Source organism: Aegilops tauschii, chromosome 1 (assembly GCF_002575655.3).
Source record: "Aegilops tauschii subsp. strangulata cultivar AL8/78 chromosome 1, Aet v6.0, whole genome shotgun sequence".
NCBI classification, from domain to species: Eukaryota; Viridiplantae; Streptophyta; class Magnoliopsida; order Poales; family Poaceae; genus Aegilops; species Aegilops tauschii.
The window spans coordinates 422,400,754-422,460,774 of record NC_053035.3 but is presented as its reverse complement, the minus strand read 5'-3'; the positions used below and the strand labels follow the sequence as shown (position 1 = coordinate 422,460,774).

The 60,021-nt window shown below is 48.7% G+C and overlaps 3 protein-coding genes and 1 long non-coding RNA gene across 11 annotated transcripts; 2 read left to right on the top strand and 2 right to left on the bottom strand.

Moving 5' to 3' along the window:
- Positions 1–25,039: 25,039 nt before the first annotated feature.
- LOC109787042 (serine/threonine-protein kinase Aurora-3) lies at positions 25,040–31,025 on the bottom strand. Of its 5 annotated transcripts, none has more exons than XM_020345601.4 (9): positions 30,717–31,025; positions 29,885–29,951; positions 29,624–29,744; positions 29,279–29,521; positions 28,407–28,502; positions 27,041–27,255; positions 26,877–26,949; positions 26,648–26,782; positions 25,040–25,356 (listed from the first exon to the last, which is right to left on the bottom strand). In XM_020345601.4, exons 3-8 carry the CDS (start codon positions 29,717–29,719, stop codon positions 26,666–26,668), a joined length of 840 nt encoding a protein of 279 aa, XP_020201190.1. In that variant the 5' UTR covers positions 29,720–29,744; positions 29,885–29,951; positions 30,717–31,025; the 3' UTR covers positions 25,040–25,356; positions 26,648–26,665. The 5 variants fall into 5 exon arrangements, with proteins under 5 accessions (XP_020201190.1, XP_020201191.1, XP_020201192.1 ...); XM_020345602.4 differs by lacking the exon at positions 25,040–25,356 and adding an exon at positions 25,914–26,279 and having other exon boundaries at positions 30,717–30,997; XM_020345603.3 differs by lacking the exon at positions 25,040–25,356 and adding an exon at positions 25,914–26,279 and having other exon boundaries at positions 29,624–29,747; positions 30,717–30,993.
- Positions 31,026–32,169: 1,144 nt separating this feature from the next.
- LOC109787044 (uncharacterized) lies at positions 32,170–35,051 on the bottom strand. Of its 4 annotated transcripts, XR_005756062.3 has the most exons (6): positions 34,803–35,006; positions 34,450–34,701; positions 33,875–34,144; positions 33,759–33,793; positions 33,346–33,410; positions 32,170–32,875 (listed from the first exon to the last, which is right to left on the bottom strand). It is a non-coding gene; the product is annotated as an uncharacterized lncRNA (long non-coding RNA). The 4 variants fall into 4 exon arrangements; XR_012184510.1 differs by having other exon boundaries at positions 33,346–33,793; positions 34,803–35,051; XR_012184513.1 differs by having other exon boundaries at positions 33,346–33,793; positions 34,450–34,688; positions 34,803–35,015.
- Positions 35,052–36,445: 1,394 nt separating this feature from the next.
- Positions 36,446–39,192, top strand: LOC109787043 (metacaspase-5-like). Its single transcript, XM_073500120.1, has 2 exons — positions 36,446–36,961; positions 38,086–39,192. The coding sequence occupies exons 1-2, from the start codon at positions 36,604–36,606 to the stop codon at positions 38,985–38,987; spliced, it is 1,260 nt and encodes a 419-aa protein (XP_073356221.1). The 5' UTR covers positions 36,446–36,603; the 3' UTR covers positions 38,988–39,192.
- Positions 39,193–39,318: 126 nt separating this feature from the next.
- Positions 39,319–41,113, top strand: LOC141020632 (metacaspase-6-like). The gene is made up of 2 exons (XM_073500118.1): positions 39,319–39,968; positions 40,053–41,113. The coding sequence occupies exons 1-2, from the start codon at positions 39,500–39,502 to the stop codon at positions 40,928–40,930; spliced, it is 1,347 nt and encodes a 448-aa protein (XP_073356219.1). The 5' UTR covers positions 39,319–39,499; the 3' UTR covers positions 40,931–41,113.
- Positions 41,114–60,021: the final 18,908 nt, after the last annotated feature.

Here is a 60,021-nt window from a genome sequence, read left to right as displayed (position 1 = left end):
GTTCAGCTCGATGACGTCCCTCGAACTCCAATCCAGCCGAGTGTTGAGGGAGAGTTTCGTCAGCACGATGGCGTGGTGATGATGATGATGTTCCACCGACGCAGGGCTTCGCCTAAGCTCCGCAACGGTATTATCGAGGTGTAATATGGTGAAGGGGGGCACCGCACACGGCTAAAATATCGTATATCAAGTTGTGTCTCTGGGGTGCCCCCCTGCCCCCGTATATAAAGGAGCAAGGGGAAGAGGGCCGGCCAAGGGGAGGTGGCGCTCCCAAGGGGGGAGTCCTACTCCCACCGGGAGTAGGACTCCTCCTTTCCTTGTGGGAGTAGGAGAAGGGAAGGGGGAAGGAGAAAGAAGGAAGGGGGCGCCCCCCCTCCCTAGTCCAATTCGGACTAGCCCATGGGGAGGGGTGCGGCCACCCTTTGAGGTCTTTCCCTCCTTTCCCGTATGGCCCATTAAGGCCCAATACGAATTCCCGTAACTCTCCGGTACTCCGAAAAATACCCGAATCATTCGGAACCTTTCCGAAGTCCGAATATAGTCGTCCAATATATCGATCTTTAGGTCTCGGCCATTTCGAGACTCCTCGTCATGTCTCCGATCTCATCCGGGACTCCGAACTCCTTCGGTACATCAAAACTCAATAAAACTGTCATCGTAACATTAAGCGTGCGGACCCTTCGGGTTCGAGAACTATGTAGACATGACCGAGACACCTCTCCGGTCAATAACCAATAGCGGGACCTGGATGCCCATATTGGCTCCCACATATTCTACGAAGATCTTTATCGGTCAGACCGCATAACAACATACGTTGTTCCCTTTGTCATCGGTATGTTACTTGCCCGAGATTCGATCGTCGGTATCTCGATACCTAGTTCAATCTCGTTACCGGCAAGTCTCTTTACTCGTTCCGTAATACATCATCCAGCAACTAACTCATTAGTCACAATGCTTGCAAGGCTTATAGTGATGTGCATTACCGAGTGGGCCCAGAGATACCTCTCCGACAATCAGAGTGACAAATCCTAATCTCGAAATACGCCAACCCAACAAGTACCTTTGGAGACACCTGTAGAGCACCTTTATAATCACCCATTTACGTTGTGACGTTTGGTAGCACACAAAGTGTTCCTCCGGTAAACGGGAGTTGCATAATCTCATAGTCATAGGAACATGTATAAGTCATGAAGAAAGCAATAGCAACATACTAAACGATCGAGTGCTAAGCTAACGGAATGGGTCAAGTCAATCACGTCATTCTCCTAATGAGGTGATCTCGTTTAATCAAATGACAACTCATGTCTATGGCTAGGAAACATAACCATCTTTGATTATCGAGCTAGTCGAGTAGAGGCATACTAGTGACACTCTTGTTTTTCTATGTATTCACACATGTATTATGTTTCCGGTTAATACAATTCTAGCATGAATAATAAACATTTATCATGATATAAGGAAATATATAATACTTTATTATTGCCTCTAGGGCATATTTCCTTCACTCGGGAGGAGGAAATGGCGAGCGGCGCCGCCCGCGCCGTGGCCATGGCCACTGCGCCGCGGTGACACGCGCCGCCGCCCCTGGAATCCATGCCACGGATTCCTCGCGCGAGCTCGTGCTGTGGGCGCCGATGCCTCCGCGCTCATGGATACGCTTCCCGCGGTTCTTCTCCGACGCAATGCCGCCGAGGGGGCCCCTTGAGCTCTGGTTGCAGCATGCTGACTGTGATGCTCCGGCTGCCGGAGCAGAGGTTGAGGCCGTCTCCTCGGGGAAGATCTTCATGACCCGAGGCTGGGTGAGGTCGCCCGGGTGTGCCGTGCAGAGGGCGCCCTCGCGATCCATTTCGCGTACGACGGCGCCTCCATGCTGTTCTTCAAGGTCTTCGATGCAGAAGGCCGCCGTCTCGAGTGCTGCCCCAGGTGGAGTCGCCAGGCTAGTGCTGCAGGTGGGGCAGGGCCCGCTGCCCGCGTCGCCAGCGGCTCCTCCGGAAGCCGCAGCGACACTTAGGAGTTCAGCGATTCTCACGAGCCTTACGAGACTCCGGAGACGAGCGACGACAGCTACATGCCCCCGAGCTCTCGCCGCGCCCGGAGCAGGGCTGCGGTGTCCAGCCGCCGTCGTCACTGATCTGGATGGGGTTGGCGCCGGCCTCCCGCGGCCCACTATTGATGATGGCGTCAGCCGCGGGAGGGTGTAGATAGGATTCTCCTAGGTTCTCGTCTTTTGTTCCCTGCAAGGAATCAAGAAGTACCCCGTGGGGGCGTGTAAAGGGTGTGTGATGTCCTTTGTGTATATCTCCCTTATTATGAAAATTTGCGAACGCATGTCCTGTTCAGGCTCGGTCTCCCCTTTCCCACCTCGCGACGCCTTGTTGCTCTACGCTGACAGGTCCCGGTCCCCGGCAGGCTACAGCCGTCGCTGGTATGCCAGGTCGTGTGCCATGGTCAAGGCCAGGAGGTGAGCAGCTCGAGGTCCAGTAAGATCCCCTGAGGCGCGATGCTCAGGAGGTCCCCTTTAGCGCTCAAGCAGCCATGGTAAGGCAAGAAAGGGAGGCAACGTGGCCGCATCAGGGCTGCGGCATGCGCGACCCTTAGGCTCCAAAGATTAGCCGATCCGAGCGCGAGACTTATCTTGGCGGTTTGGGGTCGATTCCTTGCGATGCGCCGCGTTCATGCGTAGCTAGGCCAGGCCCATACGAGCCTCCCCCTTTTCCATGCTCTCCTTTGTGCTTTACGTCCTCAGGTCCCGGCCCTTGAGCGAGCTCACCCGCCGCTGGTATGCCAGGTCGCGTGCCGTGGTCAAGGCCAGGGGGTGAGGGCTGGAGAGCCAGTAAGAGCTCCTGAGTCGCGATGCTTAGGAGCCCCCCTTTTAACGCGCAAGCAGATCGCATGGGAGAAAAGGGAGCTCGCGGTGCCGCCTGCTGCCACCTTCATGAGATTCCTGCAATCCAGCACAAAGAGAAATGCATCCCGCCGTCGCCGGTCTGCTACCGTTTGCTTCGTGAGGAAACGAAGGCACTGAGGGCCTGGTGAGGTGACGTACGCGGGGCGTGCCGCGAGCCAGAGCTCGACCGCTCAGGTTTGTCGACGTTGCAGGGACGGACCCATGCACAAGCGCCGTGCCAACGTGAGTAGCCTCCGTGGGAGGTGAGAATCAAGCAGGCGATAATCATATGTAGGTTAAGCATGGAAAGCATACTGGCCTAAGTAAATGCAGGAAGATACAGGCCACTGGGTCAGGCCCGAGCGGCTTGGGGATGATGCAGCCCGGGGGGCGCCCCCAGCAAGGTAAGCTAAAGACATAAGAAAAAGGATACATGCCACAGGGACGGACCCACGCGGCCTGGGAATGATGCAGCCCGAGGGGCGCTCCCAGCTAAATGAACTTGGAAAATGTCACCTGGCTCTGTTGATGAAGACATGCTGAGGCAGCTGAAGGTGTGCGGTGAAGGGGTCGCTCCTCATGAGTCACCGGGATCCTGAGCCTCGGGAGGCTCCGGGGGCCCAGGTGGTTCTTCGAGGACCGCATCCATCTCCGTCAGGACGGCGTGGTTCCTGGCCTCCTCAGCCGCCAGGGCGCGCCGCAAGTTGTGCTGATAGGCAGATGAGACGCTCGGCAGGCCAAAGGGCATGCGAACTTAGCTGTGAGGTGGGCCCTCGCAGCGGCCCACGCGCGAAGGCCAGAAACGCTCCTGAGATGCCGCCCTGTTGAGCCCTGGGACGTCGATGCAGACACGCAGCCCAGCATCCTCGCCTGGATGGGGAGCTGCGCTTCGCGAGCGGCGGTCGCCGCGCATGACCTTGCGTCTTGTAGTTCCTGAGTGGGCTTGGTGATGAATTCCTGAGCGGTGGGCGCTCCTCGCCCTGTGTCCTCCTGAGGAAAACGTGTCGCGAAGCACGCCTCCAGGTGGTGCCCGAGCGCCTCCCTCGTGATGTTGGCAAGGTCTGAGGCCCTCCAGAAGAGAGCCCCCGAGCTCTGCCCGAGAAGGGCGCCGGGCGCGCTTTCCTATGCGTTGGAGGGAGGCGCCCCACCTGAGGGCGCTGATCCTGACGAGGTACCACTTGCGACGCCACCCTCCTTAGGCCCTGCACGGAGTAGCAGCTTCTTCTTCTTGGGGATGGCCTCAGGAGGGTACAGGATTCCTTCATTGTCGGGGTCGTCGATTGCTGCAGCTTGGAAGGCACGCTCAAGGGAGCACACCGCGTCTCTTTCTTCGCAAGGGACTGTGATGATTCCGCCGCTTCCCGGCATCTTGAGGACATTGTAGCCGTGGTGCGTCACCGCCATGAACTTGGCCAGGGCTGGATACCCGAGGATGGCGTTGTACGGGAGACGGATGTGGGCGACGTCGAAGTCGATGAGTTCGGTGCGGTAGTTGCTGCGTTCTCTGAAGGTGACGGGGAGGCGGACCTGCCCTATCGGGGTAGTGGAGCCGTCGGTCACTCCTGAGAAAGGCTTGATGGGTTGAAGCTGGTCATATGGCACTTGGAGGTTGTCGAACGTGTCGACAGACAGGACGTTGAGCCCTGCTCCGCCATCGATGAGGGTCTTGGTAACTTGCACGTTGCTGATGACTGGTGAGCAAAGCATCGGGAGGACACCAGCGGTAGCCGCGCACTTGAGCTGATCTGTCGAGCTGAACGTGATGGCGCACTTGGACCACCTGAGCGGGCGCGTGGCCTCGAGCTTGGGGAGGAATGCATTCACTTCACGAGCAAACTGTTTGAAGATACGCTGCGAGGCTGGGGCTTGAGCTCCGCCCAAGATGCAAGCGACGGCACGCGGTTCTTGGAAGCCCCCAGCCCCCTTGTCCTGATGGTGGTCGTCATTCCTTCTTGGTGGTGGCGGCAGTGGAGGAAGACCGGTGTTGCCTTGAGGACGATCCTCACGAGGCTGGTCCTGCCAGCAGTCCTCACGAGGCCGGTCGCGCCACTCCTGACGAGGGCCACGGCCGTCCCAGTGTCCGCCACCGCGTTCTCCTCCTCGGCCGTAGCCCCGGTCACTGCGCTCGGGGCGTCGACCGAAGCGTCCTTCTTGAATGTCCCTGAGCTCTTGGCAATCGCTGGTGTTGTGGGTATGCAGGTTGTGGAAGGCGCAGAACGGTCGGCTACTCTTGGATGACTCGGGCTAGTCTCTGCCGCGCTTGGTGTCCGGCTCTGCCACGAGCACGGATGCTCCCTTACGCTTCACGTCCTTGGCCTTGGCCTTCTTCTCCTCCAGATCCGCAGCCGGGAGTTCGAGGAGGGAGAGGCGCCCCTCCTCAGCACTTGCGCACTTGGTCGCCAGGTTGAACAGCTCCAGGGATGTGCACATCTCCTCGTGGATAGCGAGCTCCTCCTTCATCTTGACGTCGCGGACGCCATCAGAGAACACAGAGATGATGGCCTCGTCCGTCACCTTGGGGATCTTGAGGCGGACGTTGTTGAAGCGCTGGATGTACTTCTGTAGGGTCTCTCCTGGTTGTTGCTTGACGCGGTGCAGGTCACCCGCGGCCGGGGGGCGGTCGCGAGTGCCCTGGAAGTTGGCGACGAAGCGGTCGCGCATCTCGTCCCAGGAGGAGATCGAGCCTGGAGGCAGATTCAGGAGCCACGACCGAGCGCCGTCTTTGACCACCATGGGGAACCAGTTCGCCATGACTTTCTCTTCGCCGTTGGCCGCCTCGATGCTCAGCTCGTAGAGCTGCAGGAACTCCACGGGGTCGGGGGTGCTGTCATAGCGATGAGGCAGATCTGGCTTGAACTTGCCTGGCCAGGCGACGCTACGCAGCTCAGGGGTGAAGGCGCGGCAACCGACCGTGGTCACCGGGGCCCGTCTTGGAGGTGGAGCTTGGTCCTGACGCCCGCGCCCCGCCACGGCGAGCGGCGCATGGCCCTGCCGTAGCAGGCGATCCTGACGTGGCAGTGCGGGGAGCGGTGGAGCGTTCTCTTGCGGGCGAGGAACTTCTTGGCAGCTTCTTTCCTCTTGCGCAGGCGCCGGACGCGGCAGATCACGCCGTGGGGGCGCGCGTCTTGGCGCCAAGGCTCCGTCTTGGGGCAGAGGTGGTGGAGGCGTTCCATGGGCCTCGCCGCCCGCGACTGGCGGTGGGTGAAGGAAATATGCCCTAGAGGCAATAATAAAGTTATTATTTATTTCCTTATATCATGATAAATGTTTATTATTCATGCTAGAATTGTATTAACCGGAAACTTGATACATGTGTGAATACATAGACAAACAGAGTGTCACTAGTATGCCTCTACTTGACTAGCTCGTTGATCAAAGATGGTTATGTTTCCTAGCCATTGACATGAGTTGTCATTTGATTAATGGGATCACATCATTAGGAGAATGATGTGATTGACTTGACCCATTCCGTTAGCTTAGCACTCGATCGTTTAGTATGTTGCTATTGCTTTCTTCATGACTTATACATGTTCCTATGACTATGAGATTATGCAACTCCCGTTTACCGGAGGAACACTTTGTGTGCTACCAAACGTCACAACGTAACTGGGTGATTATAAAGGTGCTCTACAGGTGTCTCCAAAGGTACTTGTTGGGTTGGCGTATTTCGAGATTAGGATTTGTCACTCCGATTGTCGGAGAGGTATCTCTGGGCCCACTCAGTAATACACATCACTATAAGCCTTGCAAGCATTGTAACTAATGAGTTAGTTGCGGGATGATGTATTACGGAACGAGTAAAGAGACTTGCCGGTAACGAGATTGAACTAGGTATTGAGATACCGACGATCGAATCTCGGGCAAGTAACATACCGATGACAAAGGGAACAACGTATGTTGTTATGCGGTTTGACCGATAAAGATCTTCGTAGAATATGTGGGAGCCAATATGAGCATCCAGGTTTCGCTATTGATTATTGACCGGAGACGTGTCTCGGTCATGTCTACATAGTTCTCGAACCCGTAGGGTCCGCACGCTTAAAGTTAGATGACGGTTATATTATGAGTTTATATATTTTTGATGTACCGAAGGAGTTCGGAGTCCCGGATTTGATCAGGGACTTGACGAGGAGTCTCGAAATGGTCAAGACGTAAAGATCGATATATTGGACGACTATATTCGGACATCGGAAAGGTTCCGAGTGATTCGGATATTTTTCGGAGTACCGGAGAGTTACGGGAATTCGTATTGGGCCTTAATGGGCCATACGGGAAAGGAGAGAAAGGCCCCAAAGGGTGGCCGCACCCCTCCCCATGGACTAGTCCGAATTGGACTAGGGAAGGGGGGCGCCCCCTTCCTTCTTTCTCCTTCTCCCTTCCCTTTTCCTACTCCAACAGGGAAAGGAGGAGTCCTACTCCCGGTGGGAGTAGGACTCCCCCCTGGCGCGCCCTCCTCCTTGGCCGGCCGCCTCCCCCTTGCTCCTTTATATACTGGGGCAGGGGGGCACCCCATAGACACAACAATTGATCAACGATCTCTTAGCCGTGTGCGGTGTTGGAAATATGCCCTAGAGGCAATAATAAATTGGTTATTATTATATTTCCTTGTTCATAATAATCGTTTATTATCCATGCTAGAATTGTATTGATAGGAAACTCAGATACATGTGTGGATACATAGACAACACCATGTCCCTAGTAAGCCTCTAGTTGACTAGCTCGTTGATCAATAGATGGTTACGGTGTCCTGACCATGGACATTGGATGTCGTTGATAACGGGATCACATCATTAGGAGAATGATGTGATGGACAAGACCCAATCCTAAGCCTAGCACAAGATCGTGTAGTTCGTTTGCTCAGAGCTTTTCTAATGTCAAGTATCATTTCCTTAGACCATGAGATTGTGCAACTCCCGGATACTGTAGGAATGCTTTGGGTGTACCAAACGTCACAACGTAATTGGGTGGCTATAAAGGTGCACTACAGGTATCTCCGAAAGTGTCTGTTGGGTTGGCACGAATCGAGACTGGGATTTGTCACTCCGTGTAAACGGAGAGGTATCTCTGGGCCCACTCGGTAGGACATCATCATAATGTGCACAATGTGACCAAGGAGTTGATCATGGGATGATGTGAGTTACGGAACGAGTAAAGAGACTTGCTGGTAACGAGATTGAACAAGGTATAGGGATACCGACGATCGAATCTCGGGCAAGTAACATATCGATAGACAAAGGGAATTGTATACGGGATTGATTGAATCCCCAAAATCGTGGTTCATCCGATGAGATCATCGTGAAACATGTGGGAGTCAACATGGGTATCCAGATCCCGCTGTTGGTTATTGACCGGAGAACGTCTCGGTCATGTCTGCATGGTTCCCGAACCCGTAGGGTCTTCACACTTAAGGTTCGATGACGCTAGGTTATAGGGAAAGTATGTACGTGGTTAACGAATGTTGTTCGGAGTCCCGGATGAGATCCCGGACGTCACGAGGAGTTCCGGAATGGTCCAGAGGTAAAGATTTATATATGGGAAGTCCTGTTTTGGTCACCGGAAAAGTTTCGGGTGATATCGGTAATGTATCGGGACCACCGGGAAGAAGGCTGCGTGGGCCAAGTGTGGGAGGGGACCAGCCCCAGGTGGGCTGGTGCGCCCCCCCACCAGGGCCCAAGGCGCATGGGAGAGTGGGAGGGGGCAAACCCTAGGTCCAGATGGGCCTTAAGGCCCACCCTAGTGGCGCCCCCCCCCCCCTCTCCTCCCCTTGTCCGCCCCCTTGGATGGGATCTAGGGCTGGCCGCCTCCCCTTGGGGTGGGAACCCTAGAGGGGGCGCAGCCCCCCCCCCCTATATATAGTTGAGGTTTGGGGCTGCCCAAGACATGAGAACGTCTCTCTTCCGGCGCAGCCCTACCCCTCTCCCTCCTCCTCCTCTCCCGTGGTGCTTGGCGAAGCCCTGCGGGATTGCCACGCTCCTCCATCACCACCACGCCGTCGTGCTGCTGCTGGACGGAGTCTTCCCCAACCTCTCCCTCTCTCCTTGCTGGATCAAGCCGTGGGAGACGTCACCGGGCTACACGTGTGTTGAACGCGGAGGCACCGTTCTTCGGTGCTTAGATCGGAATCAACCGCGATCTGAATCGCTACGAGTACGACTCCCTCATCCGCGTTCTTGCAACGCTTCCGCATCGCGATCTACAAGGGTATGTAGATGCACTCCCCTTCCCCTCGTTGCTAGATTACTCCATAGATTGATCTTGGTGATGCGTAGAAAATTTTGAATTTCTGCTATGTTATCCAACAGTGGCATCATGAGCTAGGTCTATGCGTAGTTTCTATGCACGAGTAGAACACAAAGCAGTTGTGGGCGTAGATGTTGCCAATTCTTCTTGCCGCTACTAGTCTTATCTTGTTTCGGCGGCATTGTGGGATGAAGCGGCCCGGACCGACCTTACACGTACGCTTACGTGAGACAGGTTCCACCGACTGACATGCACTAGTTGCATAAGGTGGCTAGCGGGTGTCTGTCTCTCCCACTTTAGTCGGAACGGATTCGACGAAAAGGGTCCTTATGAAGGGTAAATAGAAATTGGCATATCACGTTGTGGCTTTTGCGTAGGTAAGAAACGTTCTTGCTAGAATCCCATAGCAGCCACGTAAAACATGCAAACAACAATTAGAGGACGTCTAACTTGTTTTTGCAGGGTATGCTATGTGATGTGATATGGCCAAAAGGATGTGATGAATGATATATGTGATGTATGAGATTGATCATGTTCTTGTAATAGGAATCACGACTTGCATGTCGATGAGTATGACAACCGGCAGGAGCCATAGGAGTTGTCTTAATTTATTGTATGACCTGCGAGTCAATGAAAACGCCATGTAATTACTTTACTTTATTGCTAACCGTTAGCCATAGTAGTAGAAGTAATAGTTGGCGAGACAACTTCATGAAGACACAATGATGGAGATCATGATGATGGAGATCATGGTGTCATGCCGGTGACGAAGGTGATCATGCCGTGCCTCGAAGATGGAGATCAAAGGCACAAGATGATATTGGCCATATCACGTCACTTTATGATTTGCATGTGATGTTTGTCATGTTTACATCTTATTTTCTTAGAACGACGGTAGCATAAATAAAATGATCCCTCACTAAAATTTCAAGAGACGTGTTCCCCCTAACTGTGCACCGTTGCGAAGGTTCGTTGTTTCGAAGCACCACGTGATGATCGGGTGTGATAGATTCTAACGTTCGAATACAATGGGTGTTGACGAGCCTAGCATGTACAGACATGGCCTCGGAACACATGCGAAACACTTAGGTTGACTTGACGAGCCTAGCATGTACAGACATGGCCTCGGAACACAAGAGACCGAAAGGTCGAGCATGAGTCGTATAGAAGATACGATCAACATGGAGATGTTCACCGATGATGACTAGTCCGTCTCACGTGATGATCGGACACGGCCCAGTTTGACTCGGATCATGTATCACTTAGATGACTAGAGGGATGTCTATCTGAGTGGAAGTTCATTAAATAATCAGATGAACTTCATTATCATGAACATAGTCAAAAGGTCTTTGCAAATTATGTCATACGCTTTAGTTCTACTGTTTAAGATATGTTCCTAGAGAAAATTTAGTTGAAAGTTGGTAGTAGCAATTATGCGGACTGGGTCCGTAAACTGAGGATTGTCCTCATTGCTGCACAGAGGGCTTATGTCCTTAATGCACCGCTCGGTGTGCTGAACCTCAGCGTCGTCTGTAGATGTTGCGAAACATCTGACATACATGTTTTGATGACTACGTGATAGTTCAGTGAGTAATGCTAACGGTTTAGAATTGTGGCACCAAAGACGGTTTTTGAAACGTCGCAGAACATATGAGATGTTCCGAAGACTGAAATTGGGATTTCAGACTAGTGCCCACGTCAAGAGGTATGAGACCTCTGACAAGTTTCTTAAGCCTGCAGACCAAGGGAGAAAAGCTCAATCGGTGAGCATGTGCTCAGATTGTCTGAGTGCCACAATCGCTTGAAATCGAGTGGGAGTTAATCTTCTAGATGAGATAGTGATGGTTCTCCATAGTCACTGCCACTAAGCTAGTAGAGCTTCGTGATGAACTATAACATATCAGGGATAGTTATGATGATCCTTGAGCTATTCGCGATGTTTGACACCGCGAAAGTAGAAATCAAGAAGGAGCATCAATTGTTGATGGTTAGTAAAACCACTAGTTTAAGAAGGGCAAGGGCAAAAGGGATACTTCATGAAACAGCAAGTCGTTTGCTGCTCTAGTGAAGAATCCCAAGGTTGAACCCAAACCCGAGACTAAGTGCTTCTGTAATGAGAGGAACGGTCACTGAAGCAGTACTACCCTAGATACTTGGTAGATGAGAAGGCAGGCAAGGTCGACAGAAGTATATTGGATATACATTATATGAATGTGTACTTTACTAGTACTCCTAGCAGCACCAGGGTATTAGATACCGGTTCGGTTGCTAAGTGTTAGTAACTCGAAATAAAAGCTGTGGAATAAACGGAGACTAGCTAAAGGTGAGATGACGATATGTGTTGGAAGTATTTCCAAGGTTGATGTGATCAAGCATCGCATGCTCCCTCTACCATCGAGATTTGGTGTTTGCGTTGAGCATGATTGGATTATGTTTATCGCAATATGGTTATTCATTTAAGGAGAATAATGGTTACTCAGTTTATTTGAATAATACCTTCAATGGTCTTGCACCTAAAATGAATCTCGATCGTAGTGATACACATGTTTGTGCCAAAAGATATAAAATAGTAGTGATAGTACCACATACTTGTGGCACTGCCATTTGAGTCATATTGGTATAGAACGCATGAAGAAGCTCCATGTAGATGGATCTTTGCACTCACTCGTTTTTGAAAGGACTGAGACATGCGAACCATGTCTATTGGTATATATGCGTGAAGAAACTACATGCAGATGGATCGTTTGGACTCACTTGATTTTGAATCACTTGAGACATGCAAATCATACCACATGGGCAAGATGACTGAAAAGCCTCGTTTTCAGTAAGATGGAACAAGAGAGCAACTTATTGGAAGTAATACATTTTGATGTATGCAGTCCAATGAGTGCTGAGGCATGCAGTGGATATCGTTATGTTCTTACTTCACAGATGATTTGAGTAGATGCTGAGTGTATTTACTTGATGAAACACAAGTCTGAATTATTGAAAGGTTCAAGTAATTTCAGAGTGAAGTTGAAGATCGTCGTGACAAGAGGATAAAATGTCTGTGATATGATCATAGAGATGAGTATCTGAGTTACGAGTTTGGCACACAATTAAGACATTGTGGAAAGTGTTTCACAATTAATACCGCCTGGAACACCATAGTGTGATGGTGTGTCCGAACATCATAACTGCACCCTATTGGATATGGTGCATGCCATGATGTCTCTTATCGAATTACCACTATCGTTTATGGGTTAGGCATTAGAGACAACCGCATTCACTTTAAAAGGGGCACCACGCAATTCCGTTGAGATGACACCGTTTAGAGAAACCTAAGTTGTCGTTTCTTAAAAGTTTGGGGTTGCGATGCTTATGTGAAAAAGGTTTCAAGTTGATAAGCTCGAACCCAAAGCGGATAAATACATCTTCATAGAAAACCCAAAACAGTTGGGTATACCTCCTATCTCAGATCTGGAAGCAAAAGTAATTGCTTCTAGAAACGAGTCCTTTCTCGAGGAAAAGTTTCTCTCGAAAGAATTGAGTGGGAGGATGGTGGAGACTTGATAAGGTTATTGAACCGTCACTTCAACTAGTGTGTAGCAGGGCACAGGAAGTTGTTCCTGTGGCACCTACACCAATTGAAGTGGAAGCTTATGATAGTGATCATGAAACTTCGGATCAAGTTACTACCAAACCTCATAGGACGACGAGGATGCGTGCTACTTCAGAGTGGTACGTGATCCTGTCTGAGATATCATGTTGTTGGACAATACTGAACCTACGAGCTATGGAGAAGCGATGGTGGGCCCATATTCCGACAAATGGTTAGAAGCCATGAAATCCGAGATAAATGGATCTTTGAGAAGAAGACGGACGTGGACGGTAATGTTACCGTCTATGAAGCTCGACTTGTGGCAAAGAGTATTTCCACAAGTTCAAGGAGTTGACTACGATGAGATTTTCTCATCCGTAGCGATGCTTAAGTCCGTCGGAATCATGTTAGCATTAGCTGCATTTATGAAATCTGGCAGATGGATGTCAAAAACAAGTTTCCTTACCAGTTTTCGTAAGGAAAGGTTGTATGTGATACAATCAGAAAGGTTTTGTCGATCCTAAGGATGCTAAAAGGTATGCTAGCTCCAGCGATCCTTCTAAGGACTGGAGTAAGCATCTCGGAGTTGGAATGTACGCTTTGATGAGATGATCAAAGATTTTGGGTTTATACAAAGTTTGTTAGAAACTTGTATTTACAATAAAGTGAGTGGGAGCGCTACAACATTTCTGATAAGTATATGTGAATGACATATTGTTGATCCGAAATGATGTAAAATTTCTGGAAAGTATGAAGGGTTGTTTGAAAGGAGTTTTTCAAAGGAAGACCTGGATAAAAGCTGCTTACATATTGGGCATCAAGATCTATAGAGATAGATCAAGACGCCCGATGATACTTTCAAAGAACGCACACCTTGACATGATTTTGAAAGAGTTCAAAATAGATCAGCAAAGAAGGAGTTCTTGGCTGTGTTACAAGGTGTAAGTATTGAGTAAGACTCAAGACCTGACCACAGCAGAAGAGAGAGAAAGGACGAAGGTCGTCCCCTATGCTTCAGACGTAGGCTCTATAGTATGCTATGCTGTGTACCGCACATGAAGTGTGCCTTGCCATGAGTTGGTCAAGGGGTACAATAGTGATCCGGGAATGGATCACATGACAGCGGTCGAACTTATCCTTAGTATCTAGTGGACTAAGGAATTTTCTCGATTATGGAGGTGAAAAGGAGTTCGTCGTAAAGGGTTACGTCGATGCGAACTTTGACACTAATCCGGATGACTCTGAGTAGTAAACCGGATTCGTATAGTAGAGCAATTATTTGAAATGGCTCCAAATAGCGCGTGGTAGCATCCACAAGATGACATAGATATTCGTAAAGCACACACGGATCTGAAAGGTTCACACCCGTTGACTAATAACCTCTCTCACAAGCATAACACGATCAAACCAGAACTCATTGAGTGTTAATCACATAGTGATGTGAACTAGATTGTTGACTCTAGTAAACTCTTTAGATGTTGGTCACATGGTGATGTGACCAGTGAGTGTTAATCACATGGTGATGTGAACTAGATTATTGACTCTAGTGCAAGTGGGAGACTGTTGGATATGCCCTAGAGGCAATAATAAATTGGTTATTATTATATTTCCTTGTTCATAATAATCGTTTATTATCCATGCTAGAATTGTATTGATAGGAAACTCAGATACATGTGTGGATACATAGACAACACCATGTCCCTAGTAAGCCTCTAGTTGACTAGCTCGTTGATCAATAGATGGTTACGGTGTCCTGACCATGGACATTGGATGTCGTTGATAACGGGATCACATCATTAGGAGAATGATGTGATGGACAAGACCCAATCCTAAGCCTAGCACAAGATCGTGTAGTTCGTTTGCTCAGAGCTTTTCTAATGTCAAGTATCATTTCCTTAGACCATGAGATTGTGCAACTCCCGGATACCGTAGGAATGCTTTGGGTGTACCAAACGTCACAACGTAACTGGGTGGCTATAAAGGTGCACTACAGGTATCTCCGAAAGTGTCTGTTGGGTTGGCACGAATCGAGACTGGGATTTGTCACTCCGTGTAAACGGAGAGGTATCTCTGGGCCCACTCGGTAGGACATCATCATAATGTGCACAATGTGACCAAGGAGTTGATCACGGGATGATGTGAGTTACGGAACGAGTAAAGAGACTTGCCGGTAACGAGATTGAACAAGGTATAGGGATACCGACGATCGAATCTCGGGCAAGTAACATACCGATAGACAAAGGGAATTGTATACGGGATTGATTGAATCCCCGACATCGTGGTTCATCCGATGAGATCATCGTGGAACATGTGGGAGCCAACATGGGTATCCAGATCCCGCTGTTGGTTATTGACCGGAGAACGTCTCGGTCATGTCTGCATGGTTCCCGAACCCGTAGGGTCTTCACACTTAAGGTTCGATGACGCTAGGGTTATAGGGAAAGTATGTACGTGGTTACCGAATGTTGTTCGGAGTCCCGGATGAGATCCCGGACGTCACGAGGAGTTCCGGAATGGTCCGGAGGTAAAGATTTATATATGGGAAGTCCTGTTTTGGTCACCGGAAAAGTTTCGGGTGATATCGGTAATGTATCGGGACCACCGGGAGGGTCCCGGGGGTCCACCAAGTGGGGCCACCAGCCCAGAAGGCTGCGTGGGCCAAGTGTGGGAGGGGACCAGCCCCAGGTGGGCTGGTGCGCCCCCCACCAGGGCCCAAGGCGCATGGGAGAGTGGGAGGGGGCAAACCCTAGGTCCAGATGGGCCTTAAGGCCCACCCTAGTGGCGCCCCCCCTCTCCTCCCCTTGGCCGCCCCCTTGGATGGGATCTAGGGCTGGCCGCCTCCCCTTGGGGTGGGAACCCTAGAGGGGGCGCAGCCCCCTTCCCCCCCCCCCCCCCCCCCAATATATAGTTGAGGTTTGGGGCTGCCCAAGACATGAGAACGTCTCTCTTCCGGCGCAGCCCTACCCCTCCCCCTCCTCCTCCTCTCCCGTGGTGCTTGGTGAAGTCCTGCGGGATTGCCACGCTCCTCCATCACCACCACGCCATCGTGCTGCTGCTAGACGGAGTCTTCCCCAACCTCTCCCTCTCTCCTTGCTGGATCAAGGCGTGGGAGACGTCACCGGGCTGCACGTGTGTTGAACGCGGAGTCACCGTTCTTCGGTGCTTAGATCGGAATCAACCGCGATCTGAATCGCTACGAGTACGACTCCCTCATCCGCGTTCTTGCAACGCTTCCACATCGCGATCTACAAGGGTATGTAGATGCACTCCCCTTCCCCTCGTTGCTAGATTACTCCATAGATTGATCTTGGTGATGCGTAGAAAATTTTGAATTTCTGCTACGTTATCCAACATGCGGTGCCCCCCTCCACCATATTACACCTCGATAATATCGTAGCGGTGCTTAGGCAAAGCCCTGCGTCGGTAGAACATCATCATTGTCACCACGCCGTCGTGCTGACGAAACTCTCCCTCAACACTCAGCTGGATCGGAGTTCGAGGGACGTCATCGAGCTGAACGTGTGCTGAACTCAGAGGTGCCGTACGTTCGGTACTTGATCGGTCGGATCGTGAAGACGTACGACTACATCAATCGCGTTGTGTTAACGCTTCCGCTATCGGTCTACAAGGGTACGTGGACAACACTCTCCCCTCTCGTTGCTATGCATCACCATGATCTTGCGTGTGCGTAGGAAATTTTTGAAATTACTACATTCCCCAACAGTGGCATCCGAGCCAGGTTTTATGCGTAGATGTCATATGCACGAGTAGAACACAAGTGAGTTGTGGGCGATATAAGTCATACTGCTTACCAGCATGTCATACTTTGGTTCGGCGGTATTGTGAGATGAAGCGGCCCGGACCGACATTACGCGTACGCTTACGCGAGACTGGTTTCACCATTGCGAGCACTCGTTGCTTAAAGGTGACTGGCGGGTGTCTGTCTCTCTCACTTTAGTTGAACCGAGTGTGGCTACGCCCGGTCCTTGCGAAGGTTAAAACAACACCAACTTGACAAACTATCGTTGTGGTTTTGATGCGTAGGTAAGAACGGTTTTTGCTAAGCCCAGTAGCAGCCACGTAAAACTTGCAACAACAAAGTAGAGGACGTCTAACTTGTTTTTGCAGGGCATGTTGTGATGTGATATGGTCAAGACATGATGCTAAATTTTATTGTATGAGATGATCATGTTTTGTAACCGAGTTATCGGCAACTGGCAGGAGCCATATGGTTGTCGCTTTATTGTATGCAATGCAATCGCCATGTAATTGCTTTACTTTATCACTAAGCGGTAGCGATAGACGTAGAAGCAATAGTTGGCGAGACGACAATGATGCTACGATGGAGATCAAGGTGTCGCGCCGGTGACGATGGTGATCATGACGGTGCTTCGGAGATGGAGATCACAAGCACAAGATGATGATGGCCATATCATATCACTTATATTGATTGCATGTGATGTTTATCTTTTATGCATCTTATCTTGCTTTGATTAACGGTAGCATTATAAGATGATCTCTCACTAAATTTCAAGATAAAAGTGTTCTCCCTGAGTATGCACCGTTGCCAAAGTTCGTCGTGCCCAGACACCACGTGATGATCGGGTGTGATAAGCTCTACGTCCATCTACAACGGGTGCAAGCCAGTTTTGCACACGCAGAATACTCAGGTTAAACTTGACGAGCCTAGCATATGCAGATATGCCCTCGGAACACTGAGACCGAAAGGTCGAGCATGAATCATATAGTAGATATGATCAACATAATGATGTTCGCTATTGAAAGCTACTCCATTTCACGTGATGATCGGTTATGGTTTAGTTGATTTGGATCACGTGATCACTTAGAGGATTAGAGGGATGTCTATCTAAGTGGGAGTTCTTAAGTAATATGATTAATTGAGCTTAAATTTATCATGAACTTAGTCCTGATAGTATTTTGCAAATTATGTTGTAGATCAATAGCTCGCGTTGTTGCTTCCCTATGTTTATTTTGATATGTTCCTAGAGAAAAATTATGTTGAAAGATGTTAGTAGCAATGATGCGGATTGGATCCGTGATCTGAGGATTATCCTCATTGCTGCACAGAAAAATTATGTCCTTAATGCACCGCTAGGTGACAGACCTATTGCAGGAGCAGATGCAGACGTTATGAACTTTTGACTAGCTCAATATGATGACTACTTGATAGTTTAGTGCACCATGCTTAACGGCTTAGAATCGGGACTTCAAAGACGTTTTGAACGTCATGGAGCATATGAGATGTTCCAGGAGTTGAAATTAATATTTCAAGCAAATGCCCGGATTGAGAGATATGAAGTCTCCAATAAGTTCTATAGCTGCAAGATGGAAGAGAATAGTTCTGTCAGTGAGCATATACTCAAAATGTCTAGGTATAACAATCACTTGATTCAACTGGCAGTTAATCTTCCGGATGATAGCGTCATTGACAGAATTCTTCAATCACTGCCACCAAGCTACAAGAGCTTTGTGATGAACTATAACATGCAAGGGATGGATAAGACGATTCCCGAGCTCTTCGCAATGCTAAAGGCTGCGGAGGTAGAAATCAAAAAGGAGCATCAAGTGTTGATGGTCAATAAGACCACTAGTTTCAAGAAAAAGGGCAAAGGGAAGAAGAAGGGGAACTTCAAGAAAAACAGCAAGCAAGTTGTTGTTCAGGAGAAGAAACCCAAGTCTGGACCTAAGTCTGAGACTAAGTGCTTCTACTGCAAGCAGACTGGTCACTGGAAGCGGAACTGCCCCAAGTATTTGGCGGATAAGAAGGATGGCAAGGTGAACAAAGGTATATGTGATATACATGTTATTGATGTGTACTTTACTAATGATCGCAGTAGCACCTGGGTATTTGATACTGGTTCTGTTGCTAATATTTGCAACTCGAAACAGGGGCTACGGATTAAGCGAAGATTGGCTAAGGACGAGGTGACGATGCGCGTGGGAAATGGTTCCAAAGTCGATGTGATCGCGGTCGGCACGCTACCTCTACATCTACCTTCAGGATTAGTTTTAGACCTAAATAATTGTTATTTGGTGCCAGCGTTAAGCATGAACATTATATCTGGATCTTGTTTGATGCGAGACGGTTATTCATTTAAATCAGAGAATAATGGTTGTTCTATTTATATGAGTAAAATCTTTTATGGTCATGCACCCTTGAAGAGTGGTCTATTTTTGTTGAATCTCGATAGTAGTGATACACATATTCATAATATTGAAGCCAAAAGATGCAGAGTTGATAATGATAGTGCAACTTATTTGTGGCACTGCCGTTTAGGTCATATCGGTGTAAAGCGCATGAAGAAACTCCATACTGATGGACTTTTGGAACCACTTGATTATGAATCACTTGGTACTTGCGAACCGTGCCTCATGGGCAAGATGACTAAGACTCCGTTCTCCGGAACAATGGAGCGAGCAACTGACTTATTGGAAATAATACATACTGATGTATGCGATCCGATGAGTGTTGAGGCTCGCGGCGGGTATCGTTATTTTCTGACCTTCACAGATGATTTGAGCAGATATGGGTATATCTTCTTGATGAAACATAAGTCTGAAACATTTGAAAAGTTCAAAGAATTTCAGAGTTAAGTGGAAAATCATCGTGACAAGAAAATAAGGTTTCTACGATCTGATCGCGGAGACAAATATTTGAGTTACGAGTTTGGTCTTGAACTAAAACAATGTGGAATAGTTTCACAAATCCGTGCCACCTGGAACACCACAACATAATGGTGTGTCCGAACGTCATAACCGTACTTTATTGGATATAGTGCAATCTATGATGTTTCTTACCAATTTACCACTATAGTTTTGGGGTTATGGATTAGAGACAGCTGCATTCACATTAAATAGGGCACCATATAAATCCGTTGAGACGACACCGTATGAACTATGGTTTGGCAAGAAACCTAAGCTGTCGTTTCTTAAAGTTTGGGGTTGCGATGCTTATGTGGAAAGTTTCATCCTGATAAGCTCAAACCCAAATCGGAGAAATGTGTCTTCATAGGATACCCAAAGGAGACAGTTGGGTACACCTTCTATCACAGATCCGAAGGCAAGACATTCGTTGCTAAGAATGGATCCTTTCTAGAGAAGGAGTTTCTCTCGAAAGAAGTGAGTGGGAGGAAAGTAGAACTTGATGAGGTAATTGTACCTGCTCCCTTATTGGAAAGTAGTTCATCGCAGAAACCAGTTTCTGTGACGCCTATACCAATTAGTGAGGAAGTTAATGATGATGATCATGGAACTTCAGATCAAGTTATTACTAAACCTCGTAGGTCAACCAGAGTAAGATCCGCACCAAAGTGGTACGGTAATCCTGTTCTGGAGGTTATGTTACTAGACCATGACAAACCTACGAACTATGAAGAAGCGATGGTGAGCCCAGATTCCGCAAAATGGCTTGAGACCATGAAATCTGAGATGAGATCCATGTATGAGAACAAAGTATGGACTTTGATTGACTTGCTCAATGATTGGCGAGCCATTGAGATTAAATGGATCTTCAAGAGGAAGACGGATGCTGATAGTAGCGTTACTATCTACAAAGCTAGAATTGTCGCAAAAGGTTTTCGACAAGTTCAAGGTGTTGACTACGATGAGAGTTTCTCACTCGTATCTATGCTTAAGTCTGTCCGAATCATGTTAGCAATTGCTTCATTTTATGAAATCTGGCAAATGGATAAACAAAACTGCATTCCTTAATGGATTTATTAAAGAAGAGTTGTATATGATGCAACCATAAGGTTTTGTCAATCCTAAAGGTGCTAACAAAATATGCAAGCTCTAGCGATCCATCTATGGACTGGTGCAAGCATCTCGGAGTTGGAATATACGCTTTGATAAGTTGATCAAAGCATATAGTTTTATACAGACTTGCGGTGAAGCCTGTATTTACAAGAAAGTGAGTGGGAGCACTACAGCATTTCTGATAAGTATATGTGAATGACATATTGTTGATCGGAAATAATGTAGAATTATTCTGCAAAGCATAAAGGAGTATTTGAAAGGAGTTTTTCAAAGAAAGGACGTCGGTGAAGCTGCTTACATATTGAGCATCAAGATCTATAGAGATAGATCAAGACGCTTGATAAGTTTTTTCAATAAGTACATACCTTGACAAGATTTTGAAGTAGTTCAAAATGGAACGGTCAAAGAAAGAGTTTCTTGCCTGTGTTACAAGGTGTGAAATTGAGTAAGACTCAAAGCCCGACCACGGCAGAAGATAGAAAAAGAATGAAAGTCATTCCCTATGCCTCGGCCATAGGTTCTATAAAGTATGACATGCTGTGTACCAGATCTATTGTATACCCTACACTGATTTTAGCAAAGGAGTACAATAGTGATCTAGGAGTAGATCACTGGACAGCGGTCAAAATTATCCTTAGGAATAAGGATATGTTTCTCGATTATGGAAGTGACAAAAAGGTTCGTCGTAATGGGTTACGTCGATGCAAGTTTTGACACTAATCTAGATGACTCTAAGTCTCGGTCTAGATACATATTGAAAGTGGGAGCAATTAGCTAGAGTAGCTCCGTGCAGAGCATTGTAGACATAGAAATTTCCAAAATACTTACGGATCTGAATGTGACAAACCCGTTGACTAAAATTATCTCACAAGCAAAACATGATCACACCTTGGTACTCTTTGGGTGTTAATCACATAGCGATGTGAACTACATTACTGACTCTAGTAAACCCTTTGGGTGTTGGTCACATGACGATGTGAACTATGGGTGTTAATCACATGGTGATGTGAACTATTGATGTTAAATCACATGGCGATGTGAACTAGATTATTGACTCTAGTGCAAGTGGGAGACTGAAGGAAATATGCCCTAGAGGCAATAATAAAGTTATTATTTATTTCCTTATATCATGATAAATGTTTATTATTCATGCTAGAATTGTATTAACCGGAAACTTGATACATGTGTGAATACATAGACAAACAGAGTGTCACTAGTATGCCTCTACTTGACTAGCTCGTTGATCAAAGATGGTTATGTTTCCTAGCCATTGACATGAGTTGTCATTTGATTAATGGGATCACATCATTAGGAGAATGATGTGATTGACTTGACCCATTCCGTTAGCTTAGCACTCGATCGTTTAGTATGTTGCTATTGCTTTCTTCATGACTTATACATGTTCCGATGACTATGAGATTATGCAACTCCCGTTTACCGGAGGAACACTTTGTGTGCTACCAAACGTCACAACGTAACTGGGTGATTATAAAGGTGCTCTACAGGTGTCTCCAAAGGTACTTGTTGGGTTGGCGTATTTCGAGATTAGGATTTGTCACTCCGATTGTCGGAGAGGTATCTCTGGGCCCACTCAGTAATACACATCACTATAAGCCTTGCAAGCATTGTAACTAATGAGTTAGTTGCGGGATGATGTATTACGGAACGAGTAAAGAGACTTTCCGGTAACGAGATTGAACTAGGTATTGAGATACCGACGATCGAATCTCGGGCAAGTAACATACCGATGACAAAGGGAACAACGTATGTTGTTATGCGGTTTGACCGATAAAGATCTTCGTAGAATATGTGGGAGCCAATATGAGCATCCAGGTTCCGCTATTGGTTATTGACCGGAGACGTGTCTCGGTCATGTCTACATAGTTCTCGAACCTGTAGGGTCCGCACGCTTAAAGTTAGATGACGGTTATATTATGAGTTTATGTATTTTTGATGTACCGAAGGAGTTCGGAGTCCCGGATGAGATCAGGGACTTGACGAGGAGTCTCGAAATGGTCGAGACGTAAAGATCGATATATTGGACGACTATATTCGGACATCGGAAAGGTTCCGAGTGATTCGGGTATTTTTGGGAGTACCGGAGAGTTACGGGAATTCGTATTGGGCCTTAATGGGCCATACGGGAAAGGAGAGAAAGGCCCCAAAGGGTGGCCGCACCCCTCCCCATGGACTAGTCCGAATTGGACTAGGGAAGGGGGGCGCCCCCTTCCTTCTTTCTCCTTCTCCCTTCCCTTTTCCTACTCCAACAAGGAAAGGAGGAGTTCTACTCCCTGTGGGAGTAGGACTCCCCCCTGGCGCGCCCTCCTCCTTGGCCGGCCGCCTCCCCCTTGCTCCTTTATATACTGGGGCAGGGGGGCACCCCATAGACACAACAATTGATCAACGATCTCTTAGCCGTGTGCGGTGCCCCCCTCCACCATATTACACCTCGATAATATCGTAGCGGTGCTTAGGCGAAGGCCTGCGTCGGTAGAACATCATCATTGTCACCACGCCGTCGTGCTGACGAAACTCTCCCTGAACACTCGGCATGATCGGAGTTCGAGGGACGTCATCGAGCTGAACGTGTGCTGAACTCGGAGGTGCCGTACGTTCGGTACTTGATCGGTCGGATCGTGAAGACGTACGACTACATCAACCACGTTGTGTTAACGCTTCCGCTATCGGTCTACGAGGGTACGTGGATAACACTCTCCCCTCTCGTTGCTATGCATCACCATGATCTTGCGTGTGCGTAGGAAATTTTTGAAATTACTACGTTCCCCAACAGTGGGCGAGGCAGCGAGAGGGATGGTGCAGGGGAGCCCCCTGCGGCGCTAACAAGCTCGGCGATGCGGTCGAGCCAATCCTCGTACAGGTCGTTGACGGGGCGGTAGCGCAGGAGCTCGTTCGCCATGAGGAGCGCGGCCCGTGCGTCCGTGGGAGCACGGCGTGCGTGGGATGACGAGCCGGCCGGGGTCAGCGATGGAGTGGCGGTGTGGCCGTCCCGCCGCACCGAGGGATGCAGCGAAGATGGTTGCTGCTCGTTCCCCGCCGGGCCGGTGGCGGCGTTGGCGGCAAGCGACGGAGAACGACGAGGTGGCCCGCCGACGGGAGCCGTCTGAGCGACGCGGGTGGCGAGGGAAGCCCGGCGCTCAGCGCGAGCACGGCGAGCATCCGCCATGGAGACGATGGAGCAACGGAGCACAGATCGACGGAAGGGAGGATACGGCGCACCCCTACCTGGCGCGCCAAATGTCGGATCACGGGTTCCGGCAAAACCCTTAATGTTTGAACTCTGGGGTGCGCGCGAAGTTGTTCCCTCCTACCGATCCATGCCCTAACTTGCTAAGATCTCGCGGACGAACTCGACGAACTCACAACACAAGGGACACAAGGTTTATACTGGTTCGGGCCACCGTTGTGGTGTAATACCCTAATCCAGTGTGGTGGTGGTGGATTGCCTCTTGGGCTGATGATGAACAGTACAAGGGAAAGAACAGTCTCCTAAGGTTGAGGTGTTCTTGTGCTCGGTGTGTGGCCAAGGATTGGCTCAAGATCAGATGCCTCCTACTGTGGTGGCTAGTCCTATTTATAGAGGCACTGGTCCTCTTCCCAAATATCAAGCGGGAAGGGAGCCAACAACGGCCAATTTGAAAGGGGACAGCTAGTACAGCTTATCCTGACAAAAGCAGTCTTCGCCTGCAAAAGGCTCTGGTGGTGACGCCACCTTGGGCTCCAGGTGACCTCTGTCTTGCCGTCCTTCCAGTCCTGGTCTCGTTGCACTGATATGGTAACCTTTGCTTGACGCGTCGGTACTCTACGCCTGCGCTGGCCGCCTTAGCACCAAAGAGGAAACGAGTACGCTGTGCGCGCTGGCGCCTGCCTGGCGCCCGCCTGGTCTCGATCGTCATGGCTCACGTCACGAGAACCTCGCGAGGTTTGCCCCGCCTTGATCTCTCCGCTCCTCGCGAGCCGACCTGGTGAGGCCGTTCCTGAGGAGGTCTTGTGTCGTCCGCCTCGCGGGGCTTGGCCCCTCGCGATGGTCTTGAATGCCTTGTTGACGAAGATGGGTCGTACAGGCCTGCTAGCACAGCCACGCCGTGGGCCGCAGGCAGGCAAGTCTGGGAACCCCCGTTCCCAGAACGCCGACAACGACGCCCTCACCATCACGGTTGAAGGCCAAAACTTCTGCCCCAGGCGCTGTCTGCTGCGTAAGGCCTTGTACAATGCTAGGTGCTTAGAAAAATATACCCGTTTTGTCTGAAGTAACGGTGCCTATTTCTACAGGAGAGACACCTAATTAAGCGTCTGGCCTGTAAAAATAAGCATAGGTGCTTAAGAAAAGCTTTTTTTCTCAAGCTCAACTCACTAAATTTTGTGGGTCTAAACTTTTTTTTTGACGGCATTGTGGGTCTAAACTTTGTTGCACCTACACTGCCCCTAAAACTGAACTCCCTATAATTTTTTTTCCTTTGCTATTTCCTTCATCCTTCCACATATAAACCCCTTTTCAACTGCGTGTGCACAACATATTAATTAAAAAAAACTTGATATTTTCAATGCACGCATTTCAGTGGGATTCCAAATTCAATGTAGCTATTCAGAGCAGTGGAAGCGAGGACTCTGAAGTTACAGGTGTACACTGAAAATAGTATTCCAGAACACTAATTAACCCCCAACCCCAAGAGGGTATTAGTAGTAGGCCCGCAAAAAAAAAATCTCTCTGGAGAAAGGCCAAGTCAGTGCAGACCATGCTAACTGTTCACATCCATGTTTTGCATATTGGCAAACAAGTAACTTCGCCAAAGTTTGCCAAAAAGAAGAGGTATTTCGTCAATTTCCGGGCCAGCTCCCAACGACAAGAAATACCCTGTGGAGAAAATAACCATTAACCAGAGTGCATTACTCACCCGCAACAATAACAAAAAAAAGTGCATTATGACATAAACAGTGGAGCAGCCGATGGCACCTAAAGTTTACAGTATATAAAGCATTCACATTCACATTCACATATTACATCTGGAAGTAGAAATCTCAGACACGGTTTCGGCAAAGATGAAGTATGACATTATTTGTGTTCCACAAACAAAATAGAAACACTTCACGTATGGTTGGCAAAAGATTCATTCACAGAGGCCAATACAGCTCTTCCTTTATCTAGGAAGAGGAGCAAAGAGAAGAACTGTTTCGCTGGCAACTATAGTGACCTGACCCAATGCTGACAATCAATGACAAGCTTGTTATATACTCCCTCCGTTCCTAAATATTTGTCTTTTTAGAGATTTCAAATGGACTACCACATACGGATGTATATAAACATATTTTAGAGTGTAGATTCACTCATTTTACTCCGTATGTAGTCACTTGTTGAAATCTCTAGAAAGACAAATATTTAGGAACAGAGGGAGTAATTCTCACAGCTACAGATAATATCAGGGCCCAATCCAAGGCACCTGCAACGCAATTCTAACGCATGGAAGACTTCAAATATCGACAACATTGTTAACCTGACTACCTATCAAAATATGCAGCATATTACTTATGAAGAGAATTCTTGCCACTCATTATACGCCTTGCCTCTTGTATATTACTAATAGTGTTACAAAGAATAGTGCCGCTAGCATTTAAAAAAATGACTAGGGGGTTTTACAGCTGGGCAGAACATGACTGGCCATAGCAGCAAGGTTCAGAGTTGGGACAAGATTCAATTCTCTCCCAATTTCCCTTGTAATTTTATTGAAGTTTCGAATTCAAACAACAAATAAGAGGAGGCTGCAGCCGTGATCAAGAAATCTGCAGTAAGAATTTAAGGTGGCATTAGAGCATGTTATAAATTGATTAAATCATGTTGGAACTGTTTCTCAGACAGGGGAGCCAGGCTGGATATGAAAATGTACTGCGACATACTTGCTGATACACTCTTGAGTTTGCATTTCCGAGTGATTATTCTGGTATAGCAAAACATATGCTACGCTATCAAAATAACAGATTTTTTTTCTAGAAATTGATCCCAGAAAGTTGAATTTACCACTTAAACTTATCTTGATTAGCAAATGTACTGCATTTAAGATTTCTGAGTACCGTACAGGATTATAGGTTGACCAGTAATTCGATTGCAAAATAACATGCATATTCAATTAGCCTTTTAGTGAAACACATACGTGAACTTCCCGAGGAGCTTAGGCACTAGTTTTTTGCTCAATGCAACTCCCTGAAGGTTCTGCATTCTTTACAATCCATGGATGCTTCAAAATATCGTCAAGAGAAATCCTCTTGCTTGAATCCTTCACTAACAGCTGCATACAAAATTCATACTCTCAACTTCATCTCCTTAGGATATAAGAACCCATTATCCAAAAAAAAAAGAGATACCAATATTTCAAATGTTACCTTGCAAATGAGATCCTTGGCATCTGCAGATATGTCATGAGTTTTAGGGAACAGCAAGTCCACTTTGACTATCCTGCTCAAAATTAATGTTCCAGAGAATGTGTATCAAAGGAAGGCCAGGCAAAAAACACACACTGTAGCTACAGAAACATTGTAGCTCTTACCTCATCAGGGTATCTTGCTGTTCTGCAGCTTCAAAGGGTGGCGAGCCATACAAAAACTCGTAGCACAGGATTCCTAAAGTCCAGTTGTCAACAGCGTAATCGTGAGCCTTTTTCTCTACCATCTCTGGTGCCAGGTAATCTATTGTGCCACAGAGTGTGTGACGTTTAGCATTTGATCGAACCGCCCATCCAAAGTCTGCAATTTTAAGTCGGCCCTGCAAAATGGAATTTAGTAACTTTTATAAATAGATTAAAAAACTCAGCATCTTATGGACAGAGAAAGAGTTAAAAGTGTCAACAGCAATCAGCTCTCACATACCAATGTGGACAGCACAACAAATGATGGTCTTTACTATAGTTTCTTACTCATATGGATGTGGACAGCACAACTAATAAGGTGTCTGACAGTATTTGATAGTCTCTATTGCGACATAAGTAGCTCCTCAGTAATCTCGAGAAAGGTATACAGGACATGCATCTACAAAGTAACCAGGTGTTTACATTCATATATACTACGCAAGTGCAAATCAGCATAATCATGTACGACCAGCAGTATTTACCTGCAAAACGTGTACTATTAGTCAAAGAAAAGAAATGGGGCACCCATGTACATTGCCACATTGGTGGACATCGCATTTGAGTTTTAAAACTTTGGGGTGTCAGATATTACACTGCACTATTTTACTTACAAATAATTATAGAGTAAGATACCACGTATCTGCTATTTCGTCTCTGTTATACAGCTAACTGAAAAATACAAGCTATGTCTGCCATAACCTCAAATTTCTCTTCAATTGGATTAATCACCAATGGTCATAAGTTCCAAACACACGAGATGTATAGTGCTTCAGTTCACAAATGTATAGCTCCTGAAATTCTCAACATATATCTTCATAAAGTTTCAGCCTAAAAGGATATCTTGATAGTTTATGCTTGCAGTAAGGACAAGGCAAATGGGATCTATTGTCTCTTTTATCTGATCTCACAAGTAATTTTCACATATTAGCCTATAAGTAAAAAAACTAATCACAATGCACAAACATGCATTCCCACTCTTCAAGGAAACATACATGCATTTCATTAGAGCACAAAATGGTACTAAAATTACCGCAGCAATGCATGGGTCCAATTATTGTTTAATCCATCTGTTGGTAGGCATAATTTATTTTCCGCAAAAAAAAAGGCAGGCATAATTTACAGCAATGACGTAATTGAATTCCATGTTGTTGATAAACATGGATGGCCAAGAAAAAAACAGTACAATTATCACTGGCATATCAAAATATTGCCCTGTTTAAATTCTAAAAATAAGCACTTTGATACGATAACACATAGGGGTGCAGCAGCTGCATGCAGAAGAACCAACCTCGATATCAAGGAGCAAATTTTCCGGCTTGATGTCCCTGTGAATTACCTGCTTCTTGTGACAGTACGCCAATGCACCAGCAAGGCTTGCTACATACTAAAGAAAAAGAAAAGGAATTGGATCAACAGAAAATCCAGCACAACAATGGTAAGTCAGAATAAAAGCAACATAGGTCCATCATGTTTGACAGCCTCATGTGCAGTATATCACAGAGTACATGTCAAACTAAGCAGACTGTTTGTTTGACTCATTACTGTTCAGAATATAGAAATACGATTTACTGTGTTTGGATCTTCGGGTTGGATGGTTTAGATCTCAGACTGGGTTGGAAGTGTCACTCTTGAGATGGGCTTTGTGTACAGAAAATGACAGATTTTCTTCAGCCCATCGTTTATAAAAGAGGGTGAGTGAGGCTTTTACCTTGTGTTTCTAAAGATGTTCTGGAGTTCTTAAGAAGTTCTTCATCTTGCAGTGATGTACAGAGATCTATCGTACCCAAATAAAATGAATAACTCATGCCAAAATCCTTAACGATCAGACAGTTTATTAATTTCAACAAGGCATGACAAACCAACATGACTAAACACATAGTATTGTTTTAGAACACCTACTAACAAATATGCTAAGGTAGAGACACTACCCTTTTCACTGATCTTCCTACCTCACACGACCCCAATCAAAGTAAATACTTCACCAGTGAAATGCTAGAAAAAGTCCTCTATCAATTTTATGGGCATTTCTGTGGGGCAGTCAGAGCTCAAAACGTTCAAGCTTCATTGCAGATTGCAAATAACAACTGGGTTGATCGAATCAATAAACGCCGCATGGCTGGGGGAAAGTAAGACGGCAGGAAAGGGATGGGGAGGGCTCACGGTGGCGGCGGTCCGCTCCGAGAAGTGGCCGACGCTGCGGAGGAGCTTGTAGAGCTCTCCGCGGGCGGCATACTCGAGGACGAGGACGACTCGCTCGGCGTCGTGGAACCAGGCGAAGAGTCGGAGCACGTTGGGGTGGTCAAGGCCATGCTGGATCTCGATCTCCCGCCGCAGGTGCGCGTGGAACCGGTACTTCTGCAGCTTCGCTTTGTATGTCACCTTGAGCGCCACCACATAGCCGCTCTGGATTGCCGCAGTTTTCCGCCGTGTTAGCTCCATCGGAGTTGAAGTTTTTTGGGGAAATCGAAGTTTGAAGGTTCGGGGGCCAGGATTTTAAGGGCCTACCTGCTTCTCGCGGCCGAGATAGACCTTGCCGAACTTGCCCTCGCCGATGAACTTGCCGATCTCGAAGTCGGAGAGGCTCCACTCCGTCCGCTCCATCAGAGGAGCGAGGACGACGGAGGCGCTGCTGGTTGGTGGAGAGACGTTAAATGCACCGATACGGATACGTAAATTCACCATTTCAGAAAATCTCCCATACGGGGATACATTTTACATTTTTCAATTCACAAAAAGTATGTATAGAAGCTCGGAACAGCAGATTACCTTCTTGTTTGCTCTCCTGAGGATGCTGAAGCAGCTCCAAGCAGCTCCAATTGAAAATGTTGATGACCTGTTCCAACTCCAAGTTCCAATGGAATAGAAATAGAATTAGACTTTAGTAAGTGTAAAATGAATATGGAGCAGCAAATCAAATAATTAGTTAGCTGTTATCATGGCATAACACGAAAGGTGGAACCGAAGATCAATCAGGTAACATGCAAAAGGAGAAACAATCACTTTAAACGGTAATATTTTAGGGCTGACTGTTAAAATCAACAACACAGCATAACAACTATATTCCCAATCCTAAACAAGATTTGGGACATCTATCATGCCCAACAATACCACTAGTACTAACGTGTTAACAAATTTCGGCTGGTATAACCAAGACAAAGAATCTGCTCTCTCAAACTGCATGCTACTGCTAAGCTTTGATTTCAGGTCAAGACGGTGCAGATAAAACGACTTAATCTTTTCCTTTTCATATATCGTCAGCCATTGCATGTTTCACTGCTAACATGTTTAAACAACAACATTTTCTCATCTGAAAGAATAAATCAAACTACCATCTGTAAACATTTGCCCCTACAAGCATTATCACAAACACCTATCAGGCAAAATCCTTCCACATATAAACCTGAACGTGCACTGGAAAAATCATGCAGCAAGTATCCAATATCCAATCTACAGCAACTATTCATCCGACACAATATCCAATCTACAGCAAGTATTCATCCGACACAAAAATCAGGAAAAAAAATTGAACAGACAGAGGATGCAAGAGGAAGGAGGGAGGGGGGCGACGGAAGAGGGAGGACGAAGGTGCGGTGTCTACCTGCCTATGGACTGGTCGCCGGCGTAGTTCCGGGAGGAGGCGTTGCTGGGAGGGAGGCGCTGCTGGTGGGAGCGGCTGCTCGACGGAGGGAGGCGCTGCTGGGCTCCTGTGCCGGCGGCGGGGGCTTCGGCCGGCTGGGCGCGCCGCGGTGGCGGGCTGGCAGTCGTGGCGGCAGGCCGTCGGCGGCTGGGAACCCCTAGCTGTCGCGCTCGGGAAGGAGGCCTCTCTGGCGTTCGCTCGGGAGGGAGTGCCGGAACAGCTGCGCGTACGAAACTTCCATTTCCGATTTGGGTAGATGCAAGATCCAGTGAGGCAGTTTAATTCGAATCGTCGTACAATGGTCGTATGGATATCAGCACTCAACGGTTTGATTTGTGGTGTCGGACAAGGATTGGTATGCAAAGTGGCGTATACCATCTATGTGGTCTTTCGTTTTTTCATTACCAAAAAGCAGTCGTGGCTACGAATATTCGATTCTGAGCTCGAGCTCAGATGCTCCTGAAATCCACATCGCAAGCTGGCATATAGATCTGTGCATCTTGCTGTATTTCCTGACCGTATATCACGGTATTTAAACCAGTCCAGGCGCGCAATGAATGCGACGGCGCGGTGCACTGTACGCGCGGAGCAGGTAGTCGCTCGACGGCTCACTCTTTTCTCTGAGCTGGCCTGAGCCGTGCACGGCGCCGGATACACACACGGCAACCAGACGCGGGACTCGCAGCCATCCGCCCCACACCCAACTGTGCCCAAAAAATATCCTCATCGCTGTAGTGCTGACCCGCTTGCATCTCTGCCGCCATGTCCACCGCTTCTTCCACCTCGCTCCCCTTTCCGGCAGACTTTCTCCTTCCTCTGATCCCCCGTCCATTTTGCGATGCGGAGCTCGAAACTAATGTTGCATGGACGGGAGACTGCTCTGGACCCCGGTTCTATAAGTGCAGCCGGTACGACGCAAGTAGATCTGAATTTTTTTGTAGCTTCTAACTGATTTTCAGAGCCCAGATCGCATCTCCCAACTAAGCACTCTGTCCGAATTATTGATCTGCATTCGCAGGCACGGCAGTGTCGTTCCTTCGACTTCCAGACCAGCAGGCATATGTACGAAGGATGAGCATTTTGCAGATAGCTCGTGCTCAGCAGCAACTAGCAAGCCGCGGGCACCAAGGCGCGCAGTTGTTCGGTACTCCCAGCGCAAACCACGATCATCAGGGCAACCATGCTGGGCGGATCAATTAGAGAGGAGCTATCCGCCCAGATGGCGGTTATGTCTAAACTGACAAAGGGTTATATAATTCCAAACTGTTTGCCATCCTTTTGGTTCCTCCTGATGGAAGATCTAAACTGTTTGCTAGGCACACAAAAAATTGCCAACATCACCCATCCTACCTGAAATTTTTGGGGATCTCCAAAAAGTTTGTTTTGCTGTATGAACACGGTTGCCAACGTCATGTAGGTAAAGCAAGTGGATTAAATCACCAGAAATAGATGAAACCCCAGCAAATGTAGACATATGGTCATTTTGTCTCACAACATACAAGATGGTAGGGGATTGTGCCGCAAAATGACCCAACTACTTAGTCGGGTTAATCTAACTGCCTAGCACACGTACAGCTAAAAGATACGGCCCGGCTGCATGAAGACTGAAAGTACTACTATCTTCCACTTCAGTCAACGATCGCGTCGCACAGGAACTCTGGGATAGCTCCTTTGTTCCCTTTCATTGTCATTTTCTCGTAAGCAATCTTCTTCGGCAAATGCTCGATCTGTCCCTGTCATAAGCCAAACATGGGGAAACGCTCTTACTGCATTGTGTGCTCGTCATCTTGGCGCAGAAAACACCCTTGAAATATGGTTTTGCCCACTTTTTTTTTCTGATTTCATATATTTGGGTCATGTAGGGGTGCTTTCTCAGATTGTACTTATCTAACAGCATATCCCACGTTGTCTCAAACTCGTCTTCAGTTAGCATGTGGTTCACAACCTCGTGGAACTCAGCCTGGAACTCACTCTTCTTCGTGTACAGAGGGCCCAGTGTCTCCTTCGCTTTCTTCAGCACATGCCATTTGCACCACCTGTGCACGGTGCCCGGATAAACTTTGCTGATTGCCACCTCCAAAAGTAGTGATCTCATCAACAGCCTCTTGTTTGGTCATCACCTGAATTTGCGTCATATCTTTGTTAGTGTCATTTGCAAATTGTAAACTCATAGCTGATGCAACATAGCAGCTCATGCATGAACTCAATGAACCATTAACTTATAACCCATGGCAAAATGAACGAATCAAAAAATGAAAGCCTCGCTTTATGACCAGTTTCCCAGCTTCTGAATTCATGAAGTTATGAGGTGGAGAATTGTCTAACTTGTTTCTAATAGATAATACTTATCCAACAAATTCAGGGGGTTCTACTGTGAACACCTTTGTATCATATTCATCTTTTGATTTCTTAATCTTGGAGATCTTGGGAACTACCACATGAGCTCAGATGAACTAACATATGTTTTCTTATTTGCAGAAAAGAAAACTAAAGCACATAAATGCATGATACAACACCAGGAAGATCTGCATGTAAAAGCACATGGTTTAAGTGCCAAACATTGGAATGATCAAATATATGTTTGACATACCTTCTCCACTGCAAGAATATATAGACAACTTAAGTTGCACTCCAGTTTCCATCATGGCATCATCGCTGAAGATCACAGGAAAAAGTAGTCTGAGAATCATTCCAATGCCGCTCGAGAAGCATAACTAAAGTAGTAAACATGCCAAAATTTCTGCAGGTACAGCCAAACTAAATCCAAAAGAATCACTCAGTAACCTTCAAATTAGATTAACAAGGGCAATAATCAGTTGATCAAATAGTATTAATAGTATGATTATATGAATACAGGTCTTGTTCAATGGTTACTTGTGAAAAAAACCAACCCATCTATCAGTCTAATACGTGTAGTATTTTCTAGCACAAGATTAATATAGCTCGGTTTTCACAATGCTGCCCAAAGCTGGGTGTTGCTATCAAGTCCCAAGATTAATATACCTGCATGACTTGTTATTCTCCTTCTTTGGCTTACCCTTCACGTTGTTCAGGGTAAACGATGGTCAGAGCACTTACCTAAATCGAAAGAATGAAACTATACGAAATCTAGAACTTACCGAGCAACCGCAGACGATCTCCTGCATGCACTTTGTCCTCTCTGCATTCAATCTGCTCTTGCCATATCTAATACCAAAGCCAATTTCCCACGAGTACAAATTGTAGAAGTCGTATGCCTCACCCAAGGAATAAAAACTCAAACTTAGTTCAGGCCTTATCACACTTTTTGTTGATTCCTCTGCTTATTTGCGAATCGACTATTCCAACCCATAGAAATCATTCTGGATGGACATGGCATCCGGTCGGACGGCGCACTACCCAGCCTTAACCTGCAGTTCAGAAATTAGACAAAAAAAATCAGTTCGTTTTTCTTGCTTTCTCTCTGAGTTTAGTTTGTGATTACCCTGGCAGCACGCAGGTTGTCAGTATTCATTTAGTAATGCAATAACATTTTCTCGGGGGTTGCAAAAAACGTGCTGAATCCATGAAATTTCATGTTTCAAAGTGTTCGTTGCTTACATCACATCTACAATAGCCTATATCCTGTCTGAAACTTCCGACTAATCCACCATGTCCAACCAGGGATGCACACAATGGAAAATCCTACGAAAACCATGAAATCTTGTTTTCCTACCTTTTTGTCCAACCAGAGGGGCCTGGGGATTGACTCTGTCAGTGGACTGTGGACCTCGTCGGGGATGACTCCGGTCGTCGCTGGACCCCAGCACGCGAAGCTTCGCTACCGTCGCCGCCGATCTGCTGACCACAACCGGAGCCAGCATTGGAATCAGCAGGGGCCGTCGCTCCTACTCCGCCGCTCGCCAACAAAATCAGAGGAACCGAATCTGAGTGTTCGTGGCTGTCCGCGAATTCCTGCAGGGGGAACCTATCAAAAAAGATGCTAATGGGACTGGTGGCGGCCATGGACAGTCAGTTGGCATACAAGCTAGTCCCCTCGTAGATTTGCTCGGATCCAAAATCGCTTACCTGTCAACGGCATCGAGGAGGAAGTCCAATCCAGCATCTTCCATGTCGCTCACGTAGCGGTTGCCGTCGACGAGCTATCGCCGCCGCAAGAAATACTCTTGCCGGTCGTCGCAGCGTGGTGTGGCGGCCGGGGGTGGTTGGGCGGCAAGGGTTTTCCAGAACGACCGAGACGCACGTGTGTCGCAAACGTGTCAGACGGACGGCTCAGTTTCTCGGCACCGGCCTGTTCCCCTTATCTGATCCATGGAACGCCAAAAACACTAACGTACTGGTCCACGGGCCAGTCCACGCCCGCACCTGCTCCGTCTTAAACGCACGCCCCTGCTAGCGCACTGTTTGCTACCGTATTTCGCCTCTGCCTATTTTCTGCCACCCGCGCCCGACATGGCAGACCTCTTTTCACGGATCCCGAGCATATAATGGAAGGTGAAGATATCATGTTCAGCTGGGCTCGGGCACCAAAACGCCCTGTCCTCGTGGCTAGCTTTATATTACTCTCGAATACATAAGAGCATCTCCACTCGTTTCCGGCATAGTGAAAGCGAAGGGCAAGGGATTCTCGTGTCTCATCCTTGAGTAGAAGGTGTTGGTGTCCCGACAACGTCGCTCCGACGATGACAATAGTGCCATCTTGAATAGACATCCTCTGAGTCCAACCCCATATCGATGAGGCTTTGTGCGGCATTGCTGACGACTAAGAGTTTTTGTTCTCGTTGTTCTCCATTGATATTTTTAAAATTCATGATTTTTAGAAACAAATTATGAATATTTTTAAAAATTCACAAACATTTTCTTATATTGGAACAATATGTTATTTTTAATCCGTAAAAGTCTAGCTGCGTGTTTTTTAGAAAAATCGGTTGAAAAATTGAAGAAAAAACTGAGCAAGAAAATCGCTAGACTGTGGCGGACCGGCCAATCCAAGCGCGCTCTATGCATCACCCCCGCCATTGACGCAAAGAGCGTCAAAAATTAACGGCTCCATGGCGCTCGGTCTCCAAAATCCCCTTCCCCTCTCTAGTAAAAAAATTTCAAAATGGAGGTTGAGCTCCACGGAGACTTAATTTGAAAACTTCAAAACTCAAACTTTTCAGTTTGAAAATTTTCTAAAAGTACACATATACAAAGAGACATATTGTACACGTGTGTAAATTTTCATGTCAAAATCCGTTAAACCGAGAGCTACAAAAAAAACAAATTTGGGGCTGTTTAGCATATGCACTCTTCATCCTCAAAGTCCATGATATTGTTTTATTTTGTGCAGCTCGCAATTCAAGGCATTTCATCCTGAAATTTTACACAAACACACATTACATCCTTGTATACATGTGCATTTTATTCAAAAAAAATTGAAACCGAAAAGTTTGAAATTAATTTTTATTTTTTCAAAATTAAGGGCTTCACAGAGCTCGGTCTGCAAAATGCCCTACTCCTCTCTGGTTCGCCTCCGTCACCTAAAAAAAACTATGGAATATTTGGACCGAGGGAGGGGGGAGATGACTGAATGGGCCATGGCCCGTGGGTTTGGCTGCACGAGCAGAGTGTTATTATCGGCCGCCGCGTCGCTGACCAACCCAGCACGAAACGACGACCAGGTCGCACACGGCCACCAACCACCCAGCACAGCAGCTGCCAGATCGGAAACGCCAGCGACAGCCGGCGCCAACCCCAAACAAAAAGCCCCAGCAGCAAACCCCACCAAATCCACGCCATCATTTCCATCCATCGGACCCCCCGAGGCCCGCCGCGTCGCCTCGCCGCACCAACGCCGTCGCCGACGACCGCCGAGCCGAACCCAAGGATGGGGCGCAAGCGCGCGGTGCTGGTGGGCATCAACTACGCGGGCACCAAGGCGGAGCTCAAGGGCTGCCACAACGACGTGGCCCGCATGCGCCGCTGCCTCGTCGACCGCTTCGGCTTCGACGACGACGGCGCCGGCATCCGCGTCCTCTCCGACGCCGACCCGGCCGCGCCGCTGCAGCCCACGGGCGCCAACATCCGCCGCGAGCTCGCGCGCCTCGTCGCCGACGCGCGCCCCGGGGACTCCCTCTTCTTCCACTACAGCGGCCACGGCACCCGCCTGCCGGCCGAGACCGGCCAGGACGACGACACCGGCTACGACGAGTGCATCGTCCCCTCCGACATGAACCTCATCACTGGTGCGCAGATCCGGTGACGCCCTTCCGTTTTCGTTGTGTCTCGTGCCATGTTGCTCCTGTAGTTGTTCTGCCTCGAACTACTAGTTCCAGTTAGTAAGTGGGGATCGAATCGAGTGATTGGTGAGATCTGAGAGGGACGTTATTTGATTGATTGTCACGTTCCTACGACTCAGCGGACTTAGCACCCTGAATTTCTTATTGGATTAGTTTAGGAGACTATGATTTCAGATAGTACATTGCGGCAGTACTGAACTACTGATTGCAGACTTTAGGGGATTTAGCACTGTGGCAATTTTTGAATTTCTGATTGGATTAGTTTTAAAGTGACCATGATTTCAGATAGTACACTGTGACAGTACTGATTGCAGACTTTTCACCACATAGCCCAAAATATTTGGATATACAATCAACTTTCTTGAACTATGCTATTTATGCAAGATGGCAAGAGACTGCAGGTGATCTGTTTGATGTCAAAATTTGCTACCAAGGCCCCATTTCGAATGCTGCCAAATTCGCAAGTCACAGAATTTTGGTTTGGTTTGTTAGTAGCAAGAGTTTGTTACCTCTGTTTTGTACCAATCCAAACAGGCAAACACTAACCTAAGCTGAAACATGTTGCTGGACCAGCAGGACCTAGGCTCCACACTCCTAACCTAAGTTACATTACCAATTTTTGCCATGGAACATGTCACAAACATCAAAATAACCAAAGCTCTGCATTCCTTAAACCGGTTTAGTCCTAGCCGTGCAGAGGGTACCAAGTTAGTTCAAACTTGTAGTGGATCAACATCAATCAAACTGTGTCATAAGTGATCAGGGTCTATTTTTCTAACAAAGAGAAGTTTAAGAAGATCTGTATGTCATCAACCAGGCCATGTTTGGCACTTGTTAATCATGATATATTTTTTCTCGCAATAGAATGTTCTGAGCCTGCTTCAACTCATAGGGCAATTAGGCTGATGGCTATCTGCAGACAATTTTCCAGTGCTTTGATAATCCTCTGCTTTCAAATATTAAATATATCGAGAAGGCAACCAATACATAGAAATAGAGAAATTAATAACCAGTAACATCTTGCATCTCTTCCTGTCAATGGCATTCTAATTTCCTTCTGTGCACTGCAGACCAAGATTTCACAGAGCTCGTGCAGAAAGTCCCTGATGGCTGCCTGTTCACCATAGTCTCCGACTCCTGCCACAGCGGTGGCCTGCTTGACAAGGCCAAGGAGCAGATTGGCCACAGCACAAAGCAGAACAAGGCACAGCAAGGCAAACGGGAAGATCGGTCTGATTCCGGCTCCGGCGGCTTCCGGTCGTTCCTCAAACAGACCGTCCGGGAAGCCTTCGAGTCCCAAGGAGTCCACCTCCCTCGCCGCGGCGGCCAGCAGAGCAGCTACGACGACGACGCTGAGTCCGAGGAGCCGAGCCTGGACTCAGGTACAGACGGCCACGTCAAGAACCGGTCGCTGCCCCTCTCGACGTTCATCGAGATGCTCAAGGAGAAGACGGGGAAGGACGACATCGAGGTGGGGTCGATCCGGATGACGCTGTTCAACGTCTTCGGCGAGGACGCGAGCCCCAAGATCAAGAAGTTCATGAAGGTGATGCTGGAGAAGCTCCAGCAGGGGCAGCACGGCGGGGTGGTGGGCCTCGTGGGCGCCCTGGCGCAGGAGCTGATCAGGGCCAAGCTGCAGGGCAAGCAGGAGGAGTTGAAGCCGGCCATGGAGCAGGAGGTGCACGGCGTGGAGGAGGTGTACGCCGGGACGACGGCGAGGGCGCCCCACAACGGCGTCCTCATCAGCGGATGCCAGACCGACCAGACCTCGGCGGACGCCACGACGGCCAAGGGCCTGTCCTACGGCGCGCTCAGCAACGCCATCCAGTCCATCCTCGCGGACAAGGACGGCAAGGTGAGCAACAAGGAGCTGGTGCTGAGGGCGCGCCAGCTGCTGTCCAAGCAGGGGTACAAGCAGCAGCCTGGGCTCTACTGCAGCGACAGGCACACCGAGGTGGCCTTCATATGCTGAGAGCGCCGTGAAACATCATCATCCGTTGTCTTTCTTTGTCCGTCGATGGGATGGGAGAAGAAACGTTTTCTCCTCGTGTGTCAAAACTGTCTGTTGTGGACTGTGGTTTTGGAGACCTGGACACCATGTGTTGCTAAGATTGGACTGTTTCATCACAGAATAACAATCACATGCTCTGAGGTTATATAATAATACTATATACATACCTCCATGTTTCTCAAAAGCAGAAAAAATAGATAAAATTACGGGAGAACAGGTAAAGCCATTCCCACTATCTTTATACCATATACAAACCTGCCATTACATTATCTGTATGTATCTTACTCCCACTCTGCTGCCTTTTATGGTTAGTGGCAACTGATATGTATGTACTCTATCTTAGAAATAGTGCCACAACCATCATGGAGTAGTATAATGAGATCATCCGTGGTGAAGACACTCATAGCTGACCTGACGCGAACGGAATTATTGGCGCCACGAGCCAGTATCCAAAAAAGCGAGCACTGGCAGCGATGATCACCTCTGAGCTCCACCACCCCACCACCCCCGCACTGCCTGCCAGATCGGAGCGCCACCCCACCAACCTAGTCGCGTCCTGCAGCGCCAACCGGAGCGCGCCGGCTCGCCGGTCGATGGGGCGGAAGCGCGCGGTGCTGGTGGGCATCAACTACCCGGGCACGGAGGGGGAGCTCAAGGGCTGCCTCAACGACGTGGCCCGCATGCGCCGCTGCCTCGTCGACCGCTTCGGCTTCGACGACGCCGACATCCGCGTCCTCGCCGACGCCGACCCGTCCACGCCGCCGCCCACGGGCGCCAAAATCCGGCTCGAGCTCGAGCGGCTCGTCGGCGGCGCGCGGCCCGGGGACTCCCTCTTCTTCCACTACAGCGGCCACGGCCTGCAGCTGCCCGCCGAGACCGGCGAGGACGACGACACCGGCTACGACGAGTGCATCGTGCCCTGCGACACCAATCTCATCAAAGGTAAAGATTGAAAGTGCTCCGAATTCGTCTTGGAGCTGTTACTGTCTGATGTGGCTGACAAGTGAAGGAGCTCCTTTGCCGCAGACCAAGACTTCACGGAGCTCGTGCGGAAAGTGCCCGATGGCTGCCTCTTCACCATGGTATCCGATTCGTGCCACAGCGGCGGCCTCATCGACAAGACCAAGGAGCAGATCGGGAACAGCACCAAGCAGAGCAGGGCCCGGCAGCGGCAGCGGCCTCCGTCCGCCGGCGCCAACCTGTGCGCCTCGCTCCTCGGGGTCGTCCGGGGCGCGCTCGAGTACGTCGGCATCCGCCTCTCCCGCCGCGCCAAGCAGGCGGGCCCGCCGGCCGGCACCGCCACCGCCACGAGCCGGTCGCTGCCCCTGTCGACGTACATCCGGATGCTCAAGGAGCAGACCGGGAAGGACGACGTCGGCGTGGGCTCCATCCGGACGACGCTGTTCCACCACTTCGGCGACGACGCCACGCCCAAGATCAAGAAGTTCGTCAAGGCCGTGGTGCACTGCCACGGCAAGCTCCGGCATGGCGCTGACCAGGCCGCCATGGTCACGGAGCTGACCCCGAAGGCTAAGCCGGAGGGCGGCGACGGCGGGGATCAGGCCGGCGCGCTCGGACCAGCCATGGAGCAGGAGGTGCGGAGCGTCGAGGAGGTGTACGCAGGCGCCGCCGCGGCGAAGGTCCCGCCGCCACGCAACGGCGTGCTGATCAGCGGGTGCCAGACCGACGAGTCCTCGGCGGACCTGACCACGGCCAGCGGCGTGTCCTACGGCGCGCTCAGCAACGCCATTCAGGCCGTCCTCGCGGAGGAGAAGCGCGGGAAGAAGGTGACCAACAGGGAGCTCGTGCAGAGGGCGCGCGGGCTGCTGGCCAAGCAGGGCTACGTCCAGCAGCCCGGCCTCTACTGCAGCGACGAGCACGCCGATGCTGCCTTCATATGCTGATTGGGTTGGCATCGCGTCGGTCGTGGTGTGCCGTGTGCCGACTGACCCTGTATTCGCGTGTCGATGAGATTTGCGCCGTGTGTTAATTGCCTCTTGTGCTGCGGCAACGGTTCAAATTTTGGTTTCCCTCGTATTTGGGCACCTTTGAGATAACGAAAAAAGAGAAAAAGCTTACAAACTTCTCTGAACCCTATTTACTACTACGGTTAGCGAAATTCGTTCCAAGTTTAGCTCAGACGTAGCTGTCTTCTTTTTGGTACCAAACCCGGGAAAAACCCTAAACGAGCTCCAATAAATGATGAGCTATAGAAGGATTCGTTTTTTTTCGACATGGATTTTTCATACTTATAAAAACGGAGTGTTTTTTTCTTAAAAAACTACACAGACGCTCACATAGACGCACACATACTCACACAATTGAACGCACACACACATACTCTGTCTCTATGAGCACCTTCAAGAGACTGAGACGACAGGTCTTGAGATTGAGAAAGTTAGAGTATCTTCAACCAGGTACCTCTAATCCGACCCCTCAAACGCCCGCGGACGCGCCCGGTCAGTGACCGGCCGTGTCCGTTTTGAGCCCCTATTTGTCCATCCACGCAGGCACAATCCTTATTTTCTTCCTCATATGTCCGCTCACTTGCACATGATTGATGGAGATGAAGAGAGAGAAAGAAAAAATTGAATAAATAAAGAGAAAAATGTGGTCTGGGGTGGGGCCGCGTCCTATGTGGCGGATTGACTGGGCGTGTCCGCGAGCCCTCGTATCCTCCCCATATTTGAGATGGATATGAGGGTTCGCGGACAGCCGGGACATATAGGGAAGATATGAGGGGTCCGGTTAGGTCAAGCTTTTGCTATTGTTTGCTTCTCTCTCATGTCCGGTCAGTGGTCTCCATGCCCGCTCGGTCAATTTGAGGAGTCCGGCTATAGATGCTCTTATCACCTCTTACTTAAAAAAACGTCTTTACATAAAATATACACAGGTGTCAAACCTATGGCTTGATCTCCGGTGGACCGTGTTAAAACCACCCTCCTATGCATCCAACCAGTTGGTTCTCTACTTATAAAACTAGAGTTAATGGCATTCTCTCGACTCTAACATGTGGTATCATGCAAACCTACAAGATGGTAAAGGATTGTAATCGGGTGTCGGTCACCTCCAGATACGCCACATCCACTCGTGTCCCCGCACGCGACCACTTCATCTAGCGCCTTTATCATTTTGCATGGGGCACTACTGTAGGATCGAAAGTATGTCTAGAGGGGGGTGATTAAACTACTTGATCAAATAAAAATCTATCATTGTCCTAATTTTATGTCTTGGCAAACTTTAGCAACTTAACACAAGTCAAGCAATCAACCTACACATGCAATTCTAAGAGTATAGCAGCGGAATGTAAATCATTGCATATGAAGGTAAAGGGAGGAGTTTGGAGGAAGCAAACGCAATGTAGACACGGAGATTTTTGGCGTGGTTCCGATAGGTGGTGCTATCGTACATCCATATTGATGGAGACTTCAACCCATGAAGGATAACGGTTGCGCGAGTCCACGGAGGGCTCCACCCACGAAGGATCCACGAAGAAGCAACCTTGTCTATCCCACCATGGCCATCGCCCACGAAGGACTTGCCTCACTTGGGTAGATCTTCACGAAGTAGGCGATCTCCTTGCACTTACAAACTCCTTGGTTCAACTCCACAATCTTGACGAAGGCTCCCAAGTGACACCTAACCAATCTAGGAGACACCACTTTCCAAAAGGTAATAGATGGTGTGTTGATGATGAACTCCTTGCACCCTTGAAGAGTGGTCTATTTTTGATGAATCTCGATAGTAGTGATACACATGTTCATAATGTTGAAGCCAAAAGATGCAGAGTTGATAATGATAGTGCAACTTATTTGTGGCACTGCTGTTTGGGTCATATTGGTGTAAAGCGCATGAAGAAACTCCATACTGATGGACTTTTGGAATCACTTGATTATGAATCACTTGGTACTTGCGAACCATGCCTCATGGGCAAGATGACTAAAACGCCGTTCTCCGGAACTATGGAGCGAGCAACAGATTTGTTGGAAATCATACATACAGATGTATGTGGTACGATGAATGTTGAGGCTCGCGGCGGGTATCGTTATTTTCTCACCTTCACAGATGATTTAAGCAGATATGGGTATATCTACTTAATGAAACATAAGTCTGAAACATTTGAAAAGTTCAAAGAATTTCAGAGTGAAGTTGAAAATCATCGTAACAAGAAAATAAAGTTTCTGTGATCTGATCGTGGAGGAGAATATTTGAGTTACGAGTTTGGTCTACATTTGAAACAATGGGGAATAGTTTCGCAACTCACGCCACCCGGAACACCACATCGAAATGGTGTGTCTGAACATCGTAATCATACTTTACTAGATATGGTGCGATCTATGATGTCTCTTACTGATTTACCGCTATCGTTTTGGGGTTATGCTTTAGAGACGGATGCATTCACGTTAAATAGGACACCATCGAAATCCGTTGAGACGACGCCTTATGAACTGTGGTTTGGCAAGAAAACAAAGTTGTCGTTTCTTAAAGTTTGGGGCTGCGATGCTTATGTGAAAAAGCTTCAACCTGATAAGCTCGAACCCAAATCGGAGAAATGTGTCTTTATAGGATACCCAAAGGAGACTGTTGGGTACACTTTCTATCACAGATCCGAATGGATCCTTTCTAGAGAAGGAGTTTCTCTCGAAAGAAGTGAGTGGGAGGAAAGTAGAACTTGATGAGGTAACCGTACCTGCTCCCTTATTGGAAAATAGTTCATCACAGAAACCGGTTCCTGTGACGTCTATACCAATTAGTGAGGAAGTTAATAATGATGATCATGGAACTTCAGATCAAGTTGTTACTGAACCTCGTAGGTCAACCAGAGTAAGATCCGCACCAGAGTGGTACGGTAATCCTATTCTGGAGGTTATGTTACTAGACCATGACGAACCTACGAACTATGAAGAAGCGATGGTGAGCCCAGATTCGGCAAAATGGCCTGAGGCCATGAAATCTGAGATGGGATCCATGTATGAGAACAAAGTGTGGACTTTGGTTGACTTGCCCGATGATCGGCAAGCCATTGAGAATAAATGGATCTTCAAGAAGAAGACTGACGCTGATGGTAATGTTACTGTCTATAAAGCTCGACTTGTTGCGAAAGGTTTTCGACAAGTTCAAGGGATTGACTACGATGAGACCTTCTCACCCGTAGCGATGCTTAAGTCTGTCCGAATCATGTTAGCAATTGCCGCATTTTATGATTATGAAATTTGGCAAATGGATGTAAAAACTGCATTCTTGAATGGATTTCTGGAAGAAGAGTTGTATATGATGCAACCGGAAGGTTTTGTCGATCCAAAGGGAGGTAACAAAGTGTGCAAGCTCCACCGATCCATTTATGGACTGGTGCAAGCCTCTCGGAGTTCGAATAAACGCTTTGATAGTGTGATCAAAGCATTTGGTTTTGTACAGACTTTTGGAGAAGCCTGTATTTACAAGAAAGTGAGTGGGAGCTCTGTAGCATTTCTGATATTATATGTGGATGGCATATTGCTGATTGGAAATGATATAGAATTTCTGGATAGCATAAAGGGATACTTGAATAAGAGTTTTTCAATGAAAGACCTCGGTGAAGCTGCTTATATATTGGGCATCAAGATCTATAGAGATAGATCAAGACGCTTAATTGGACTTTCACAAAGCACATACCTTGACAAAGTTTTGAAGAAGTTCAAAATGGATCAAGCAAAGAAAGGGTTCTTGCCTGTGTTACAAGGTGTGAAGTTGAGTGACTCAATGCCCGACCACTGCAGAAGATAGAGAGAAGATGAAAGATGTTCCCTATGCTTCAGCCATAGGCTCTATCATGTATGCAATGCTGTGTACCAGACCTGATGTGTGCCTTGCTATAAGTCTAGCAGGGAGGTACCAAAGTAATCCAGGAGTGGATCACTGGACAGCGGTCAAGAACATCCTGAAATACCTGAAAAGGACTAAGGATATGTTTCTCGTTTATGGAGGTGACAAAGAGCTCATTGTAAATGGTAACGTTGATGCAAGCTTTGACACTGATCCGGACGGTTCTAAATCGCAAACCGGATACGTGTTTACATTGAACGGTGGAGCTGTCAGTTGGTGCAGTTCTAAACAAAGCGTCGTGGCGGGATCTACGTGTGAAGCGGAGTACGTAGCTGAAGCAGCAAATGAAGGAGTCTAGATGAAGGAGTTCATATCCGATCTAGGTGTCATACCTAGTGCATCGGGTCCAATGAAAATCTTTTGTGGCAATACTGGAGCAATTGCCTTGGCGAAGGAATCCAGATTTCACAAGAGAACCAAGCACATCAAGAGACGCTTCAATTCCATCCGGGATCTAGCCCAGGTGGGAGACATAGAAATTTGCAAGATACATACGGATCTGAATGTTGCAGACCCGTTGACTAAGCCTCTTCCACGAGCAAAACATGATCAGCACCAAGACTCCATGGGTGTTAGAATCATTACTGTGTAATCTAGATTATTGACTCTAGTGCAAGTGAGAGACTGAAGGAAATATGCCCTAGAGGCAATAATAAAGTTATTATTTATTTCCTTATATCATGATAAATGTTTATTATTCATGCTAGAATTGTATTAACCGGAAACATAATACTTGTGTGAATACATAGACAAACAGAGTGTCACTAGTATGCCTCTACTTGACTAGCTCGTTGATCAAAGATGGTTATGTTTCCTAGCCATAGACATGAGTTGTCATTTGATTAACGGGATCACATCATTAGGAGAATGATGTGATTGACTTGACCCATTCCGTTAGCTTAGCACTCGATCGTTTAGTATGTTGCTATTGCTTTCTTCATGACTTATACATGTTCCTATGACTATGAGATTATGCAACTCCCATTTACCGGAGGAACACTTTGTGTGCTACCAAACGTCACAACGTAACTGGGTGATTATAAAGGTGCTCTACAGGTGTCTCCGAAGGTACTTGTTGGGTTGGCGTATTTCGAGATTAGGATTTGTCACTCCGATTGTCGGAGAGGTATCTCTGGGCCCACTCGGTAATGCACATCACTATAAGCCTTGCAAGCATTGCAACTAATGAGTTAGTTGCAGGATGATTTATTACGGAACGAGTAAAGAGACTTGCTGGTAACGAGATTGAACTAGGTATTGAGATACCGACGATCGAATCTCGGGCAAGTAACATACCGATGACAAAGGGAACAACGTATGTTGTTATGTGATACGTCTCCAACGTATCTATAATTTTTGATTGCTCCATGCTATATTATCTACTATTTTGGACAATATTGGGCTTTATTATCCACTTTTATATTATTTTTGGGACTAACCTATTAACCGGAGGCCCAGCCCAGAATTGCTGTTTTTTGCCTATTTCAGAGTTTCGCAGAAAAAGAATATCAAACGGAGTCCAAATGGAATGAAACCTTCGGGAGCATGATTTTTGGAACGAACATGATCCAGGAGACTTGGACCCTATGTAAGAGAAGCTTCCAGGAGGCCACAAGGTAGGGGGCGCGGCCACCCCCCCAGGGCGCGCCCTCCACCCTCGTGGGCCCCATGTTGCTCCACCGACGTACTTCTTCCTCCTATAAATACCTACGTACCCCCAAACGATTAGATACGGAGCCAAAAACCTAATTCCACCGCCGCAACCTTCTATACCCACGAGATCCCATCTTGGGGCCTGTTCCGGAGCTCCGCCAGAGGGGGCATCCATCACGGAGGGCTTCTACATCAACACCATAGCCTCTCCGATGAAGTGTGAGTAGTTTACCTCAGACCTTCGGGTCCATAGTTAGTAGCTAGATTGCTTGTTCTCTCTTTTTGGATCTCAACACAATGTTCTCCCCCTCTCTCGTGGAGATCTATTCGATGTAATCTTCTTTTTGCGGTGTGTTTGTTGAGACCGATGAATTGTGGGTTTATGATCAAGATTATCTATGAACAATATTTGAATCTTCTCTGAATTCTTTTATGTATGATTGGTTATCTTTGCAAGTCTCTTCGAATTATCAGTTCGGTTTGGCCTACTAGATTGATCTTTCTTGCAATGGGAGAAGTGCTTAGCTTTGGGTTCAATCTTGCGGTGTCCTTTCCCAGTGACAGTAGGGGCAGCAAGGCACGTATTGTATTGTTGCCATCGAGGATAACAAGATGGGGTTTTTATCGTATTGCATGAATTTATCCCTCTACATCATGTCATCTTGCTCAAGGCGTTACTCTGTTTTCATGAACTTAATACTCTAGATGCATGCTGGATAGCGGTCGATGAGTGGAGTAATAGTAGTAGATGCAGGCAGGAGTCGGTCTACTTGTCTCGGACGTGATGCCTATATACATGATCATACCTAGATATTCTCATAACTATGCTCAATTCTGTCAATTGCTCAACAGTAATTCGTTCACCCACCGTAAAATACTTATGCTCTTGAGAGAAGCCACTAGTGAAACCTATGGCCCCCGGGTCTATCTTCATCATATTAATCTTCCAACACTTTGTTATTTCCTTTGCTTTTTATTTTGCTTTTATTTTACTTTGCATCTTTATCACAAAAATACCAAAAATATTATCCTATCATATCTATCAGATCTCACTCTCGTAAGTGACCGTGAAGGGATTCACAACCCCTTATCGCGTTGGTTGCGAGGATTTATTTGTATTGTGCAGGTGCGAGGGACTAGCGCGTAGCCTCCTACTGGATTGATACCTTGGTTCTCAAAAACTGAGGGAAATACTTACGCTACTTTGTTGCATCACCCTTTCCTCTTCAAGGGAAAACCAACGCAGTGCTCAAGAGGTATCATTATGCGGTCTGCCCGATAAAGATCTTCGTAGAATATGTGGGAGCCAATATGAGCATCCAGGTTCCGCTATTGGTTATTGACCGGAGACGTGTCTCGGTCATGTCTACATAGTTCTCGAACCCGTAGGGTCCACACGCTTAAAGTTTCGATGACGGTTATATTATGAGTTTATGAGTTTTGATGTACCGAAGGTTGTTCGGAGTCCCAGATGTGATCGGACATGACGAGGAGTCTCAAAATGGTCGAGACATGAAGATTGATATATTGGAAGCCTATATTTGGATATCGAAAGTGTTTCGGGTGAAATCGGGATTTTACCGGAGTACCGAGGAGTTACCAGAACCCCCCGGGGGCTTAATGGGCCATAGTGGGCCTTAGTGGAGAAGAGGAGAGGCGGCCAGGGCAGGGCCGCGTGCCCCTCCCCCTCTAGTCCGAATAGGATAAGGAGAGGGGGGCGGCCCTCTCTCCCTCCTCTTTCCCCCCTTCTCCTAATCCAACAAGGAAGGGAGGGAGTCCTACTCCCGGTGGGAGTAGGACTCCTCCTGGCGCGCCTCCCCTGGCCGGCCACACCTCCCCCCTTGCTCCTTTATATACGGGGGCAGGGGGCACCCCAAAGACACAACAATTGATTTGATCTTTTAGCCGTGTGCGGTGCCCCCCTCCACCATAGTCCACCTCGATAATACTGTAGCGGTACTTACGCGAAGCCCTGCGTCGGTAGAACATCATCATCGTCACCACGCCGTCGTGCTGACGAAACTCTCCCTCAACACTCGGCTGGATCGGAGTTAGAGGGACGTTATCGGGTTGAACGTGTGCTGAACTCGGAGGTGCCGTGCGTTCGGTACTTGATCGGTTGGATCATGAAGACGTACGACTACATCAACCGCGTTGTGCTAATGCTTCCGCTTTCGGTCTACGAGGGTACGTGGACAACACTCTCCCCTCTCGTTGCTATGCATCACCATGATCTTGCGTGTGCGTAGGAATTTTTTTGAAATTACTACGTTCACCAACAGTCCATCACATCATTCTAATTATGTGATCCCGTTCATCAAATGACAACACATGTCTATGCTCAGGAAACATAACCATCTTTGATCAACGAGCTAGTCAAGTAGAGGCATACTAGGGACACTCTGTTTTGTCTATGTATTCACACATGTACTAAGTTTCCGGTTAATACAATTCTAGCATGAATAATAAACATTTATCATGATATAAGGAAATATAAATAACAACTTTTAGGCTTATATGTATATCAAATATACCTTTCACTTTGCCATCCTTCTTATCCACCAAATACTTGGGGCAGTTCCGCTTCCAGTGACCAGTCCCTTTGCAGTAGAAGCACTCAGTTTCAGGCTTAGGTCCAGACTTGGGCTTCTTCCCGGGAGCAACAACTTGCTTGCTATTCTTTTTGAAGTTCCCCTTCTTCCCTTTGCCCTTTTTCTTGAAACTAGTGGTCTTGTTAACCATCAACACTTGATGCTCCTTCTTGATTTCTACCTACGCAGCCTTTAGCATCGCGAAGAGCTCGGGAATTGTCTTTTCCATCCCTTTCATATTATAGTTCATCACGAAGCCTTTATATCTTGGTGGCAGTGATGGAAGAACTCTTTCAATGACACTATCATCAGGAAGATTAACTCCCATCTGAGTCAAGTGGTTATGGTACCCAGACATTCTGAGTATGTGTTCACTGACAGAACTATTCTCCTCCATCTTGCAACTATAGAACTTGTTGGAGACTTCATATCTCTCAACTCGGGCATTTGCTTGAAATATTAATTTCAACTTCTGGAACATCTCATATGCTCCATGACGTTCAAAACGTCTTTGAAGTCCCGATTCTAAGCCGTAAAGCATGGCACACTGAACTATCGAGTAGTCATCAGCTTTGCTCTGCCAGACGTTCATAACATCAGGAGTTGCTCCTGCAGCGGGTCTTGCACCTAGCGATGCTTCCAGGACGTAATTCTTCTGTGCAGCAATGAGGATAAACCTCAAGTTACGGACCCAGTCCGTGTAATTGCTACCATCATCTTTCAACTTAGCTTTCTCTAGGAACGCATTAAAATTCAAGGGAACGGTAGCACGGGCCATTGATCTACAACAACATAGATATGCAAAAAACTATCAGGTACTAAGTTCATGATAAATTAATGTTCAATTAATCATATTACTTAAGAACTCCCACTTAGATAGACATCCCTCTAGTCATCTAAATGATCACGTGATCCATATCAACTAAACCATGTCCGATCATCACATGAGATGGAGTAGTTTTCAATGGTGAACATCTCTATGTTGATCATATCTACTATATGATTCACGTTCGACCTTTTGGTCTTAGTGTTCCGAGGCCATATCTGCATATGCTAGGCTCGTCAAGTTACCCGAGTATTCTGCGTGTGCAAAACTGGCTTGCACCCGTTGTATGTGAACGTAGAGCTTATCACACCCGATCATCACGTGGTGTCTTGGCACGACGAACTGTAGCAACGGTGCATACTCAGGGAGAACACTTATACCTTGAAATTTAGTGATGGATCATCTTATAATGCTACCGCCGTACTAAGCAAAATAAGATGCATAAAAGATAAACATCACATGCAATCAAAAATATGTGACATGATATGGCCATCATCATCTTGTGCCTTTGATCTCCATCTCGAAAGCACCGTCATGATCTCCATGGTCACCGGCTTGACACCTTGATCTTCATCGTAGCATCATTGTCGTCTCACCAAGTAGCGACCCGACCTCAAACGGTCAAGTCTCTGTGCTTCAGTGTCATCCCTAGATCGGTAATGCTGACGCACACAGTACTCGAAGGATTTATAACAGAGTAGCAATCACACACTTATTACATCGAATGTCTCAAAAGAGAACTTATTACATAAATATGGCTTAAGGCCATCTAATACGATAACAGCGGAAGGCTTGGAAGATAAAGTGAGTCCATCAACTCCAACGACATAGCTGAGCTGCACGGCAACGACCTAATGAACCTTACTCCTCGTCTGAAAAGTCTGCAACATAATACGTTGCAGCCCGGAAACGGGTCAGCACATGGAATATGCTGGCAATATAATACAGTAGAGCAAGAACAGAATAGTGCTATCACTACATGCATATTTGGCTGGTGGAAAGCTCTATGGTTATAGTTTTGCGAAAAGCCAATTTTTCCCTACAACAAAGGAATAGATTTTATTTAACTATCATGGTAGTTGAAACATCATTGAGAAGGTTCCTCCAACTCAATCCCAATTAAAGTAATTATCAACCCAACAATATTAACTTAGAGTGATGAGATACTTAGGATACTCCAAGTACTAGATACTCAAGATTGTCCATAACCGGGGACACGGCTAACCATGATTAGATTGTACACTCTGCAGAGATTTGCGCACTTTTCCCCACAAGACTCGATCTCCTCCGTTGGATTTTCTCGCACTACAGGGTGTTTGAGAAACGGATGACCGAGACACAGTCTTTCAGAAACATTAACTCTTTACTCCGAGCAGACCATACCAACCTACATCCCTCTACCTGCTGATCCACCTCTTCAAGAGCTCATGCAACTTACTCAACTATGCTAGAGCCCATAATAGCTTGTGGCTGCACACGGAAGTTTCTAGCATGAAAATATCTCAGTTCCCTTTGAGCCTGGGTGGCAGACCTTAGGATTATCACACGGTACTCCGGGATATCCTAGGACAACACTGGATTCTCCAGGTGCCCGACAAGCAATCCACCCAGATGTGTATTAAAGTTGCCACCTTAAGTTGAACCATTAATTAACAATCTCACATCTGTCATGGATTCACTCACCCAAACCATGTCTACGAGCATAGCATAGCAATATAAGCGATACGTAGAAGTAACTCCCAAGGGTTTGAATATCACAGGGCAATAGGTTCTACCTCATCAACTACTTCCCAATACCCACAAGTTAATCATATCCTAATCATGCAGTGTTTGAGGATTGGAGCTAATGCATAAAAACTGGGTATGAAAAGAGTATGATCAATGTGTTACTTGCCTTGCTGACGATCCACAAAACCTAGAGACTCGTAGTAGCACGCTTCGCACTCCGGGTGTTCTATCGCAAACAAACAATTGCATACATAATCAATCAGGCAAAGAAGCACGGGTAAATCTCAAATAAGAAGAACTAACCAGAAAGTTCAACTTAAGAACTCCGGTTTGCAAAAAGAATCAAATCAAACGGAGCAACGAAACTCAAACTGCGAAAGAAACAAGATCCGTTTACTAATCTGGACTAAAGTCAAATTTTACAATACCAAAATCTTGTTCAAATTGATTAAACAGAAAGAGGGTTTCGAGACGAAGATCTAGGCGCTTGAATCGCCTGATTCCGATAAACGAGCGAAAAGATAAACTGAAACGAAAATCGGATCAGAAATCGCGATCGAAAAATAATCGCGGAAAATCCGAGAAAAAGAAAAACTGACGAACAGGCTAACGAACGAACGTTCTGCGGCTAACGAGTGAACACCGTTCGTTAAAACGAACGTACGGACGAACGTCCGCTAACTAAACTAAACCAGGAAAAAAAATAAAACCGATCTATTCTAAAAAAACGAAAACTAGGGTTTTCTAAACAAACCGAATCGGTTTAAAATTAAAACCGAACGGCGGCTTATACCTCCGGCGAGGTCCGGCGAGGCGGGGTGGCTCCGGCGAGGTCCGGCTGCGGCGGCGGGTGGCGCGGGGCGACGCTAGGCGGCGGCGCGGCGCTGGGCGGCGGGGCGACGACGGCAGCGGCGGCGTGGCGCGAGCGGCGGGGTTCGGCGGGTGGCGGGGTTCGGGTGGTGGTGGAGTCGTGGCGGGGGCGGCGTATATATAGGAGGGGGGCTAGCTTGGGGGAGGGGGCAAGGCGGCGCGGGGAAAGAGTCCCGGCCGGACTCGGCGTTGGGCGGCGGCGCTCGCGGTCTCCTGGAGGGAGACGAGGCGCGGGGCGGTTGGGCCGGCTCGGCTGGGCTTCGGCCCAGTCGGGCGCTGGAGATTTTTTTTAAAATAATTTCGCCGAAACTTAAATAAATCCTAGAAAATAAAATAAAAAACTAAAAATACCAAAACAAATTTTCACCGTCTAAATAAAATATTTAGAACAAGATGATCATTTTCTTGGCCCTAAAATGCAACTTTGAAAACATGCAATTTTTCTAATTCAAATAAAATAGCAATAAACTCCGAATAAAAATCCAATATTTGATTTTAATATTTTTCCTCCAATATTTCAATTACTTTGGAGAAGTCATATTATCTCCTCTCATATATTTTAATATGAAATATTTTTGAAGAGTAAAATAATTAAAACCAAAATCCTCGTTTCAATATTTGATAGAATTCAAATATGAAAACAGTGAAATCCCCAACTCTCTCCGATGGTCCTTGAGTTGCTTAGGATTTCGAGGATCGCGAAACAAAATGCAGCAAAATATGATATGCATGAATGATCTATGTATAACATTCCAAATTCAAAATTTGGGATGTTACAAACCTACCCCCCTTAAGATGAATCTCGCCCTCGAGATTCGGGTTGGCTAGAAAATAGGTGTGGGTGGTCTTTGCGAAGATCATCCTCTCGTTCCCAGGTGGCTTCATCCTCGGTATGGTGACTCCACTGAACTTTGCAAAACTTGATAACCTTGCTGCGGGTGACTCGGCTGGCAAATTCAAGAATCCTGACTGGCTTCTCCTCATAGGTCAGATCGCTGTCCAACTGAATCGCCTCCAAGGGAACTGTATCTCTTAACGGTATATCGGCCATCTCAGCATGACACTTCTTCAACTGTGAAACGTGAAACACATCATGAACTCCTGACAGTCCTTCAGGTAACTCCAACTTGTAGGCAACTTCTCCCATACGTTCCAAAATTCGATACGGTCCTACAAATCTCGGGGCTAACTTTCCCTTGACTCCAAAACGTTTCACTCCTCGCAGAGGTGACACTCGCAGATATGCTCTGTCTCCAATTTCATAGGTTACCTCCTTGCGTTTTGAATCGGCATAACTCTTCTGCATGGACTAAGCTACCTTTAGTCTATCGCGAATCAACTTAACCTTCTCTTCAGACTCCTTGATCAAGTCTGGTCCAAACAACTATCGATCTCCAACTTCATCCCACATCAACGGTGTTCTGCACCTTCGTCCATACAGGGCTTCGAACGGTGCCATCTTCAAACTAGCCTGGTAACTATTGTTGTATGAGAACTCTGCGTAGGGCAAATTGTCATCCCAACTAGATCCATAATCCAGCGCACAAGCTCTCAACATATCCTCCAGAATCTGGTTGACTCTCTCAGTCTGTCCATCTGTCTGTGGGTGGAATGCTGTACTGAACTCTAACCTTGTCCCCAAAGTCTGGTGCAGCTGATGCCAAAACTTTGAAGTGAACTGTGTTCCTCTATCTGATACGATGGTCCTCGGAACTCCATGCAGACATACGATCCTGGTCATATATATCTTGGCCAACTTCGCACTTGTATAGGTGGTTTTCACTGGGATAAAGTGAGCCACTTTGGTCAAGCGATCAACTACTACCCATATAGAATCATATCATGATTTGGTCCTGGGCAATCTGGTGATAAATGCATGCCAAGTTTATCCCACTTCCATTCGGGTATTGGCATAGGTTGTAACAATCATGCTGGCTTCTGATGCTCAGCCTTCACTCTCTGACATACATCACATACGGCTACATACTCGGCAATATCCTTCTTCATACCAGTCCACCAGAAACGTTCCTTCAAATCCAAATACATCTTGGTGTTTCCGGGGTGTATCGAGTATGGTGAGTCACGAGCCTCCTGAAGTATTAACTTCCTGATCTCTGTGTTATTGGGCACATAAACACGGTCCTCAAACCATAAGGTGTCGTGCTCATCCTCACGAAAACCTTTGTCCTTTCCTTGTATTCGCGGACGTTGGCGAAGGTTTCCTTCAAATCGTCGAGGAGCGTGAGGTGCTGCTTGGTCTTCACCACGATGTCGTCCATGTATACGTGGATATTGCGGCCGAGTTGCGGTAGCAGGCATTTCTGCATGCAGCGCTGGAAGGTGGCGCCGGCATTCTTCAAGCCGAACGACATGGTGATGTAGCAATACGCGGAGGTTGGCGAAGGTTTCCTTCGAATCGTCGAGGAGCGTGAGGTGCTGCTTGGTCTTCACCACGATGTCGTCCACGTATACGTGGATATTGCGGCCGAGTTGCGGTAGCAGGCATTTCTGCATGCAGTGCTGGAAGGTGGCGCCGGCATTCTTCAAGCCGAACGACATGGTGATGTAGCAATACGCCCCAAAGGGCGTGATGAAGGACGTCTTCAGGGCGTCGGCTGGGTCCAGCTTGATTTGGTGGTAGCCGGAGTAAGCGTCCAGGAAGGATAGGAGCTCACACCCGGCGGTCGAGTCGATGACTTGGTCGATCCGCGGGAGGGCGAACGGATCCTTGGGACATGCCTTATTGAGGCTGGTGTAGTCGATACACATGCGCTAGGTCTTGTTCTTCTTCAGGACGAGGACTGGGTTGGCCAGCCACTCGGGGTGAAACACTTCCATTATGAAGCCGGCCGCCAAAAGCTTGGCGACCTCTTCACCAATGGTTCTTCTCTTCTCTTCGGAAAATCGTCGTAGGGGTTGACGGACAGGCTTGGCGTCCTTGCGGACGTGAAGTTTGTGCTCGGCGTACTTCCTCGGGATACCCGGCATGTCCTTGGGGGTCCATGCAAAGATATCCCGATTCTCACGGAGGAAGTCGACGAGCTCGCCTTCCTATTTGCTGTCGAGGCGGGCGCCTACGACAACGTACTTGCTGCAGCTGGGGTCTTCTGGGTTGAGCTTCTCTTTCTTGGTCTCCTTGGAGGGCTTGAAGGCGGCCTCGTCGGCCGGGTCCGGGGTCGGGATTGACGCGGTGGAGGCCTCGCCTGCCAGGGCGACGATCCGGTCGAGCTGGCGCCGCTCCTCGGCAATGACCAGCGACTCGGCCAACTTGGCGGGCGCACTCCAGGGACTTGCGGTAATCGCCGGCGACGGTGATGAGGCCCTTGGGACCCGGCATCTTCATCTTCAGGTACGCGTAGTGGGGAACCGCCATGAACTTGGCGAGCGTGGGCCGGCCCAGCAACGCGTGATACGCGCTGGACAGGTCCACCACCTCGAACCAGACCGGTTCGTGCCGGAAGTGGCCGCTGTCACCGAACAGGACATCTAGCCGGACCTGGCCAATGGGGGAGCAGGAGAGGCCGGGTACGATGCCGTGGAAGATCGTTCGGGTTGGCTCCAGGTCCTCGGCCTTGAGGCCGAGCTTGGTCATCGTGTCGCGGTAGAGGATGTTGATGCTGCTGCCGCCTTCGATGAGGACTCGGGAGAACTTGCATGTGCGTCGCGCGACGATGGTGGGGTTGAGGATGAGGGCGTAACCACCCGGACTCGGCATGGCTGCCGGGTGATCCTCCCGGGTCCAGGTGATCGGGCGATCCGACCAGTGCATGAACTCCGGTTTGGCCGGGACGACGGCGTTCACCTCCTGCCGAAGGAGGCGCTCGCTGCGCTTGTTGTCGCCGAGGCTGGTGAAGATGATGTAGGCCGCGCTCTGGTCCGGGTAGGCGTCGTCGCGCATCGCACCGCCAGCTGGAGGCGGCGGTGGAGGCGGAGGCGGTTGTCCCGCTCCTGGAGCCGGAGGGGACGGGACGTCGCCCCTCATGATGCGCTTGGTGATGGCGCACTGCCGAAGCGTGTGCGTGGAGGGTCTTGCGCCGCTGTGGTGCTTGCAGGGGGCGTCGAGCATCTGCTCGAAGCTCATGGCGGGTTGCCATGCCGTCTTGCCGGTTTGCCGGCGCTTCGCCGCCAGGTCCGCCGCGGGCTCGGTGGCCGCGACGAGCCGGTTGTCGTGACGCGGCACCGGCTGGTCGGCCTTGCGCTTGTTGTTCTGGTGATGCTGCTGCCGGCTGCTTTCGCCGGCCGGCTTCGGAGGGGGAACCGGCTTCGCCTTGCCGGCTTCATCCAGCGCCACCTGGATCTTCATGGCGGAGTCGGCGTTGGCGTACTTGTCCGCCGTCACCATGAGCGCGACCGTGGTGGCCGGCTCGGAGCGTAAGAGCTTGTGCTTGAGGAGGGTGCCGTCTCGGCACCCGCTGACGAAGTACTGGATCGCCTGGACGCCCTTGCAGCTGTTCCGGAGCTCGGTCCAGCGTGCGAGATACTCGCGACCGGTCTCCGTAGGTCCTTGCACGCACATGGCGAGCCGGCTAGGGTGGCCGGGTTGCTTGTAGGTCCCCGTGAAGTTGCGGACGAAGGCTTCCTCGAAATCCACCCACGTGTTGATGCTGCCCATCGGCAGGATGTTCAACCACGTGCGGGCCGACCCTTGGAGCTTGAGCGGTGCGTAGCGCACGGTGAGACGACGATTGGCACCGGTGATGTCAATGGCCGTGGTGTAGTCGGTGAGCCAGTCTTCTGGCTTCACCGTCCCGTTGTACTTGGGGGTGTGGCGGGGAGCATGAATCCTTTGGGGAAGGGCTCCTCCCGGATGCGCGGGCCGAAGCATGGCGCGCGGGCCGAGTCGTCTTGCGGCCAGGCCATGGGGGGTCGGGTCGGTTGGAGCCGGACGCCGGCCGTGCTGGCCGGGTCCGCGTTGGATCTCCAGGATGGGCTCATTACCCAATCCACCGGCGGCTGTAGCGACCGGAATGCGCCGAGTCCGGGCTTGGCCGGAGTGCGCCTCGCCGGGTGGCGAGGATGCGGTGTGCACAAGTTCGCCGGGCCCGCCAAGGCGGGTGGAGCCGGATCCCGCCAGCTTGGCGAGCTGGTTGAGGCGGTCCTGCTGGGTGTTGGCGACGTGGAGGAGTTCACGCATCCGCTCGATGCGCTCTTTTAGCTCCTCACCCGCGAGCTGGTCCAGGCCGATTGCGGCTGCCTGGGCCGCGCGCATGTTCTTCGCTGGGGTCTCGTAGACGGTTGGGACGGTGCCGAGGGCCCGGCCGATCGCTCCTCCCCGGGCACGCACATCAGCGACCCGGCTTGGCTCGGCCGCGGCGGGCGTGAATCCGTAGGCGGCATCGCGCTCCAGCTGAGCGGTGTCCAGGCGACGCTGAGTGGCGGCGAGCGTCTCAGATAGGTCCAGCATCTGCTGGCGCCTTTCCTCGAGCTGGGTTCGGGCCTTAGCAACGTTGGTGGCGTCGACGTCGGTGCCGATGGGGATGCGGAGGCTCTGCATCGCGGCGCGCAATGGATCGGACGGCTCGATCCGATCTGCTGCGGCCCTGGCTTTGGCAGCCTTCCTCGTTTTGCTCGACGAGGAGGAGGCGCCGTCGCCGGTGATGAAGATCTCCACATGGACGCCCATTGCCCCGGCGGAAACGCCGCCGCCGAGGGAGAGGGGAGAGTTGGAGTAGCTGAGCACCTCGCTGGGGTACTCGCCGGCCGCGAACACATCGAAGATGCGCAGCGCGACGAAGGAGGCGGCGAGCGCGCCGACGACGTCGTCCGCCAGAGCGATGGACTCGTCAGCGTAGGAGAAGGGGCCCGTTCGAAGCATGCTCCCGGCCAGCTCCTCGAGCTGCCCCATGGTGGGCGCCAACTGTCATGGTGGGCGCACGACAGATGCCAAGGGATGGCTAAAGAGAGGAGGAGGCTCGAGGGCGCTGGTGGGCTTCAGAGGCGAGGTTGGCATGAGCGGGCGCGGGACGCCGGACATACCCAGGTTCGGGGCTCTCCGGAGAGATAATACCCCTAGTCCTGCCGAGTGTAGTTGGATGATCGATAGTACAATGTTGCTCCTGGAGCTGTATGAAGGAGGAAGGAAGCTGGCCAAGGCTTGGGCTGCTCCTTCTCTCCGGTGTTGTTGTTTTTTGTGGCTAGTCCTTCTGCTTCGCCCCCCGAATGATCGTGGGCTCCCGGGGGTTTTATAGTCCAACCCCTCGGGGGTACAATGGTAATGTTATAAGTCGCTGGGTCCGTGTAGTCGGTGTCCGGGGTCCCGGGCTGGGCCCCGCTGAGGGCTTGTGGTTCGCCGGGTTCCCCTAGGTGCGGGCCCCGCAAACCTAGGGGGACTGTGCGCCGTCTTGTCGATCGTCAGGGCGTGGCCGAGTCGAGCCGCGTACAGTGCTCTCCGTCAGGTTGCCGCTTGCTGTCGTCAGCGGTGAGGGTGGGGGCACTATTGCCACGCTGGCCCTGGTCAGTGGGTAGGTGAGGGGCACTGTTGCCGCGTTCCTGCTGACCAGAGGCATGGGCGGGGCACTATTGCCTTGGTCATCGTTGATTGAAGTCTTGTCCCCGTCATATGGCCTGGATGGGACGGGAGTTGACCCGCGGCTGGATTGCGTAGCACGCCACGGGTGGCGCTGGCTTGGTGAGGAGGCCTTGGCCATGCCGGGTTCGGCTGTCTTGCGCCAGTTGTTGGGGCCGAGTCGACGTGTCTTGCCGGGTCGGCTAGTCTGGCCGGCTTGGGGGGCTTGGCCGGGTCGAGCGACCCGGCCAAGCGCGCGCCGGTATTGAGGGGTGGTGCCAGCCCCGTTGTTTTTGAAGAGGATCCGGGTTCCGTTGCCTGCCCGGGGTCCATCCCCCCGACACCGACCTGGTTCAAAATGTGAACGTTAGGCTTTTCGGTGGGACCGATAATACCAACTCGGTGAGACTGATGCGCTAGGGTTAGGGCGAAACCTCAACTCGGTGAGACCGATTTCAGTAATAAGCAAACAGAGACTTGGTCAGGCAAACTCGGTGGGACCGATCGCTCATTTCAGTGAGACCGAAACATTACGAAAAGGAAACAGAGAGTTTGCATTGCCAACTTGGTGGGACCGATCGCTCATCTTGGTTAGACCGAAACGTTACGAAGGGAAACAGAGAGTTTGCAATCCCATCTCAGTGAGACCGAGATCCCTACCGGTGAGACCGAACTGATTAGGGTTTCTGGTAATGGCTATGTCAAGTGAACTCGGTGGCGCCGGATTGATCAAACGGTGGGGCTGAGTTTGACTTTAGGTTTAGGACATATGTGGAAATGAGAAAGTGGGTGAGGGCTTTTGGAGCATATCACTAAGCATTTTGAGCAAGCAAACCATTAAGCAACACCTCATCCCCTTTTAATAATATTGCTTTTCCTATGGACTCAATGTGATCTTGGATCACTAAATTGAAAATGTAGAGTCTTGAGCTTTTGCCAATATGTGTCTTTAGCATTTTG

What these genes read in the sequence shown, in the direction of transcription:
- LOC109787042 (XM_020345601.4), bottom strand. Translation starts at nt 29,719, where the DNA reads ATGGAGCGGACGGAGTGGAGCCTCTCCGACTTCGAGATCGGCAAGTTC. An exon ending in ATCTCGGCCGCGAGAAGCAG is followed by an intron (nt 29,522 to 29,623) that starts GTAGGCCCTTAA and finishes GCGGCAATCCAG; the next exon opens with AGCGGCTATGTGGTGGCGCT. An exon ending in ATTTGCTCCTTGATATCGAG is followed by an intron (nt 27,256 to 28,406) that starts GTTGGTTCTTCT and finishes TCCATTTTGCAG; the next exon opens with GGCCGACTTAAAATTGCAGA.
- LOC141020632 (XM_073500118.1), top strand. Translation starts at nt 39,500, where the DNA reads ATGATCACCTCTGAGCTCCACCACCCCACCACCCCCGCACTGCCTGCC. An exon ending in CGACACCAATCTCATCAAAG is followed by an intron (nt 39,969 to 40,052) that starts GTAAAGATTGAA and finishes CCTTTGCCGCAG; the next exon opens with ACCAAGACTTCACGGAGCTC.
- LOC109787043 (XM_073500120.1), top strand. Translation starts at nt 36,604, where the DNA reads ATGGGGCGCAAGCGCGCGGTGCTGGTGGGCATCAACTACGCGGGCACC. An exon ending in CGACATGAACCTCATCACTG is followed by an intron (nt 36,962 to 38,085) that starts GTGCGCAGATCC and finishes TGTGCACTGCAG; the next exon opens with ACCAAGATTTCACAGAGCTC.